The 52398-nt window shown below is 37.3% G+C and overlaps 1 protein-coding gene across 1 annotated transcript; it reads left to right on the forward strand.

The window, feature by feature from the left end:
- The first annotated feature begins 380 nt into the window (after positions 1-380).
- On the forward strand, positions 381-30441 carry RSPH3 (radial spoke head 3). Its single transcript, XM_074368918.1, is given in 10 exon segments — positions 381-479; positions 526-666; positions 668-1197; positions 6978-7065; positions 13492-13633; positions 15183-15328; positions 16322-16525; positions 18094-18256; positions 19966-20052; positions 20457-30441. Coding segments are annotated over 10 exon segments (1914 nt in total). The 3' UTR covers positions 20771-30441.
- The last annotated feature ends 21957 nt before the right edge of the window (positions 30442-52398 follow it).

A 52398-nucleotide genomic window follows, 5' to 3' on the forward strand; every position in this document is an offset into this window, starting at 1 on the left:
CATTTTGTAGAGCAACAAGATGAAGCGCAAAAACATTAACCTGCCAGAGGTGATGGGACTAGCACATTGCAGAACCTGGATTTAAATCCAAGCAGCACTTAGCTGAACTGAAGAATGCAAATGCAAATAACTGATCACTCAGGGATACAAAACACTTCACTTACACAGACCAGTATTTTTACATTACTAATACTAAAACCAATGCATTTGCGTTTCTAAGGGCAGACCCTCCCCATGCTGCTTCATTCTTCAGGTCATAGGGGGCCTAAAACAGCGCCCAAGCTTTCCCAAAATTAGATGTCTGTCGGGCGTCCCTTCACGCTCCGGGCGCCCGAGTCTCCTGAAGGACAAACAGCGGTAGCAGAGAAGGAAGCCGGGAAATGCAGACCTGCTGCGCAGGGCGGCGGCAGGAGGCCTCTGGCGCAGGACAGGTGGCGGTGCTGGGAGACACCAGGGAAGCCCTTGTCCGGCCCTGGCACGTAACAGAGCTGGGAGCCCAGATGCCACGCGTGTGCGTTCGTTAAGTGGACGGTCCGAGTAGAGGCGTGGCGGCAGCGGCGGGAGAAACAGCTGAGGACGGCCCCTAAGGAACGGGGCCTGGGAGAACAGCGCCGATACTGGCCCCACAAAGCCAGACTCCAAAGCGGGACTGCTGACCACTGCCGTCCCACCGCAAACCTGCGCCGCCATGCCCGCCGTCTTCACGCGCAGGCGCATCTACAACGGAGGGGCGGTTGGGCGGAGTCAAGGGCCGGAAGTGGCTCTTAGCACTGGTCATCCCAGAAAACCCGACAACCGGAACAGCCCGGAGGTCCCGCCCCCAGACGGAACACTGGGTTGCTGTGCAACCGCTGGGGGCGCCGGCGCCGGGCTCGCTGCTGCGTGGAGCAAGCCGAGTGTAGCTCCCACCTCCTGCCCTGGCAACCTCCCTTCCCGCCCGCCTCCCTTCTCGCCGCCTCTCCTTGCGTCGCGGAATCCCTGCCCTTGGCACTACTTGCACCTCTCCGGCTTCCACGACGCTTTAGTGCCCACCTGCTTCGAAGCCAGGCGTCACCGAAAGCGAAGCGGTCCGAACCCGGACGTGGCCTCCAGGTTGACGGACCGCACCTCTCCGGCCATGGCCACCTACACCTACACCAGCCGGCCCCGGGCCCTGCCCTGCCAGCGCCGCCGTTACCGGGACAACCTGTTGCAGCCGTGAGTGAGCAAAGCAACCCCAGTGTGTTCTCCACCCACTCCACCATCGCGGGCCGCGGGATCCTGGCCCCTTCGCCCTGGGAAAACCTGCCTATGCTGCTTCCCTTCTCTGCGAAATAAAATTTCCTCTCTAAAGAACTCTCCCGTGGTGTAGAAGAATGAAGCAAGACAGGGCATTAGTGAACTTTTAATGATAATGATAATAGCATGATTGATAACCGTCCATGGAACCTACTTATTTCACTAAGCTTGAGGCAAATAACGTTTATTGTTGACTAACCATGTGCCAAGTACCTTCTAGGGGCATTTACATATATTTTCTTATTTAGTCCACAGTGCTGTGAAGTGGGTTTTATAACTCCTCAGTGCACATGAGGAAACTGAGGTACAAAGGTGTCACACACAATAGCATGTCCAAAATGGGAGCCAAGTAAAGCAGTCTTCGGTTTCCACAGCAGTCTTCAGGCAGGAATCAGGTTATCCATCCTTCCTGGGCCCCAGATTGTACTTTTACATGCATGAGTATTTGCAAATATTCAAATATCCGTATTTAGGAAGGACCTTAAATGTTTTGGTTCTCTTAAAGTTCTTTCCATAAGCCTCAAATTTTGGAATCAGAACTTTCCGAGAATATAGGCTCCATGGAAGCAGGAAACTTTGTGGCTTTTGTTCACTTAAGATTGTGTCTGACACATAGTTAGCACTCTACACAAATTGTTGAATTTATGATTGAATGTCAGCAATGTAACTTTTTAAAATTGTATTTGTTTTTCGTTTTCATATTCTTTTTCATTATAGGTTACTACAAGATGCTGAATATATAGTTTCCTGTGCTATACAGAAGAAACTTGTTGTTTATCTGTTTTATATATACTAGTTAATATTTGTAAACCTGAGGCTTCCCAATTTATCCCTTCCCACCCCCATTCCCCCAGTAACCATAACTTTGTTTACTATGTCTGTGAGTCTGTTTCTGTTTTGTAGATAAGCTCATTAGTATCTTTTTACTTTTTTTAGATTCCACATATGAGTGATATCATATGGTATTTTTCTTTCTCTTTCTGGCTTACTTCACTTAGAATGACAATCTCCAGGTCCATCCATGTTGCTGCAAATGGCATTATTTTATTACTTTTTACAGTTGAGTAGTATTCCATTGTATAAATATACCACAGCTTCTTTATCATCTGTCAATAGACATTTAAGTTGTTTCCTTGTCTTGGCTATTGTATACAGTGCTGCTAGGAACATTGGGGTGCATGTATCTTTTCAAATTAGAATTCCCGCCAGATAAATGACCAGGAGTAGGATTGCTGGATCAAATGGTAAATCTGTTTTTAGTTTTTTGAGGAATCCCTGTAACTGTTTTCCAAAATGGCTGCACCAAACTACATTCCCACCAACAGAGTAGAAGGGTTCCCTTTTCTCTACACCCTCTCCAGCATTTATTGTTTATGGACTTTTTAATGATGGCCATTCTAACTGGTGTGAGATGATACTTTACTGTAGTTTTGATTTGGATTTCTCTGATAATTAGCAATATTGAGCATTTTTTCATGTGCCTATTGGCCATTTGTATATCTTCATTGGAAAATTGCTCATTTAGGTCTTCTGCCCATTTTTGAATTGGGTGAGTTCTTAGAAAAACTAAAAAGAAAAGTTATTAAGTTGTATGAGCTGTTACATATTCTGGAAATTAAGCCTTTGTCTGTCATATCATTTGCAAATATTTTTTCCCATTCTGTAGGTTGTTGTTTTGTTTTGCTTATGGTTTCCTTTGCTATGCAAAAGCTTATAAATTTAATTAAGTCCCTTTTGTTTATTTTTGCTTTTATTTCTGTTGCCTGGGTAGACTGCCCTAGGAGAACATTGCTAAGATTTATGTCCAAAAATGTTTCGCCTATGTTTTCTTCTAGGAAGTTTATAGTATCTTGTCTTATATTTAAGTCTTGAAGCCAGTTTGAGTTTATTTTTGCATATGGTATGAGGGAGTATTCTAACTTCATTGATTTATATGCAGCAGTCCAGTTTTCCCAACACCATTTGCTAAAGAGACTGTCTTTTCTCCACTGTGTATTCTTGCCTCCTTTGTCAAAGATTAATTGACCATAAGTCTGTGGGTTTATTTGTGAGCTCTCTCTTCGGTTCCATTGATCCATGTCTGTTTTTGTGCCAATGTCATGCTGTTTTGATTACTGTAGCTCTGTAGTATTGTCTGAAGTTTGGGAGGGCTATATCTCCAGCTTTGTTCCTTTTCTTCAATATTGCTTTGGCAATTCTGGGTCTTTTGTGATTCCATATAAATTTTAGGATTATTTGTTCTAGTTTTGTGAAAAATGTCCTGGGTAATTTGATAGGGATCACATTAAATCTGTGGATTGCTTTGGGTAGTATGGCCATTTTAGCAATAATTCTTCCAATCCAAGAGCATGAGACATCTTTACATTTCTTTAAGTCACCTTTAACTTCCTTAACCAATGTGTTGTATTTCTTCACGTGTAAGGCTTTCACCTCCTTGGTCAGCTTTATTCCTTTTTTTTTTTTTGGATGTGATTTTAAAAGGGATTATTTCTTTACCTTCTTTTTCTGATATTTCATTGTTAATATAAAGAAATGCAGCTGATTTCTGTATGTTAACCTTGTATCCTGCTATCTTCCTGAATTCTTTTATCAGCTCTAGTAGTTATTGTGTGGAGCCTTTAAGATTTTCTATATATAGTATCATATCATCTACATATCATGACAGTTTTACCTCTTCTCTTCCTGTTTGGATCCCTTTTATTTCTTTTTCTTGTCTGATTGCTGTGGCTAGGACTTCCAATACTATGTTGAATAGAAGTGGTGAGAGTGGGCTTCCTTGTCTTGTTCTATATTTTAGTGGGAAAGCTTTCAACTTTTAACTGTGGAATATTATGCTGGATGTGGGTTTAGCAATGTAATTCTTGATGTTTATTTCAAACTCTGAGTCTAAATTCATAATTACCTTATTTTGACAATATACTTTTTAAAATAAGAAATGTCTATCACTTTAAGAAAACCAAAATAGAAAATTTAAATTTAAACTATTTATATTATTAAAAGATTCAGTTTAAAAAGGGACTTCTTTTAGAAATATTTCCTGGTGCCTTTAAGTGTTTACTTACAAATCATTCCTATTAAGTCAGACCAACATGAAATAAGAATCAATGCTGATTCATTAGGAACAATTTTTGTAAGAGTTAGTTGATTGGTATATTGAAGTAATCCATCGATTCAGATCTTTGGAAGGAGTTCTTTTATATGTGTCTATTTGATTTTTCAGTCTAAATTTATCCTTATTGGTGATTTTCAATTTATAAAAGTAATATATGCTTGTTGAAGCAAATGAAAAGTATAAAATAAGGATGAATAGAGGCAAAGTTAATTATCTTTCACCTACCTCTGCTCCTACTTCCCTGTTGTAACCAAATTTAACAATCTTATGTTATTCTTCCACACCTCGTTGCTTGTACACACATATATGAGCATATGTACGTATGTTTAGGTTTATTTCCAAAATAGAATTGTACTACACGTATTAATCTGCATTTGGCTCCTCCCCTATTTTATAAGTTCTAATTCCTTTTTTCCCTAGTTTATGTATATACATATACATACATTTATTTAATAAATGGACTCATACTATTCGTGCTTGTATGTGTTCTTAGTACAGCCTTATTCCCCAACCCCTTCCCTTGCAAACTTGCTCTCCCTCTCCAGCCCCCAAACTATGTTAATGACTTTGAATGAAAACTTTTATACTTTTCTCTATACTCACATGTTTATGTACAAATGTATGAATATATACATACAGATACACATCTGCAAGGGTTTTGTCTCCTTCATAGCAATGGTAACATATTATACACAATTCTCAACATCTTCCTTTTCTCATCTGATTCTTTGTGGAAGTTCCTCCAGTTATTTTTCATAGCAGCGTGATATCCCCTGATACATACATTATTAAAATTTTCCTCTATTGGTAGATACTCAGTTTGCTTCAGGTTTTTACCACAAAGAAGGAGGTTTCGATAAACAGTCTTATGTACTGACCTTTTTATTTCTATGAGGCGGAATCCCAGGGTGGGATTGTTAAGTTGTGTATTTTTAACACAGATAGAACAAAATATCTTTCCTCCAGGAATGTTTAAACATGTCCTTTTTTTCACATCCTCTCCAGCAATAGGTGTTATAGATTTTTTTCTTTTTGTCATTTGATAGCATAAAAATGAAATTTATCCTCGGTATTACTTTTAATTAGCACTAGGATGCTTTAATCAAGTAAGCATTATGTTTGGATTTTTTTCCATTCTAAAAGATCCCTGACTACAATGTATAGAATAGGTTGAGGGAGAAATGCTATTACAGATAGTTAAGAGACTAAGAGACTTTTGTAGTAGTCCAGATAAAAGATAGTGGTGGCAGTGAGCAGTGGATGGATGCCAGAAAGATTTTGGGGATAGAGTCAATAGAATTTGCTAGTTGTAGAAAATGGGGAAGAGGGAAGAGTCTTGGATGACCCCCAGGCTTCTAGGTTAAGCCAACTGGCTGATTACTGGTAGCACTTAATGAAATGCAAATACAGAACCCCACAGAAATAACAAATTGGAGTAGGAGAATGATAATTAGCTCAAATTTGAGATTGCCTTTGAGACATCTTAGTGAGATGTCATCTGGCTTGTCAATTGGATCTACAGCCTGGAGCTCAGAGGAGAGTTCTGAACTAAAGATAAAATTGAGAGTTTTAGGTATATGGATCTAAGTGAAGCCTTAAGAATGGATGAGGTCAACTCAGGACAAGAGGAGGCTGAACCATAAGGAAATCCTCTAGTTGCAGGGAGCTAGCAAACACAGGTTGAAAGAGAGGAGTCAGAGAAAAAGCAGAAAAGCACTCAGAATAATATAGTGGGATCATGGAGGCCTGGGACAGAGAGTGCCTCAGTGCAGGTGTGGCCCACTGAGCTGAACGCTGCCCAGAGGTCAAGTAAGAGGAGTAGTGAAGCATGTCTGGGTTTTAAGTAATACAATGTCGGCTTATCCAGTAGTTGTTTCAATGTATGATAAATAAGCAATTTACCACCCCTCACAAAATTATTTCTGATAGAGTACTGTTATTGGTATAAGTCGCTATTTGGTTTTATAGCCACAAATGGAATATCGTTGAAAGAATTTTGAATGAAAATACCAACTGTGTATTTTTCACTATTCATCATTCTGATCTCAGAAATTAAAATTTTATTAACATTTAAAGCAGTATTTTTTAAAAATATCTTTAAGATTAAAGAGCAATAAGAAATTTGACTTATTTTTTAAGCCTGATTCTATTAATGTAACTTTTCAATTCTTGAATCAAAATTTTTTCAGTCCTTTAGGGCAGGCCCCTTTTCAATTGGGCTGTTTTCGCATTAGTTAAGTAGTCTAACAGATTTACAGCCTAAATCCAGCACTGCCTCTTACCAGCTAGGTAACCTTGGGCAATTCCTTTCTGAGTCTACTTCCTCTTCAGTGAGATGGCAGCCATCGCTCCCAGCTTGAAGCTTATTTTGAGCAATAAGTAAAATAATGTCTGTGAAGGGTCCAGCATTATAATATAAGCATTCCATAAATGGTAGCCATTTGTCTCCTTATTTAATGGACTGTGCTTTAAAAAAGTCTGTTTTCTTAAAATATTTTCATCTAGCCTAAATTTTATTAAAAATGGGTTAACCTCATAGATAGTAACACTCTATTACAATCGTTATTTAGAACTTGCTTTTTTACAGAGCTGAAGAACCTGTGCATCATGGAAACATAATGTATGACCGAAGGGTGATCCGAGGCAACACTTACGCTCTGCAGACAGTACCGCTGGTGAGTGTAATTTGAATAGTCTAACACAGAGCGTTCCAAACTACCTGTGCTGAAGGACCAATTTTTTCCTTTCTTTTTATTTCTAATCTGTTACAGACTAAAACATGTATAAAATAGAATAAAGATGGATTACTAGAAAAATGAAATGAAAAAACAAAAAGACATGCCGAATGCAAACCAGATGATGGTTGCCAGGGGATTGGGGAATAGGGAGTTATTATTTAACAGGGACAGAGTTTCTGTTTTGCAAGATGAAAAGAGCTCTGGAGGTGAATGATGGCTGTGGTTGCACAATGTGAATGTAGTTAATGCCTCTCAACTGTGCACTTAAAAATAGTCAAGATGATAAATTTTATGTTATGGGTATTTTACCACAATTGAAAGTATTTTAAAAATTCAAGCCCCAATTTTTATTAGGTCAACAGAACTGTGGGAAACTGTTCTGAAAGTTTCCAAACGTTTACTCTCAACTTCTGTCATTACATTGTTACAGACCAGTTCAGACTGTTCACAGACAGTGTGAGTCTGGGGACCACACTTCGAGTAGCACTGGTCTAATATATTAGGGTTTGTTTAAATTATCTCATACTCCAATACTATTATCATTATTAAGTTAGAAAGTCTTAATTATGCTTCTTTTCTTTAGTTCACTCAACAAATGTTTATTGAGTTTTAAGTCCTGTGCTGGGTTCCCGGGCTACAGAGATGAATAAGATGTAGTGCGGTATTAAGAGTGATGATTTCTTGGTGCAGAAATGAAATACAGTTCAGTTAACCTGTAAACACTATATGACATATAAATGCTTAACACCACATGGTGATGTGTGGGATGTTAGACACTGTGAATCAGTATACATCAAAATCACCTACAAACTCATTAAAAATATATATGCTTCACCTATACCATGGATTTCCTGCATTAGAACCTCCAAAGTTGCACACAGGGTATGTAGCATTTATAAACTTCTCTAGGCAATTCTGATAGCCAGTTCAGGGACAAGCATTTAGAAACAATAGCTCAAACATGTGATATAGACATGTGCTGGAGCATTTTCTTGTGGCAGTAGCAGTGAATACTGGCAGTCCTTGAACAAGAGTAGTAATGAATTGCTGCTTTTTTTTAAAGTTAATATTGTGGCAATTTGATTTTTTTTTAGTTCATTAGTTAATCAATACCTTACCTTAAAAGTCTGTACTGAGGGGGGAAGGGAGTGAGAAGGGATAAATTGGGAGCTCTAGATTTGCAGATACTAATATACATAAAATATATAAACAAGTTTATACTGTATAGCACAGGAAACTGTATTCAATATCTTGTAGTAAGCTATGGTGAAAAAGAATATGAAAACAAATATATGTATGTTCCTCTATGACTGAAGATTGTGCTGTATACTAGAAATGAACCCAACATTGTAAACTGACTATATTTCAATTAAAACAAAGTCTGTACTGAGACTTCCAGTCCAGACAAACAGGAAGGAATTCACCAGTTCGTCCCTACTCCTCCTCTTACAACTAAAAATCCCTGCACATAGTACCACAACAAATATAGGGAGACTCTGAAAGGTGAAAAGAAGAAACTGGACTGGCAAGGGAACTCAGGACATAGCAAGGGACTTCAGGACATGGCAAGGATGGGTTCCCTAGGTGTTCTTTTTGCTTCTCACAGATCCCAGATTGCTGGAGAAACCTACAAGCTGGAACCACACACACCCGGGAACCAGGCATACCCTAAGAAAAGCCTGCTCCCTCTATCCAAAGATAGAGGGTGGCTTAGTAGGACAGGACCATTTACCATGCTGCCTCACTCCTCCAGCCAGACACTAAAGGAAAAACTGCCTTGCCTTGCCCCAGGGCATCAGTGAAGCTTAGATGGAGAGCTGGACCTCAGTCTCCACGTGGCAGCAATAATACAAATCCGTCCTCTGATTCATTACTGCCAGCACACTAAAATAAAGGGAGTGACTTCCTGCTAAATAATTAAATGAGATCCAGCGTCTCACAACATAATACCCAAAATACAGAATACTATTAAAAAATCATACATCATACCAGGAACCAGGACAGTCAAAACTTGAGTGAGAAAAACCAATCAAGAGATGACAGCACTAGGATGACTCAGATGTAGGAGTACCCTGACAAGGATTTTAAAGCAGTAATCATAAAATTGTTTCAATCAAAAATGGACAGTTATGACCACTCTTGAAATAAATGGAAAAAACAGAAAATCATAGCAAAAAATAGAAGATATGAAAATAAACCAAATGGCAAATGTAGAACTGAAAAATAGAATAACCAAAATAAAAAAACACTCACAGATGGATTCATTGGAGATGACATATGAAACAATTAGTGAATACAGAAACAAATCAACGGAATCACCTAGTCTGAAGAACAGGTATCTAGAAAATAGACCCCCACCCACCCACCCAAAAAAAAAAAGCCTCAGATTGCTGAGGAACAATAACAAAATATCTAAATTCATCTTATCAAGTCCCAAGAGAGGGGAAAAAGTGTGGGATTGAAAAAAAATTCAAAGAAATAATGCCTGAAAACTCCACAAATTTGACATGAGGCATAAACCTACAAAGTTCACACTAAGACATATCAAAATCAAAGCTTTGAAAGCAAAAAAACAAAAAAAATCTTGAAACAAACGATAGCAATATGACCCGTTACCAGAAAGGAAACAATTACTTGAGTAACAGTGGATTTCTCCTCTGGAGCCACGGAGGCCAGAAAGAAGTAGCACAGAATTTCTCAAGCCCTGAAAGAAAAGGACTAGCACATTCTAATCCAATGAAAATATCCTTCAGGAAAAAGCAAGAAACTCAGTCATTCTTGGATGAAGGAGAACTAAGAGAATTTGTCACCAGCCCTTAAAAAAGTCACCTTCCCTTAAATAATGTCTACCCTTAAATAATGACGGCCTTTACATAATATCACCTACCCTTAAATAATGGCCAAATGAAGTTCTCTGAATAGAAAGGAAATAACAGAGGAAGTTGGGGGATTCAGGAAGGAAGATAGAACAAGGAAATGGGTGAAAATAGGGATAAATACAATCATCTGTCTTTCTCATGGTTTTTAAAAATTATATGTGATGGCTGAAGCACATCACATGATATAATGCTTAATGTATGTAGATGAAATATTTAAGATGATTGTATTTTGATTATATTGTAAAAATAGAATCAGGGAATCTAAATGGAAATAAACCATCTACATTTGAAGTGGTAAAATGTTGATACTAAATGTTGACTTTAAGAAGGTACATATTGTATATTGTAATACCTAGAGCAACTATTTTTTAAGAAACTATACAGAGATGAAAACACAACTATACAAAATCTATGGGATCCAGCAAAAGCAGTCCTAAGAAGGAAGTTCATAGTGATACAGGCCTTCCTCAAAAAATAAGAAAGATCTCAAATAAAGAACCTAACCTAACCACCAGAAAGAATTAGAAAAAGAAGAATAAATAAAACCTAAATGCAACAAGAAGGAAGGAAATCATAATGAAGATCAGAGAGGAAATAAATAAAATAGAGATTAAAAAATAGAAAAAATTAAAACCAAGAGCTGATTATTTTGAAGGGTAAACAAAATCAACAAACCTCTCACCAAGAAGAAAAGAGAGTGGACCCAACTGAACAAAATTAGAAATGAAAAAGGAGAAATCACAACCAATACTACAGAAATAACAAAAACCATAAGAGAATACTGTAAATAATTATATGCCAACAAATTGGACAACCTAAAAGAAAGAGACAATTTTCTAGAAACATACTATACACCAAAACTGATGAAGAAGAAATAATTTGAATATTAGATCACTAGGAGTGAAATAGAATCTGTAATTTGAAAAAGCTTCCTGCAAACAAAATTCCAGGACTGTATATCAGAAATCAAAAATCTAAAAGATTGAAAGGGAGGGAACACTTCCAAAGTCATTCTGTGAAGCCACCATTACCCTGATACCAAAACCAGACAAAGACAGTATCAAAAAAGAAAATTACAAGCCAATATCTTTGATGAATATTGATGCAAATATTTACAACAAAATATTAGCGAACTGAATCCAACAACATAAAAAAGATCATACATCACGATCAAGTTGGATTCATCCCAGGGTTACAAGGATGGTTCAACATATGCAAATCAATCAGTGTGATACACCACATCAACAAAGAAAAGACAAAAACTACATGATCATCTCAATAGATGCAGAAAAAACTTCTGATAAAATTCAACACCTATTTATGATAAAAACTCTTACCAAAGTGGGTATAAGGGGAACATATCTCAACATAATAAAAGCTATTTATGACAAACCCACAGCCAGCATAATACTCAACAGTGAAAAGCTGAAAGTTTTCCCGCTAAAATCTGGAACAAGACAAGGATGCCCATTCTCATCACTTCTACTCAACATAGTATTGGAAGTCCTAGCCACAACAATCAGACAAGAAAAAGAAATAAAAGGTATCCAAATTGGAAGGGAAGAGGTGAAATTGTCATATGCAGATGGCATGATACTACATATAGAAAACTCTAAAGACTCCACACAAAAACTACCAGAGCTGATAAACGAAATCAGGAAGGTAGCAGGATACAAGATTAATATATCGAAATCTGTTGTGTTTCTTCATGCTAATTAAAAAAATCAGAAAAGGAAAGTAAAAAAAAAATCTCTTTAAAAATCACATTAAAAAAATACTTAGGAATAAACCTGACCAAGGAGGTGAAAGACTTATACTTAACCATAAAACATTGATAAAGAAAATTGAATTGATACGAATAAATGGAAAGATATTCCATGCTCTTGCATTAGAAGATTAATGTTTAATATTGTTACTATTAATTTGAATATTAATATTTAATATTAATATTGGAGGATTTATAATTTTGTTAAAATGGCCATACCACCCAAAATAATCTACAGATTTAATGCAATCCCTATCAAATTACCCATAACATTTTCACAGAACTGGAATAAATAATCCTAAAATTTATATGGAATCATAAAAGACCCAGGATTGCCAAAGCAATCCTTTAATTTGAGCAATGAATTTCTAAAACGAACTTGTTGCATTTTTGTTACCCTAAATCTTTGAAGGCTGACATTTATAACTCTGTTCCATTTTAAAACATGGAAATAATTCAAGCATGATATTTATAATAATCTAGAAGATATACATTTACAAAGAAAAAAGTCTCCATTAAACAATCTCAAAATGATATTAGTAATTGTATTAGAAAAATGAAACTGTAGGTGATATTTCTTTTCTTTTTGGTTATGTAGTTATTTTATTATAGAAGGAAATGATAACGAGGTAGGGGAAGAGCTATTCTGTGACAGGTATTGTATTAGCCTTGGCACATTATCATCTGATTTGTTCCTTATAATCAAAAACTTAGATGTTATTCCCATTATACAGATGAGAAAACTGAATATCTGAAAATGTGTATTATTAGTCTAAGCTTTACTAATCATAGTAATTAAGAAATTAAGGAGTTGGAATTTGAGCTTCAGAGCCAATGCTCTTCTTCCCACTGTATCATGTAAACATTGCAATAGGTGATGTTAAGTTAGAAAAAAGTATAAAATGTGTAGTATCTTCACAACTTCAAAAAGCTGTATGCTTTTAAATAACAGTAGCCATTGTGTTAGAGATATGGGATTATAGGAAATTTTCTTTTTCTTTTTAAAAATACTATAATGTCATTTCAGTGAAAATGTTTTTAGAATTCTAATTTTAAATGTTAAAATTTTTCCTGCAAAATGCTTTCATATTTCTCTTTTTCTTTTCATACTTACCTTGAGGTAAGACAGGTTAGCTATAGAGAAGGGCTACAAAATAAGATATAGATACAAAATCAGAGACCTCCAAATATTGCAGAACTACTGTGAATAATTATATTTTTAATCCCTTAGTCAGCTATTGTTTTGTGGCCTTGGACAAGCTTTGTTTGGCCATGGATGTTTTCTTTGTTAGCTAATTTTTTTTAAGGAAATTCTGCCCAAATGAAACTCAGATTTAAAAAAAAAAAGTTCTAGCGCTTTTCAGTTTCTTAACTTCACACTAAAATTTATTGTGACTGAATGGTTATATCTGTTTATTAGGCACAAGAGGAATTCATGGTAAAAAATCCTTGAATGAGGGAAAACAGTTTATTAGATGGGATTCTGCACCATTTTATTCCAATTAACAGTCATACTTTGAAGTTACTTTATATGTTTTGTCAGATACCTTTGTAATTACCTGACAAAGTTCAAATAAACTTTGAATCATCAATCACTGATAATCAGGAAGCATCATATGGCAGGTGCTTTCATATTCTCGGGGAATCACTGTGGGAACAGCAGTTCTATGTATTTTGAGAAATATTTTCTAAATTTTAGAAGCCTTTTCTGTCCCTCAGCCTGGACAGCCTGATCCTGTAGAGATTCAGAGGAAACAGCAGGCTAAGAGGAGGGCTCTTGCCAAAAAACGAGCCCAAGAACAGCTCAGACCACGAACGCCTGAACCCGTGGAAGGCAGAAAGCACGTGGATGTGCAAACAGGTATGTGGGCACGCCTGCCATTGGCCGTGTGGCTCCTGGGCGTGCTCAGTTTTCTAAGTCATTTCCTTTGGGCTTTATATTATTTATGTATCTGTTATGCTATCTAATACTTTCCCAGTCACATGGTAGGAGAAGTCCATTCACTAAACAAATTCATAGACTATATTTTATTATTATATTGGGTATGGCTAGAAGTGTGAGATGGGGTCTTTAAAAAAAAGAATTTCATGCCCAAATTAATTCTCTCTCAGCCCTTTTCATGTATTCTGTTCTCAAACTGGGGTAATTTCTTACTTTTTCTAGCCCAACATAAATCACTGGACAGGACAGGAGAGCAATATAGTTTTGTTTTGTTTTTGGTATTTTGTCTTTTGAAAGGAGTAAACCTGTTTAGATCTGAGTCCCCCACCTCTCTCACCATGGCCTCTTCTGTTCTCTCCTCTTGTTCTCCATCCACATACTCCCCAGGGCCACACGGGCTCTTCTAGGCTAGCACCAGGCTTTCCCTACTTGTCTGACTGTTGTCAGCTGTGAAGGCTTACCTGGACCTACAGTGTCTAGCAGGGTTGTTGACACAATCCTGTTAGTCAGACAGTACTTGGTGTTTTCCTTGGACCAATGTAACTACTCAAGATCCACCTTGCACCCTACCAAGATGGTGAGTGGATTCATCAGAGATGTGTCTAAATAGTAAGGACCAAAGGAAGAGAAGCATTCCACGCTTTTTCCCTACCTTGAGGCCAAGTCTAGGATGTGTGTATGTCTCTGATTAGCCAACATAGTTGTATTTCTGGGAAAGCTAAATTTTAGTGTTGTTATTATCAGAATGTTAACTTATATAACAGCAGCCACTTTTGTTGAGTATTTTCCTATACCAGATCCTTTACTTATGTATCTCCTCTATTATTACAAAGACTCATGTGACCCATCATTATGCTCCCTTTTATAGATAAAGACTCTGAGGCCCAAAGAGGATATAACGTGGCTAGGTCCTATGTTCAACATCTGGCTCCAGTTCTCATGTTCTTTGCATGATACCACACTGCCCTTGCCTCATATAAATTATTCCTGAGGTGAAATTTGTTTGCATATGTCTGTTTATAATATACAGGCTAGAGGGAACATCAAGTAACACAGTGACATGGTGCATAATTTTTTTTACATATCCAGGAATTTTCAAATCTTTATGCATTGACTATCTTAGGACTCAATTAAATAGATGGCTTTATTGACTTTCCATCCCATGTTACAGTTTGCGTCTTATATACGTCTGTGATTACATGTTCTTCTTTAGTTCAGTTTTCAAATACGAAGCTCAGTGCTTTCTCAACATTTGGTAAGTGTTCTAGCCTGACTGTTTCTGTGGTCTTCCAAATATATCAAAATATGTGGTATAATATGTGAATTAAACCCCACATTTGGGCACTTTATTCTAAGACTTATTTTCTGATCCACTCAATTCTATTTTGAAGGAGCTGTAGTTTCAAGTACACATACATACTTGAAATAGACCAGAATTTCAAACTCAATGTGTATGATGTTCTCTTAGAGTTATACCTTGAAGAAATTGCTGACCGCATAATAGAAGTTGATACGGAATGCCAGACAGATGCATTTTTGGACAGACCACCAACACCACTCTTTATTCCTGCCAAAACTGGCAAAGATGTGGCCACCCAAATACTAGAAGGAGAGGTATAGTACATTACTCCGATTTCCCTCTATCTTCTTTATAAATGGTTAAAATCAGGTTTAGTTAAAAGTTTAATATGAATACAAACCACTTCACAATCAGGAAGATTCTACTTCATTTCTTTCCAACTTTATCTATAATGGTTTTATCCTGACCTCCCCGGAAATGTTTTTTTAAATACCATGATCTGATTTCCCTTCTTTGCTGCTCAGAAATAAAAATTATTAGAAATGTTTTTAGAATATTTATATATTTAATTTTTGTGTGTTTGCATACTTGCTTAATGAATGAGTATAAAGTAGGTTTGTACCAAATAAAGAAAAATAATATCTCTGGTATAAAAGATCCCACTACTAGTTGCTTATAGATGATACAACTTTTATGAAGATATTCTCTTTGTGTTAGAAAAAAAAATCCTAAAATAACTACATTTTCATGTCAGTGATTGTAGAAATAGGCCAGTTAATGAAACTGAAGAAGAGAAGCCAGTGCTTATGTGCATAATGACTTAAGTGAGATTTAAGACTCGAAGGAACTTGAAAGAGCTGACATTGAAATTGGGAAATAAAATAAGTCTTCATAAGCTATGTAGAAAGTTATATTTCCCTCTGAATCCAAAAGATGAATCACCAAAATATCCATTATTCTTGTTCCTTTGTTTTTCAAACTGTTATCAAAAACAACCATTAAAAATTGAGCAGAAAATACAGAGAATAAGACAAGGATATTTCCCTTGGGTTTCAGAGTTTGATCTTAAAATTGTTGAGTTCATTCTGATGATTTGCATAGGTCTTTTTTTTTGACTCAATCAGTTTTTGCCTGTGAACAGCCTATGTGCATTTCAGGGCTATTTTGAGGGTTAGAAACCATAAATAAAGAACCACCACAGTGTCTGATTCACAGAAGACAATATATAGTATTGTGTTATTGCTGCTCTTCTGGAAATTTTTTCACTGAACATATGGTTCATGATTACTTTGTTTTGTGTGTTCAAGCTCTTTGACTTTGATCTTGAAGTTAAACCAATGTTAGAAGTTTTGGTGGGAAAGACCATTGAGCAGTCCCTTCTGGAGGTGATGGAAGAGGAAGAGTTGGCTGACCTGCGGGCCAGCCAGTACGCACACGAGGAGTTACGCAACATCGAGCTTGCAGAAGTTCAGCGACTCGAAGAGCAAGAGAGACGGCACCGAGAGGAGAAAGTACAGAGTTTTAGTTTCCTCTCTTAGGCAGATTTTGGCTATTTAATAGATTATGTTCAAAGTCGCGTGCAGTATGAATAGATCTTCAGAAACACGTTGGAAAAGACCTGTAGTATTTGCTGCTCAGGTCTCTCTTCTTATGTAGATCATAGATCTTCCAGGGACTGAATTAACATTTTTAAAATTCCAGCTGACATAAATGCATCTAAATAGAGTTCCCAAGGGCTTCTAAATGTAATCATTTATATGACATACGTCCCAATGAAAGGCATTCTTAAATATCAAGAGTCCTAGAGAAAGAAGTAACACATCCGTTTGCTATAAGTCAGTGGCAGAAAAGGTAGAAGGAAAAAGTGGAATATGTTGGGGGCAGGTAGGGGATGAGAAGCGGAGGATCTGGAGAGAATTCTGGATCTTTTTCTCAGTGGCCAGCCCTTCTCTACACCCTTAGGGATACACCAGAACTACTTGCTGTATCAAATATTTCCATAGGTTATAGGTTTTTAGAACCTTTCGTAAGAAGTGTTTTAGAATCTAGTTTTTAAAATATACCAAGAACCTCTAGTTAGGAAGCAACAGGCTCAGTAATCTTTAAGGGTCTTTCTGAAGGGCCTGGCAGTAGCTGTCACCTTGTGTTAAACACTGGCTGGATAAATGATCAAGGAGTTCCTGAACACCTGACAGGGCTACAGAGTCTAGCTTCCTACACTGAATAGCTTAGATGCTGGGACATTCTACTCAATAGAATAGAATCCAGTCAAGTGGACTTTCAGTCATCCTCCAAAGTGAGTAGTTAACTGTGTGAAGAGCATAGGGCGTATGGTAAAGACTGCAAATGCATGACTATTTGTTCACAATTATAAAATGAACACTGACAAAATTAGCTTTGCTGAAATAATTGGTGAAGTCTTTATCAAAGAATAGTTAAATTTGTTTATTTACTATTAGGAAATATGAAAAAATGAAGAATACAAATCATCTAGATTTATATTTGCTTAAACCTTGAAAATAGACTTAATTAGAAAATCTATTAGTGCTCCCACTTCTGCATGGGAGGAGAGACGATATTTCCTAGCTTTATAAATTTTGTGTGATCTACAAGAAGCAGCAACAACAAAAAGACGTTTTGTAGTTTTCAGAACTTTATGAATTCAAAGAATTAGTACAAATCAGACAATTTATTGGCTCAAGTTTTTAAATTGAAGATGTCTAACTGTAATTTTTATATCAGCAATACTTTATGATAATACTAATTAAAATACATATAACTATTATTCTTTGATATCAACTGCACAGTCCAACATATATATCTTGAAATTATTTTATTTGAAAATGGATCAGGAAATGAATTTTACCTTAAGCTTCATCTCTTCTAAACTCAGTACCTACTAGTTGTTGAAATTCATCAAACTCTTGATGAAAAATATGAAGTGTTAATAGACAAAGACACCTTGCTGTCCATTTTTTGATACAAATATAAGTCCAAATTCCCCTACTCACTAGAGTCAGCACTTGGGGAGAATATAACAGCTGCGTAACTGTCGGTGATGGTGTTTTTCTCTGAGCAGGAACGTCGTAAGCAACAGCAGTGGCAAACCATACACAAGCATAAGGAGACCTCACAGAAGATCGCCGCCCGAGCCTTCGCGCAGCGCTACCTGGCCGACCTTCTCCCTTCCGTGTTTGACAGTCTCAGGGATGGCGGCTACTTTTATGATCCCATTGAAAGAGGTCTGTGGAGGTTTTTGTTAGATGAACCTTGTTACGAAAAGCATCCTCTTAATGGTTCGACTTTATCCTGTGCCCATTTTTATTTTGAATTGGAATCTTTCTGTCTCTGAAACAGATTTAAAAATCAATTATAGTTGTTTTAAGTAAGCACTGTTACTAATAAGAGGTGTATTATAAAGATCTTGATTTTAGGATGTTTGCTTTTATTGAAAAACAACACTGAACAGTAGAAAGAAATATGGATTTGATGTCAAAAAATTTTAGTTTGAATCCCAGTTCTATCATTAACTAGCTTTATGTCCTTCAGTTTCCTCATATGTGAAATGAGGATTACTTAGGAGCTAAATGTCATAATGTAAATAAAACGTATACACAGATTTTTTTCAATAAATTCATACTGCAGTACTATAGGACCCATTGTTGAACCTGCAGAGGCAGAGCTGCAGATACAGAGGTCTGCCTGTAAAATTATACGGGGATTTCTGACTGCACAGGCGATCAGCACCCTAACACTCGTGTCGTTCAAGGGTCAATTGTGTATTTAATGTATGTGTGTAAGTAGTTTGTTGCTAAATTTTTCTCAGTGGACTTCCTGTTCCAATCAAAAACCCTCTGGGGGAAGCTAGTGAGGTTGTTTAATTAGGTATTTATACTATCCCAGGCACTGTATTGAGTGTTGGAGATTAAAAAAAAAAAAATAAAGTCTTGATCTCTGCCTTTATAGAACCAGTACCTGTTAGCTGTCTCATGGCACCCCCACCGCTCCTTGGCTAGTCTGGCCAAGCGAAGGGTAAGAGTTGCCATTTTCTCACTGCCACCCTCCTTCCTTATGAATTGTGGAAAGAGTCAGTTATAGATCATTTAAAATCTTGCAAAAGAGATTCATGCCTCAGATTAAAGTTACTTATGATAGCAAATGTGTTATTCTATCACACTATTCTGTTGTCACCCATTGGAAAGTAACAATTAGATGCTGGCCCCTCCAAAAGCCTTTTTTTTTTAATTTTATTGAGGGGGATTTTATCTATTTTAAATGGAGGTACTGGTAATTGAACCCAGGACCTCATGCATGTTAGGGATGCGCTCTACCACTGAGCTATACCCTACCCCCCCCATATAAAGCCACTTTAAAACATTAAAATGTATATTGTAATGGACCATATTTTTAAAAGACTTTCAGTGTAGAGTAGATTTCCATTTCGGTTTAAACAAATTTATCACTAGTGGAAACACCTGGTTTCTGACCCATTTCTACATGGCCTTCTTCTCAGGTGCTCTCTGACCCTTATCCTCTGAATCTCCATCAGCCACTATCATGTCAGGCCCTGGGCCTCAGGTAGGGGGCGCTAGTATTGCTCAATCCCAGATTTGCATTGCACTGGAACTGGAGTTCTGCTCCCAGTGCCACACCCCCTGCCCCTGCCTCCTTGGTTCATCTCACATTGCACCTGTAAAGTCAGCTCTAAAGTCTTAGACTCCAAGAAAGGCCTCATAGTTTTGAAAATACTGTTTCTACTCTCCTAGAAAGGAAATGGACCAGAACAAATACGGAAAATATGGCAAAAGTGATGCTGTGTCTATTTGACATTTTATAGTAAGAAAACAATGTTGATGTATCTGTAACATTAGGGGGAAAGCACAGACTTCCAATCTATAAAAATCATTTGATGAAAAAAATTCACTTAATGAAATTAACCTTTTTATTGCAGATATTGAGATGGGATTCTTCCCATGGCTAATGAATGAAGTTGACAAAGCCATGGAATACAGCATGGTGGGAAGAACAGTGCTTGACAGTAAGTTCTTTTATTTTATTTCAAAGTCATCTCTGAAACTTTTCAGAAGAGAGAATAAATAGAAGAAAGATGTTAATTTTACAGTTTTGGTTCTTAGATTTTCAGTGTATCAGTTACATTAACAAAGGTACACATACTTTACCTCGAGATTATTTTGGGTTCTTTCATAATTTGATCAGAATTGACATCTTCTGTCATTACTTTGTATATGATATTCTGTTAAAACAGACATTGGATATAATTCATATTCAGTGCATTAAGTGGCACAGGTGGTAAGTATTATGTAAAAAATCATGATACAGGGAAGAGCAGGCTGGCAGGTATTTCATCCTCATCTGTAAGTCAGCATCATAACTACTAAAATACGAAAAATTACAGTGATTTCTGTACATGTAATTTTTCAGTGTTGATTCATGAGGTGGTTGAGAAAAGACTGAGTCTGTATGAGCGTAAGGAGGACAAGCCCTCATCTCTGAAACCTGAGGACAGGCTTGGTGGTCCTGGAGGAATGAGAGATCCGCTGGTGGGTAATGGATTCCAGGGTCCTGGTGCATCACAGTCACAGAGGCCACTCCCAGACAGAGACTTCCCACAAAGAACACCCTACGATGGAAGGTACATGGAGAAAGTGTTATCTAAAGAAAGGAGGCTTATGGAGGAAGAGGATGAACAACCAGAAATAAGGAACGCCTTCGGGAGGGAAGAACTGTCCCAGTAGAGGGGAGCTTCAGAGCCATGGAGCCAAACAACAGCCAGTCAGCATTGCAAGCAATCAGGTAATGATGCGTGAGTCCCCTCAGGTTATGGAAATTATGTTGTGTTTAGTCAGCATGCCTTCTTGTCTGATGGACTGGGCAAATCAATATGTTGAAATAATAAAACTAATTTTTAAGATGAAACTTCATTTATTTATAGTAGAATATTTAGAAGGTATATTGTAACTCTAATGAGAATTATGTCAAATTACAAACTTCCCATTACCACTATATACAACTAACTAATATATTTTTCCTTAGTCCTTCCATTACCACAGTAGATAGCTAATATATTTTTCCTTAACTGTGGTTTCATTCTTTCTTTAGTAAGTATGGTACTGAATGTCAGTGCTGTCAGCCATGGAGCTTTTCCTCTCTGTAGGAAAACTGTTAAACGTAGTCTAGGCAGGAACCCCTAAATGTCATATTACTGAAAGCTATAGTACTCCCTCCTTGCAAAGACCAAGAAATATACCCTTATTTGTATAAAATTAAACAGATAGTTACCCCTTCCATCTTCAATAGTCAAGTAAACCTCAGAGGATTCTATGAATTAGGAATATGCTCTCGTCTGTTTTTTCATATTCCTGCTATTAAAAAATTTCAAGCGATGCCAAGAAAGCTGAAAGTCCCTCCTTGCCCTTTTGCAGCTCCCCTCCCCTCCTCAGAGACAACCCCTGCAATCCATCAGGTGTGTACCTCCCAGGCCTTTTTCGAAGTATTTGTATTTTGAAAATACAGGTTTGAACACCTGGAGATAAAGGTGTTGTATTATGTGCATTTTTCATCTTACAGCATATCTTAGACCTTCCAATGTTAATACATATAAATCTCTTTTTAAACTATGGTAATATATTACCTAGTTGGACTGTTATAAGGAATTATCATTTGACTTTTTAATCTGAACTTGTTTGGTGAATTTACCTGCACTATTGAAAAATCACAGATATTATGGCGATCTTATGGTAGTTATGTTGATCTTAATTACTGAAGTCTTCTGAGGCCTTAGGTAGATATAGCCTTCCTTATAATCTACTGTACTTTCTTCTGAACAATCTTGAACCTTTATGAGGTACAGAGAATAACTTCAAATAAGTTATTGCATTAACAGCATTTTAAAAATTGGTATCACTCCCACTGTCCATTGCTGGCTTAGTTCCATCTTGTTAAACAGTCTTGATGATCATCCTAACATTACAAGATACTGATTTTGGTAATAAGACCAAGAAATTGTTTTTTACTTGGGGTTGTTGTTGAGGATCACTATTATTATTGATTTTTAAATACCTACAATTTTAAGAATGCTTTCAAAATGGACTTGAGGTTGATTATCTTCTCCAGTCTTAATCCTCATTTACAGTAATCCTAATCCAGTCCATTAACACTTCACAGATGCTTTGCTAAACATCCAGTTCTGTGCTCTATAATTCTATAAATTAATTCAATTTATTAAATATGTCTAAATCTGTAGTCGGTTACTAAAGTCTGTTAAGCTTAACTGCCATCCTATTCCATCCTAGAGAGAAACAAAAATAATTGAGAGATTAGGGCACTGTCCTGGGAGAAAATTTAGAGAAGTAGGTTATAAATTATCTGTAGAAAAAAAAATGCTGAACGGAAACTTCAAATTGGCTCTGCCCACATTTGCTACTACTCTTCTCATGAGTTCTAGTGCTTTCTATTTTCAACTAACACTGAGCTAACAGGCTACATAGCTAAATAGTAATAAAATAGATAATATATAAAAAATGTATAGAGATTGTCATCCCTGACATAAATTCCCATATCACTAAAATAGATCAGAGCAGTAGGAGTCATTTTCTCTAATGTAGGCATCATGGTGTTTAAGCCATTCTGACTTCTGTTGAGCTGCGGAATATTGGTGTAGCCTGGAAGTCACTCAGAGCAGCACAGAGTGGTGACTAAAAGTAGACACCAGAGCCAGACTGCCTGGTCTTAAGTTCTTCACCACATAAAAGGGGGTTTGCCTCTTTAGTTAGGAAAAAGAACTACTTTTTCAGACTTGTGGCTTATTTTAATACACGTGGGAGAGTGGAGGTCTTGCAGAAGGAGAAAATATTTGAAGATGATGATTCCTTTAAAAGTCGTAACGGGTATGGGAGAAGTGCCATTTTATCATATCAAAATTTTATGGTACCATAACCATCAAAATGTTAATGGTACCCATTTCTTCTATTCTAGAAAACTTTAATTTTCTTATTATGTTGTTAAAGCATATCAACCACACCAGCTAAATTTTTTATCTATAATTTTAATTTTCATGCATTTTACTTACTATGCAAATTTTTGATACATTCTGCTTTTCTCTTTTGTTTATATGTGAATCACAGAAGGTTTTATTATATATTACTGTAGCTCAATAGCCATAGCCATTTATCTCAATATATTTATGTAAAGACATTCTGAAGGGGTTTAATTTCCCCACAGACCGATCAGTACCTGCTATCTTTTCAGCCATAGCTCCTAGGTCTAACCAGAACCAACCTTCTCCAAGCTTGTTCACAGTCAGAGACCCAATCAAAAATGCTACAAATCAGGTACCACTGTCATGAAAAACAACGGTCAGTGGTATTGAATTGATGTCTTATAGTTCTCCCTTTGAATTAGCATATTTACCTTTGTGATTTCATGATTTCAACTTACAAATTAAAATTTAATAAATTGATTGTTTAGGTGATGTTTTTCTGTTTTCCATAAGCCATGAAAATAGCATAAATGAAATATATGAGTTAAAAGATACAGTAATGGCACTGTAGTTTTGCTTATAAATAAAATGAATCAAGATATTAGAGTTAAAACTTCAATATAAAAATACAACATTTAAAGAATTTTAAATTCTTTTTGAAAATAGAGTTCAGAACAGGAATTCATGTTTAGCACTATATGCATTTGTAATTTTGTAAATTATACATTTTATTTTTAAACATTTTTATTTTTAATGATTGTATGTATGGTCTTCTAACATTTTAGATTATGTTGATATCTACACGTACCACTAGGTGTCAGTATATCCGTAAGGTAAAGTTAACTTGCCTCCAACTTCATAGATAATTTAAATGACCATGAAGAGACCTTGGTGTAGACCCAATTTGGCTGTTTGATTATTAACCCCACAGCATATTAGCAGTGGCATATTGACAAGGAGAGGGGGACTGCTATGGGAAGATCGTGGGCTGACACTTACAAGAAAAAAGGCAGCAGAAAAGCAGGAAAAAAATAGATAATTTAAAAGGCACAGCAGTCTGGGGCCAAATTGAATATTGCTCAGCAGGTCTTGAATACGTGATGTTATTACAGCACAGTACAGAAACTAATGTTTATGGAAGAAGCACTTCTAGAATGGTGGAGTAAGAACTCTGAAAATCAGCTCTTCCATAAAAGCAATGAGAATAGGCAAAAATTGTCAAAAATTAACATTTTCAGAACTCCAGAAATTAACCAAAGGCTTGCAACAATGAAGAGTATTTATTCAAGAGAAATGGCTGAATCTCGGAAGAGTAAGCTTTGTGGCATTTTAACTTGCCCTACTCCCATCTCGTTCTTCCCAGCTCCACAATAGCCTTGAAAACCAACAGACTCAGAGCCATAGTAACTGAAAAAACCAGCAGCTTATGGGCCACTGGAGGGAACAAAACATGCCTAGAGCTCCCCAGAAAAGCCACATCCCCGGAAGACTGCCAGTATTTGCCCTGGCTGGCAGCTCCGTGGATAAGTCCTTTTACAAGACTTATCTTTGACCTGACTCAGAGCTTGCTCAGTGAGGGAAGTCCCAACACCAGGGCATTTGTTTAAAGAAAAAAAAAAAAAAAAAATCAGCAGCCATAGGAAAGTAAAAAGACAAACCACAAAATGAGAGCAAATATTTTCAAACCATACTTTTTTTTATCCAGAATATACAAAGAACTCTTATAACTCAACAATAAAATGACAAACCAATTTAAAAATGGGCAAAGAATTCAAAGAGACATTTTTCCAAAGAATTTAAACAAATGGCCAATAAGCACATGAAAGTGTTCACCATCATTAGTCATCAAGGAAATATAAATCAAAATCACACTGTATTACTTCATACCCACTAAGATGGCTAAATCAAAAAGCCAGACAATAGCAAGAGGTGGTAAGGATAAGGAGAAACTGGAAAGCTCATCACCAGTGGTACAGCCACTTTGTAAGCCAATTTGGCAGTTTCTTAAAATGCTAAACATCTAGTTGTATATGACCCTGTAACTCCATTCCTAGGTACTCCGTTTTTCCAACCAGGAGAAATAAAAACATGTCCACATAGAAATATGGACATGAATGCCCATAGCAGCATTATTCATAAAAGCCAAAAATGGAAATAATCTAAATATCCACCAACTAATGAATAAATAAACAAAAAGTAGTATATCCCAACAATGCAATATGACTTGACAATAAAAAGAATGAAGTACTATATGCTGTAACACGGATGAACCTTGAAAATAATTATACTATGGGAAAGAAGCCAATCATAAAGATCCCATTATATGATTCTGTTTATGTGAAATACCAGCAAGTCCTAGAGATAGAAAATGAATTAGTGGCTGCCAAAGGCTGGAGAGGGGATAATGGGGAATGTCTGCTAATAGGTACAGAATTCATTTTTTGAGTAATGAAAATATTCTAAAATTAAATAGTGGTAATATTTGCACAATTCTGTGAATATGCTTTAAAAAACCACTGAATTGTACACTTTAAAATGGTGAGGTTTTTTTGGGAAGCATTTGATTTACAATGTGTTAGTTTCTGGTGTATAGCATAGTGATTCAGTTATACATATATATGCATAATTTTTCATATTCTTTTTCATTATAGGTTATTACAAGCTATTGAATAGTCATACAGAGGACTTTGTTGTTTATCTGTTCTGTATATAGCAATTTGTATCTGCTAATCCCAAACTCCTAATTTATCCTTCCCCCTTTTCCCCTTTATTTTCCATCTCTGTGAGTCTGTTTCTGTTTTGTAAATAAGTTCATTTTTCTCATTTTTTAGATTCCACACATGAGTGATATCATACGATATTTGTCTTTGTCTGATTTGCCTCACTTATTATAATAATCTGGTTCCATCCATGTTGCTACAAATGGCATTATTTCATTCTTTTTTATCTCTAAGTAATACTCCATTGTATGTATATATGTACACATTGTGTGTGTGTATATGTATATCACATCTTCTTTATCCATTCATCTGTTTATGGACATTTGGGTTGCTTCCATGTCTTGGCTATTGTAAATAGTGCTGCTATGAACATTGGGGTGCATGTATCTTTTTGAATTATAGTTCTCTCTGGATATATGCCCAGGAGTGGGATTGCTGTATCATATGGTAAGTCTATTTTTAGTTTTTTGAGGAATATCCATACTATTTTCTATAATGGCTACACCAAATTACATTCCCACCAGCAGTGTAGGAGGGTTCCCTTTTCTCCACAGCCTCTCTAGCATTTATTGTTTGTGTACTTTTGAATGATGGCCATTCTGACTGGTGTGATGTGATACCTCATTGTAGTTTTGATTTACATTTCTCTAATAATTAGTGATATTGAGCATCCTTTCATGTACCTATTGGCCATCTGTATGTCTTCACTGAAGAAATGTCTATTTAAGTATTCTACTAAAAGGGTGAGTTTTATTATGTGTAAGTTATGTCTCCATATAGCTGTCATAAAAAAGTTAATGTTTTTAAAGATAACCTTGAAGCATCAAAATTAGTGAAATTATGTTCAGTAAATTCCATAAAAGATTCTTAGTGTGTAATGCTTTATAGAAAAAAATTGAAGGTCAGACAACTGCACAGTTTTGCTACTACCCACAATAATTTATTCTTCAGTCTTCCTGGATAGATGAAATGTTACTGTTTTTCTACCCAAATTAATGTTAGTCCAGTGTTCAGTAATTGAAACTTCCTATAGATAAACTAAATTTTGCTGTCCCACAAAGAAGGAGCATCATATCCTCAGACTTTTTGGAGTTACTGATCCTTAAAACACATCTAACCCAGGCTAAAGGATGCCATGAAATGATTTCAAAAGGGGAGATTCCCAACACCTGATAAGTAGCCAATAGCTGAAAGGCTCTGCCCTTTAAAACAACAAAGTATATAAGGGAAAAATACAGCAAACATACTGCTTTCTATTTTCTTCAAGTAGAATTACTTGTTTGCAAATATTCTTTCCTGCCTCAGAATGTATGACTATATCGTAGTCATTTAGGAAATATTTAAATCCATTAGAAAATTCCAACTGTCAGAATAGTATTATTAAAATTCCAAAAGAATAAAGAAAAACTTAAAGTTTGACATATTTGAGGTGATTGAGATACAATACTAATTTCTTTACAAATCAACCCTTCCTGCCACATGACGATCTCTAACCTGTTCTACTGTGAGTTCACTGTGAGTCCACCAGGAAAATTCCTACATTTCAAGTTGAAAGAATTTTGATGGCCACCAAAATTTAGCAAGCAAGTAAAGTTAATGAATGATTTATGACAGGGCATTGATCGTGTATGGATTTCAGGCCCTAAAAATGAGTTGAAGACCATATAATCATAGTACAGATTTGAGAAGCTGTCTAATCCTGTGAATCTCAAAATTCAATTCAGTCCACAAAATCATGGCAAACATCAAAACATAAGAACAATGCTGTGAGCTTTCCCCATTTAAAGGCCTTTCTTTAATTCTGAGATTATATTTGGGAAGGGAGTGAAGTGAGAACTTGAAATACAGGTAACAGAGTGGTTGGTTGCCTGGGACTTTTCCCTCTACTTGTGCATTCTTAAACTTGTTTTTGAAAAGTTATGAATCTGTGGAATCCAAAAATGTAGAAATATTTGTCCACTCCTCCCACATCTCTTGAGTAAGGTACATGCATTAATAACTCCTAATAATTCCTGTCCTACAAATGAAGCTAGCAAAAATTCTTCTTACTGGGAGTGCAGGGAGGGGTGGAAAATCTTTCTAGTACCACTTTCAAGACCTGTAGACTTTTTCAATGAAGTATAGTTGATTTACAGTATTATATTAGTTTCAGGTACACAGCATAATGATTCAGTATTTGTATAGATTATACTCCATTTAAAGTCATTATAAAACATTGGCTATATTCCCTGTGCTGTACAATATATCCTTGTATCTTATTTATTTTATACATAGTAGTTTGCACCTCTTAATCCCCTACCCCATCTTTCCACTCATCCTTCTCCCCACTGATAACCACTAGTTTCTTCTCTATATCTGTGAGTGTGCTTCAGTTTTATTTTCATTCATTTGTTTTATTTTTTTTAGATTCCACATAGAAGTGATAGCACACTGTATTGTCCTTCTCTGACTTAACACCCTCCAAATCCATCAATGTTGTTGCAAATGGCAAAATTTCATTCTTTTTGTGGCAGAATAATATTCCATAATATATATATCACATCTTCTTTATCCAGTCATCTGTTGATGGACACTTAATTTGCTTTCATATCTTAGCTATTGTAAATAATGCTGCTATGAACATTGGTGTGCATGTATCTTTTTGAATTAGTGCTTTCATTTTCTTCAGATATATACCGAGGGGTGGAATTGCTGGATCTTATGGTTGTTCTATTTTTAGTTTCTTGAGGAACCTCTTTACTGTTTTCTGTAATGACTGCATCAGTTTGCATTCCTATCAACAGTGTTCTAGGGTTCCCTCTTCTCCACATCCTTGCCAACTTTTGTATTCTGTAGTCTTTGACAAAAGTCATTCTAACAGGTGTGAGCTGATAGCTCATTGTGGTTTTGATTTGCTTTTCCCTGATAATTAGTAATACTGAGGATCTTTTCATGGGCCTGTTGGCCATCTGTATGTCTTCTTTGGAAAAAAATGTCTATTAAGGTCTTCTGCCCACTTTCTAATTGGGTTGTTTGTTTTTTTGATATTGATTTGTATGAGTTGTTTATATATTTTGGATATTAACTCCTTATCAGTCATATCATTTGCAAATATTTTCGTATTGTTTCCCATTCCATAGGTTGTCTTTTCATTTTGTCAGTGGTTTCCTTTGTTGTGCAAAAACTTTTAAGTTTAATTAGGTCCCATTTATTTATTTTTGTTTTTGTTTCCTTTGCCTGAGGAGATCGATCCAGAAAAACATTGCTATGATTTACGTTAGAGTGTTATGCCTGTATTTTGTTCTAGGAGTTTTATGGCTTTAGGTCTTACAGATAGGTTTTTAACCCACTTTGAGCTTATTTTTGTATATGGTGTAAGATAATTGTTGTAATTTCATTCTTTCACATGTAGCTGTCCAGTTTTCCCAGCATCACTTATTAAAGAGACTGTCTTTTCTCCACTGCATATTCTTGCCTCTTTTGTCATAGATTAATTGACCATAAGAGTGTGGGTTTATTTCTGGGCTCTCTATTTTGTTCCATTGATCTGTGTGTCTGTTTTGTGCCAGTACCATACTGTTTTGATTACTGTAGCTTTGTGGAATAAAGTCAGGGAGTGTGATACCTCCAGCTTTGTTCTTTTTCCTCCAGATTGCTTTGTCTATTTGGGATCTTTTCTGGTTCCATATAAATTTTAGGATTACTTGTTCTAGTTCTGTGAAATAGAGTATTTTGATAGGGATTGCATTAAATTTGTAGATTGCTTTGGATAGGTAGTAGGGACATTTTAACAATATTAATTCTTACAATGTATGAACATGGGATATCTTTTAACTTCTTTGTATCATCGTCAATCTCCTTCATCAGTGTTTTATAGTTTTCAGAGTATAGGCCTTTCATCCCCTTGGTTAAGTTTACCCTTAAGTATTTTATTCTTTTTGATATTATTTTAAACAGGATTGTTTTAGTGCTTTCTCTTTCTGATAGTTCATTATTAGTGGACAGAAATGCAACAGATTTCTGTATATTAATTTTGGGTCCTGTAACTTTACTGAATTCATTTATTAGTTCTAATAGTTTTTTTGTGGAGACTTGGAGACTTTAGGGTTTTCTATATAAAATATGTCATCTGCAAATAATGATAATTTTACTTCTTCCCTTCCAATTTGGATGATTTATTTCTTTTTCTTGTCTGATTGCTGTGGCTAAGACTTCCAATACTTTGTCAAATAGAAGTGGCAAAAGTAGGCATCCTTGTCTTGTTTCTTATTTTAGAGGAAAAGTTTTCAGCTTTTCACTGTTGAGTATTATGTTCACCATGGGTTTGTCATAAATGGCCTTTATTATGTTGATATATGTTCCCTCTATACCAACTTTGATAAGAATTTTTATCATGAATGAGTGTTAAATTTTGTCAAATGCTTTTTCTGCATCTATTGAGATGATCATGTGGTATTTATCCTTTGGTTTGTGTTCATGTGCTATATCACATTGATTGATTTGTGGACATTGAACCATCCTTGTATCCTGGAATTAAATCCCACTTAATCTTGGTATATGATCCTTTTTATATATTGCTGAATTCAATTTGCCAATATTTTGTTGAGAATTTTTATGTCTATATTCATCACGGATATTTGCCTGTAATTTTCTTTTTTTGTAATATCTTTGTGATTTTCATATCAGAGTATTGGTGACCTCATTGAATAAATTTGAGAGTGTTCCCTTCTCTTCAGTTTTTTGACATAATTTGAGAAGGATCAGTTTTAGCTCTTGTTTATATGTTTGGTGGGATTCCCCTGTGAATCCATCCAGTCCTGGACTTTTGTTTGCTGGGCATTTTGTTTTTTATTACTAATTCAGTTTCACTACTAGTGACCAGTCTGTTCAGGTTATCTATTTCTTCCTGACTCAGTCTTGGAAGATTGTATGTTTCTAGAAATTTATGCATTTCTTCTAGGTTGTCCAATGATCTATAGACTTTAAAAAATAATTTTATTGTTGTTTATTCCATTATTCTATTTCATTGAGACTATTTAGAAGTTATTTAAAATTATTAAAAAGAAAAAAGATCATCTATAATCTCACCACCAAAAGCTAATAAGGGTTATTACCTATAATATTTCCTTCCAGTTTTCCTCTTTAATGTGAATGTGTTTGTTTATAATTACACCAAATTGGGATCGTGTTGAATATAGTTTTATTTTCTGCTTTTATCATTTAATCTCTTTTGCATTTCACACATTATTCAGTATTCTTTACAAACAGTACCTATAGTGCAATTATTGGTTTAATGATGTCCTGCTGTTAGTCATTGAAGAATTTTAGACTCTCAATTTATATTGATGTTAACTACTTTCCAGAAAGATTGCACTAGGTTTTTACCTTCCCATCAAGGTCAGTGGAATTGGATGTTGTATTTTTGCCTTCTTGAAATGAATCATCTTTTATGCTAAAAGACAAGTAGGAATTTCCACCTCCAGTAATGACAGAGTAAGACCTGACTGGAGGACTGCCCGTGGAAAACAGCTATAAATCCTGGACATAGTACAAAAAGCAACTGCCTCAATGATGGAGAGTGAACAGAGCAGACAGAATTTGGTGGAAAGGAGAAGCTCAGAAGAGGAGAGACAGGGAGCTGTGCAAAGTAAGTTCCCTGTTTTCATGGCTTCTATTCTGGGGCTAAATGTAGTCCATGAGGAGTGCATGGTTTTGGAGGAGGTGCCAGCTGAAAACAGCAGTCTCTTTGGCCAGAGAAATGTGCAACGAGGGAATCGTGGCCACTAAAGAGAGTGAGGAATCTTGGAAGGGAAGGAGCAAGAGATAGTTTCACCAAATATGTCTGTTCACATTTCTGAGTGAGCCCTGAACCATGTGTGTGTGAACCAAACTCAGCAGCTAATCTGAGGGCAGAATATCTGAACTGGGACTGGAGCTGTCTCCCCAAAAATAGATTTTGCAATTCAAGCACAGACAAGATAACTGCCTGCTTATACAAAATTAACAATCATGAGAGAAAAATAACAGAATCTAGAATTTCCCGTTTACTACTCATCATTACTGTGATACAACAAAACCTACTTGTCATATAAAAAAGCAAGAGAATGGAACACATTCTCAAGGTAAAAGAAAATCAACTGAGTCCAACACCAGGATGTTGCAGATACTGGGACTGGCAGACAGCGATTTTTAAGTAGCTGTCCTCTTCAGTGAAGTAAAATAAAATATGCTTTCAATAAGTAAAAACTAAGAAATATCAGGAGAACGATAGAAATGATTACAGAAAGAACCAAGTAAAATTCCAGAACTGAAAAATATAATTTCTGAAATTTTTAAATTACTGGCTAGACTTACGAGACAAATGGAGACAACAAAGTAAATAGCATACTTCAAGAGAAGTCAATAAAAATTATTCAGCGAGAAGAACAGAGAAAAAAGTGAAAAATATAAGATGGTCAATGAACATCAAGCAAAATAAATAGGGAAATTTTCACACCAGGGCGTGTCATAGTTAAGCTGTTGAAAGCCAAAAATAAATCACAAATCTTGAAAGCTGTAAGAGGAAAATGACACATTATATACTGGGAGGGAATGGTTTAATTAACAAGTGAGTTCAGATCAGAAACTATTAATTAAGGCCAGAAGAGAATGGACCAACATCTTTAAAGTGTGAAAGAAACAATCAACCTGAAATTCAGGAATGAAGGTGATGGGGAGGGTGTAGTTCAGTGGCAGAGTGCCTGCTTAGCATGCACGAGGTCCTGGGTTCAATCCCCAGTGCCACCATTAAATAAATTAATTAATTAATAAACTTAATTACCCCCCTCCCCCAAAAAAATTTTTTAAATGAATGAAGATGAAATAAAGACATTTCCAGATCAAAGAAGACAAAGAGAACGCATCACCAAGAAACCTACATTTCAAGAAATGCTAAAGGAAGCTTTTCAGGGTGAAGGGAAATGATACCAGAGAGAAAGCTGGATCCTCCAAAAATAATAAAGAGGATGAGAAAGAATAAATATCTGGAGACATGCAAAAGGTGATTTTCTTCTTTCTGCTTTTTCCACTTTTAAATTCTTTATACAGTATAAGTCTTATAGCTGTCTAAAGCAAGAATCATAAAAATCATCCTCAATAATTAAAAAATTACATGTTTACCCAGCAGATTTATGAGTACCTATGGGGACAAAATTGCATACTTAATATATGCTAGGCACTGTATCAAAGCTTTTTGCATGCACCAGTTGAATTATCACAATAATCCTGTAAGATAAGAATTCTCTTTTTTTTAATAATTTTTTTTAAACTTCAGTTTTTTTGGTTTTTTTGTTTATTGTTGTTGTTGTTTGGGGGGGAGGTAATTAAGTTTATTTATTTATTTATTTATTTATTTATTTATTTATTTATTTATTTATTTATTTTTAATGGAGGTACTGGAGATTGAACCCAGCACCTCATGCATGCTAAGTAGGCACTCTATCAATTGAGCTATACCCTCCCCCTGAGAATCCCATTTTACACTAGAGGAAATTGAGACCTTAAGAACTTAGGTGACTAGCCTATGGCTGCCCTGCTTATGCACGGCAGAGCCAGTACCTGATTCCAGTTCTGCCTGGTCCCAAGCCCAGGCTCTCCACTGCCTTATGGTGCTGCCTCTGGAAGAACCATCCCTTTGGACTGCAGGGTATGAGACACATCTGGAAATACCTCACGAAGTGCCAGAAGTCAGATATGGACAACGAGAGCCAGCCGTGTTAGCGGGAGGAGAGATCAATGTGGACTGCAGAGTAAGAGGGAAACCCTTAATGAAGAAGGAGAGGTTTTAATAGGGCCCTGAACAATGGTTGGGGTCTGTATTGGCGTTAAGGTAGGAATAAGCAAAATACTTGGGAAGAGAGTATGGGGTTAGTAAACCTATTAGACTTACCCTGACATTTCATGGTGGGAACTGTATGAAATTTGTTTAGAGAAGTAAACTGGAGCCAGACCAGAAAAGCTTGGGTACAAGGATAAGATCTAGACGTGTGTGTGTGTGTAGTCATATAAGAAGCACTTTTCAAAGCCCTAGACACCTCACTAATATAACGCTCCCTCCTTTCCGCCACACCACTTCTTGAAACATGAACTGCCCTTTTCCTCCCATTCTTACCTGCTGTTTTCAAATCCATGGCAACCTAGATGTTGTCTTCATCACTCCCTTGGAATTGGTCATCCTATTGTCTCTAGTGATTTCTCAAGTTTCAGATCCAGACTAGCTTATCTCTTTGACTTTCACAGTAATTAACATTCCTAACCCTCCTATTTGAAGTGAAGGTATTTCTCAGGTGTCTCTGTCTTGGTCTTCCCTGTGGTCTTCTCCCTTTCTTTCTCCCTCATAGTAGTCAATGTTCTTCAAGGTTCTCTTCTTTCTTTCTCATCTCTCACTTAGCACTGCTACTCCCCCGGTCCTAGGTAATCTCATCAGCACCCATGACTTCACCGCACCTATATTCTGATAAGACCTCAGTCCTAAGCTCCAAATCTATACCCTAACCACCTCTCAACAGCTCTGTCCAGAACAGTGAGTAATCGGAGATTTTATCTACTTCAAGTCATCAAAGTTAGCCTGCCAGAGTTTCATGGATGCCGGTAAGAGACACCAGACTCCTGAGTCAGAGACACAGGGTGATGTGTTTTGCTCACAGCAATAGCAGTGCCGAGAATAGCAGCATTTTTGTGCTGGTTCTTAGAGAACTCAAATTTTTTCCAGTGGGCAGAAGGCAGCCCTGCTCTTTGCTCCAGAGGGAGACACTATCCTTTTCTTCAAGAGTTATTCAAGTTTTCTTCAAAAGTCATTTGCTATACAAACACCCCAGAAAAGATAGTCTGAAACAAAGGGCAGTCTGTGCCTTGCTCTCAAGATGCACAGAAACTCAGGAGACTCATGGAGAACTGTTTCTTTACAAGTTCCATTTTGCTATCACCTGGCTCTTAAATTCAAGATATAGTTAAACATTATATAAATATACCACAACTTCTTTACCCAGTCATCTGTCAATGGACATTTAGGTGGTTTCCATGCCTTGGCTATTGTAAATAGTGCTGCTATGAACATTGGGGTGCATGTATCTTTTTGAGTTAAGATTGTCTCTGGATATATACCCAGGAGTGGGATTGCTGGATCACATAGTAAGTCTACTTTTAGTTTTTTGAGGAATCTCCATACTGTTTTCTGTAATGGCTGCACCAACCTTCATTCCCACCAGCAGTGTAGGAGGGTTCCCTTTTCTCCACACCCTCTCCAGCATTTATTGTTTGTGGACTTTTGAATGATGGCCATTCTGACTGGTGTGAGGTGATACCTCATTGTAGTTTTCATTTGCATTTCTCTGATAATTAGCGATATTGAACATTTTTTCATGTGCCTATTGGCCATTTGTATGTCTTCATTGGAGAACTTCTTATTTAGGTCTTCTGCCCATTTTTGGATTGGGTTTGGTTTTTTTTTCACTACTATTAAGTTGTATGAGCTGTGTATATATTTTGGAAATTAAGCCCTGTGTTAGTCTCATCTTTTGCAAATATTTTCTCCCATTCCATAGGTTCTCTTTTTGTTTTGCTTATGATTTCCTTTACTGTGAAAAAGCTTATAAGTTTAATTAAAATAATGCCATTTGCAGTAACATGGATGGACCTGGAGATTGTCATTCTAAGTGAAGTAAGCCAGAAAGAGAAAGAAAAATGCCATGTCACTTATATGTGGAATCTAAAAAAAAAGACAAACAAACTTATTTACACAACAGAAACAGACTCAGACACAGAAAACAAACTCATGGTTACCAGGAGTGGGAAGTGGGTGGAAAGGGATAAATTGGGAGTTCGAGATTTGCAGATACTAATATATATAAAATAGATAAACAACAAGTTTATACTGTACAGCACAGGGAACTATATTCAATATCTGGTAGTAACTTATGGTGGAAAAGAATATGAAGACGAATATATATATATTCATGTATGGCCGAAGCATTATGCTGTACACCAGAAATTGACACATTATAAACTGACTATACTTCAGTAAATACATATGTATATATACACGCATATATATACACACACATCCAAAAAAAGGATACAGTTAAACAAATTCACCATCACCTTCTGAATTGGCTCTTTTCTGTCTTCACTATATTGAATTAATGGTACTACCCACCATTGATTTTTCTAATTTCTGTACATCAGTGTAGACTAAAAGCTGGAAAAATACCTAGAAAGTAAATCCAAAAATCTCAGTGGCTTAAACACAATAAAATTTTATATTATTCGTATGTAAAACCCAACGCAGATGTTCCTGGGGTGGTGACTCTCCTGAGAAGTTACTAACAGTTTCCTAACACACAGAAACGCGCGCGCGCGCGCGCACACACACACACACACACACACACACACCCCCATTTGCCCGCTTAGCAAACTTCTTATCCTTAAATGCTCAGCTGAAGTGTCTGACTTGATGAAGCCTCCCTTAGGACTTCCAGTGTTCTGGCAGCACACGTACCAGGCCCGAACAGTACTTATGGGAGGAGAACACAGAGACAGGAGTAGTAATAGCGCAGCGTTTCCCGTTCCTCATCATAATCTGGGGTGACTCACAGGGCTTGAGCAGAGCTGTAAGTAAACTCCAGGAGAGAAACCTCAGCCCTGCATGATTACTTGCGTCTGATCAGCTGCATAATAGGGTAAGTACCAGGCCCTCCCCTGGCATGATCAGGGTCTGGGAACCAGGCCTTGTAGTTGCAGCTCTATAATGTGGTGGAGCTGTGATTTCCAGCCCTGATCTGACACTCAGTATTCTATCAGGACTGCACTGCCTTAAGCACTCAGCTATAGCCAGTTTCCTTGGAGCAGATTGCAGATCCCAGTGGTCCTCTTCCACAGGAAGCCAACTCCATCTCTGGAAGGCCAATTCTGCAGAGTAGGAGCCCTGGACAAGTTGACCCTCACCCCTCACCTTCCTAAATCCAAAGGCTGCCACATTCCTTGTTCTATCAGCATCTCATACCATTGCAGCCATGAGGACTAAGAGGCCAGTCCTTGACATACTCTAAAGAGGCATTGCAGAGCAGACGAGAGGCCAAAAGATTCAGATCTAGCCAAGAAAAGAGGTCACAAGATCAGAGCATCATGGCTGTGGCACCTGTGTCCCACTGCTTTTAGGGGCTCTGAGCTTGATTTAATGCTTTGTGGTCACTATCTTGAAATTTTTAATACTTTGTGAACAGGGACCCCACCTGTTTACTTTGCACTGAGCCCACAAATTAATGAAGCCAAGCCTGTCTAGTGTGTTCACTGGAACGTCATAAACAACCGTTCTTCTCAGTCCTGTATGTGGGAGACTGATTGTTCAGACTCACCACTGGTGTTGACCCATATTCAACACGATGTGTTGGCCATCAGGCCAGCAGACACACCCTTGGCCAGCCAACAGGGTTAGGACTGACCCTCTCATCTAGAACCTCCCATCTAGAACCTCCCTGGCCAAGGAGGCAGGCAGATCTGCTGGAGCTCTGTAGCGTGGGAAGTCTCATGGGCCCTTGGACCATGCATAGCTAACAGATGCTAACAGATTAGTATCGTTGTTAGCTCAGTTGCCCCCAACTAAGAAGGAAGCCACTTGAGAAACTCACCCTGGGGCCAGAGGATGGCTGCCTGGACAGTGCCCTGTGTGTCACAGGGATCAGTTGGTCAGTGGGCCTTCTCCCCAGCAGTGGTCACAGTGATGCCATGGGAAGAGGCTCGCCAGTCGGCAGCATTGCTCTCTGGCATCCTCCAGTGACATCCCTGTCATCCTGGCAGACTGACCATGGCCTGCTCTGCCCCAGGGCCTGTGTTCCATTGCTGGCAGTTACCTTACCTCAGATTTAGGCCCCATCACATGGCGTTAGCACTGTTCGTCGGCCAGTTTCTACCACTAGACTGTGAGCTTACGAGGACCAAGATGTGCTTTGCATTGGAATTTTCCATATCCACGCTGTGAACATCAACAAATGTCCACCGCATGAACAGAACCAAGGAAGGATTAGCGAACATTCACTCAGCTTAAACTTTAACAAAGCTATTACATCAAGCTCACTTCATGTCATTGTTTTCTGTATTTTTCTGACTGCTTGGTTTGCAGGTACTCATTCTTATAAATCACCTCAACTCATACGTCACATTTCAGTGTATGAACAGTGGTTGCCCAGATGACCAACGCCTTGTTTACTTTTTCAGATAGCTAGTAATATTTTTGTGTCAATTTAGTTTTCATGCCTGAGCCATGATTTTGTTTTTTTCTGAATTTCTGGTATTCAATCACTTTCTTTATAAGGTAAATCAATAATATAGACTATTTCAGATGCTAACATCACCTGAAAAAATTCCTTTGAAAAGTAATTTTGGCAGTTAAGTTAATCAGTGCTGCATTTCTGTTATTTACCTTGTTGGATAAAACTAAGGTATTCGGTGCTTTAAAGGTAAACTTATTAACTGCTACTTGGTTGAGTTTCTTTGTTCTCTGTAATACAGTCATGAAGCAGGATGGTAAACAGGACTCCGCTCTCGGGATTAGGCTGAGGCCACTGAGAAGCAGGCAGGAGGCGTCCAGAGCAGCCACAGAGGAGCTGCAGAGAGTCAGGCACTCCAGAGAGGGGCGCCTTCAGGGGTGACAGGTGCGCTGTGCAGGGTCTGGGCTTCCAGGGGACCACTCAGGAGTGTGACCTACGATCCCTGGAGCTGGAGTCAATTGCCACTGAAGGGTTTATACCAAGCTTTAAGATAAGTATCACCAAGCAATAAAGAACGGGTTTACACACCATGTCATAAGTGACAAGCTGCTGGAACAGGAGCATTCAGACTCCCCTCAGGACATCTTAGGGCAAGATCTCCGGTTGCCCGTGTTCCCATCCACCCCCACTGACCCACAGCCCAGGGACCTGAGCCTCTCGTGGGCCAAAGTGCCGGCTGCAGCCCAGCACCCAGCCTCGCTCTACCTGCACCTCCAACCCGGGCCACTCAGGTCGGAGCTCACATCTCCAATCTGTGGTGGGCTTCAGAGGAACCACTACCACCTCCCTCACGGGGTCTTTGAGGGCTCCCCAAAGCTCTCTTGAGAGGAAAAGCCAAGATCTTAACCCCACTGTCCAGAGGGCCCCAATGGCAGAGCACCACTGCCCGCCTTGGCGAAGCCTCCCTCCCCTGGCCTGGCCTCTGAGAAAAAGGAGATCCCAGCAAGTTGGGGAGACTGGGGAAAAATGAGGGAGAGCCCCTCACACCGCCCCAGCCCTCTGCCACCCCACTGCCGACCACCCAGCCTGAAGTGGCCGAGCGCAGAGAGGAGGAGCTTCCAGGGGGACTGGAGTCGATTTTGATGACTGCACTGTGTTAGACTCACTCAATTATTAGACTAGAGGCTTAAGTACCTTAAGAGTGACCAGAAAAGCTCTAGAATCTGCCTAAGATTTCATCCAAGAAGCAAGGAGAAACAGGTCCTCAGAGTGGAATTAACAAGCCAGTGAGGGAAGAATAAAGTTGTGTCCCGCCTGCCCCCTCTCCAGTCGGCTTGCTCCACAATCCAGTTACACTGCGCAGGAGTGAAATGTATTTATTAGATGCCCTGGAGGTCAACGTCTCAGACACTGCCACCCTGCATAGATTCTTTTGTTCTATCTCACAATCATTTATCTTTCTCTAAACATAACACAAAGGGAATGCAAACACACACATTTACAGAGCATTGAGTTTCTAAGCAGACATATGACCAGGTTTCCATCTTGCCTCCATAAATTTTATACTTAGGCAGCCAACAGGGTTTCCATAGATACCTGAACTGCAAGTGAAGCCACTGGAATCAGTAGAAAATACCACATAGTGACTTCTCATCTTCTATTCTGATTCGTTTTAGGAAGAGTCCTTAGAAGTTTATAAGTTTCCTAAAATGACAGGATTCAATAGCATTTTGCACAATGCTGAACTGAATCAATTTAGCTGAGTTCTCAATATTTATCTTCAAAGAACTATATCCAGTTATCCGGTTTTTTTAAAATCTATCAGAAGATGAGAGTGGAGTTTTTAAATATAAAGTAGACCTAAATAAAAGGCTCTGCCATAAAGCTTGCGTTCCTTGACAGCTGAACCCGATGAACTCAGGACAGGCCACCAAGCTGGCTTCAGCAGTAACATCACGAGACCTTGGCATCGCTTTGCTGTAGTTGCGTCAAGCAAGGCTGTGACTGCTTATTGTTAGCCTGCTGCTCTAGAACCTAACCTCAGACTCTGTAATAAAAGTAATAAAACATTAGAGTTTGATTTCCACAAGGTCTAGGAATTAGACAATATTGCTTAGTAGACTGGCTCAACCCAATGGCTCATCCAAGACCATCCTAGCACATCGTGTGTGTGTATGTGATGAGTTAATTTTTAATATAAGAATACTATTGAATAAGAACTGTTGCCTTTAGCCAGACACACCAGGACGAAACTGACTGTCTCTTACGGATAGATGTATTTGCTGTTGCTACATTAATACTGCTATACACATATAAGGGAATGCTATTTGAAGTGTGCCTCTTTTAAAGAATTACGCGGCAAAATATCAATGGTACTTTCAAGAGATTGAAACCATACTACCTAATTCATGAAGGCTAATTGTAAGTTGTGTATACCAAATTATTTCTTCTTTACTCTTCTATCTGGATTGTAGAAACTTTCATTCTAGCTTCTGTATTATTCTTTCTCGTCAAGGATAAAATCTTCTGGGGGATTAGGAGAGGGCAATAGTAGTTTTTAAGAAAGGAATAACATCAGATTTGTATTTTGAAGATAATTCTAGCAGAACTTTAAGTTTTCAGGGAGATTGGAAACAGGAAGATACAATTCCATTTGTCCGGACAAGAGATGATAATGTATTGAGAGGGTGGAAACTGAAAGCTAGAGACAGTCGTAAGAGACAAAAACTGAGAAACTACAGATGAAGCAAAGTCTGTAGATTAAGAATTGAAGAGGATGTGAAATCAAATTCAAATGAAGAAACTGGACTAAGTAATTGCTCACTGAGTCTCAGTTTTCATATTTCTAAAATGGAGATTTAACAGTATACTCCCTCAGCCGCATCACAAGATTTCTGTAAAAAATAAAATAGGTAAATGTCAAATGGTTTTGTAGTTTCAAAAACAATCCACAAATATTTGCTATTATCTCCTGAAATAGATTTTTTAAAAGTCTGTGTGCCAAATCAAAAATATGTCACCAACAGATGGAGCTGACAGCCATTTGAGCAATATATACACACTGCCTGCTTCCTACGCACAGAGCACTCCTGTTCTAGACGCTGAGGTTACAGCAGTGATCAAAACGGACCAGAGCCCTGCCCTCATGAAGCTCCCACTCTATTATCAAGAGACATAGGAGCAGCCTTTGGAAACCTACACTGCTTCTGAGTAGAGACAATGGAAGACTAGAAGCCAGTGGAGGTGCTTGTGATAGAAACAGGATGCAAAGGAGCTGCTGGTTTACAGGGAAGGAGCAGGGTGTCTGTGATTTGGAACCTTTTCAGTTTGAGTTGTGGGGAAGCATCCTCCTGGAGATACACAAATAAGCGACTGAAGTGACAAAGAAGAGTTTGGGCCAGGAAAACTGGATTGGTTTGGGGGCACCATCTCATAAAGGTGATTACTGAAAGTGGAAAAATGAATGAGACCTTGGAGATTGAAAGAGGAGGGAAATTCACAGGTGGATAGTTGTAGATTGCAGTCAATGGACAGGAGGAAGGAAGAGGAGGCACTGAAGCGAACAGATGATATGATCAGAAAACTTGGAGGAAAACTGAAGAAATATCACAATACTATTGAAGGTTGGATTTATCTTTTAAAAAAATCATTGTACAGTTCCTTTAGGCAGGCTTGCATCTTAAATTTAAAATTAATTGACCCTATAAAAATCACATTTTGTACAGACTCTGGATTATCTAATTTCATCTAAGAAAATCATACCTGAATTTTTCACATTTTTGGACCAAAGAATAATATTCAATCATAATAGAATGTTCTTAAAAATACTTGATTCTCTAAAATGAATATCAAAATGTGACTAATTAGTTCTGGAAAAAAGTTCTCAGCAGGTCTTTCTATGATTTATTTAACATAGTACTGCGTTTCATCATTCAGGGAATAGTTGTCTGTTAGAATTTTACTGCCACACCTCCCCCTAAAAACCAAGTGCTGGTAGCCTGAATAATGGTTCCCCAAAGATGTCCACATTCTAATCCCTAGAAACTGTGAAGATGTTACCTTTCCTGGCAGCAGGGACTTTGTAGATGTGATTAAGTGAAGGATCTTGAGATGGGGTGATTATCCAGGTGAGTCCAGTGGAATCACAAGGATCCTTATAAGAGGGAAGCAGGAGGATCAGAGTCAGAGACGGTAAGGTAACAATGGAAACAGAGGTTGTTAGTGATGTGCAGCCACAAGCCAAGGAATGTGGGCAGCCTCTAAAAGCTAGAAAAACCAAGTGGAGCCTCCAGAGGGAACCAGCCCTGCTGACACCTCAGTTTTACCCGACTGAAACTAATTTCGGGTTTCTGACCTCCAGAACTGTAAGTTAATTAACGTGTTATTCCAAAGTCGCTAAGTGGTTATTTGTTACAGCAGTGGTAGGAAACTAAACATTCAATAAACGTTCTTTGTGGAAGAGAGATCTTTAAAGCCAGAGGAGTAAATTGTCACAATTCCTAAAACTCCAGTGATTACTTGCAAAACAAGCAAAAACAGACAACAGAAAACAAACCTACGCTCAGGAGTGCGCTGATAATTGACATGCCTCCTGTCATCTTGTTTTTGATGGCATAATGATTGCCACCATCAGGTCCACCCCAGGAGAATTTTGTGCACTTGTGACCTTAGAAACCCTTGTGATTTTTTTTTTCATATTTGTTCAGATTCATATGACTCCTTTTCTTTTTCCAAGTTCAAGTACTGTGCAAGAACTTGACCCATTGTAATGTAGAAAGGACTGGACATAAGCACCAAGTCAGTGGCTGTGCCCGTGCTGTCCCCGAGTTGTCAGCTCAGCCCTGCACACAGTAGGTGCTTAGCAGATATCTGTTGAATAGATGAGCAGTGTGAGGCCCAGCCAGGAGCGCTGGGCTGTTGACCTCGGCCCTGCCCAGTGGCTGTGGAAGGGGAAAGCCCCTCAGTTCTCTCATTTCACTTTCTTCATTTGTCCTTTGAGGGCCTCGACTAGACAATCTGTTCAAAGTCTCTTCCAAAGTCCTGGTTACTGTGAATGACAACATCATGGTCACTCTTGTTTCCTTCTCCAGCCAGTGATGGATCCCCCACCATTTTTATCTGTGACCTTCCCTCCAGTGCCCACTTTTAAAGTCAGCATAAATGTCATCTCCCTCAAGCCTCCTGAACACCCTCCAAGGAACCGTTTTTGCAGGACATGGACAAGCAGTGCAATGGGACTCCAGCCACAGCATCAAATGTAAAAGACCCCAGACTGCTGCAGTCAGAGACATTTGTAACAGAACTTTTAGAGGTGCCAAGCGTCCAGGGAAAAAAAAAGCCAAAAGCACGTGAGGCTTTGTCAGTGTGGAGAGTAACAGCTAAGGAGGTAAGACTTGAGCTATGCTAAGCTCCCTGCATTCAGTATAGTGCTGCAGCCCCCCAGATGCCCCAGATGTAGTGAGCACGGCCATTATCCCCCTTGATAGGGGAACTAAGACCATTGAAGCTGAATAATTTGTCCTAAGGTCGCATAACTATTCAGAGGTAGGGCCAGGATTCGCACTCAGCAGGCTGGCTCCAGAGGCCCCTCCCTCACTTGCCTCCCATTCAGCTAGGCGCTGACAGCCCCACAATTACCATCAAAGTGAATCGGCAAATAGGAAGCTTGTCGCCAGAAATTCTGTTTACTCGCTAACTTTTGAGAGACCTGATTCTGCTTTAAAAAAAAAAAAATGTATCTGGGTTTTCTGATTAACCCTGGTGCTACCTTTCTGGTCATACTTAGACCATACAGAACCTCAGAAAGTTTGCATCACTTTAAAATAAAAAGTGACTGCATTCACATTTGCACACAGGATTACATTAATCATAGAGCTAGTTCCACATAAATGAAGTAACAGTTTACATGACTCTGAAATGTTGTAGTCTTCCCAGAAGTCAAGACAGACTAGTTTGGATTGTATGTCTGCATTATGTGCTGCTTCCTTTTTTTTTTTTAGTTTCTATGCATCCATTTTTTTCCTAGAGGTATTTGTAAACAAGCCATATGACCCCAAGTCTAATGAAAAGTTATCATCTAAAGTTTTCTTAAGGCTCAGGTTCCCATTTTTCAATTAGTACAGGCAACAGAATATCCCTGAAGGGACTTCTGATTATTAAAAAAAAATCTCACTTCTTCTATTTAGGAAAAATTTTTTAAATTTAACATAAAATAAAAGCTATCTATAGCACTTTAAGAATGAACTATACAAAGGACTCATAAATACACAAATTTGTTAGTTCTAATACTTTTCATTCTTGTGCAGTACCTACTAAAATAATTCCTCGCAAAGTCACAAGTGAACTATGTTTAGATGGCATACGTATATAAATTATTCAATAATTTTAGATCTAGAGATTACAGTGTTATAATTGCTTCAATTTTATTCATGTATAAGGTATTAATCATTCCTTTAATAATGATCTGTAAGTTCTTAAAGAGGTCATCATGCATCTCTTTCCACTGAGGGTATGTAGGCTAACATCTCCACCAGCCTCCCTCAGCCGGGTCGTTCTTCCTGTTCCTGAAACATGAGTCCCATAGAAAATCATATTGTTTGGTCAGGGCTCTGGATTTTTTCAATGAGAGAACTCATTGAGTTAAATGTGATTTTTATATATTTTTATATATTGTGTATATGTAATTTCACAGATCTTTATCCAAGATCATTCTTCACCCTTTGCATCAAGAATATTTTGACCATAACATTTTGAATCATCTGTTTTCGTTTTTTGGATAGAAGATGAAGGGATAAACAAAAATGTGAAGATTTCCATTTTGTGGTTGATTTATCTGTTCAATATAGATGATCATAAAACCCTTTCCTTTTAAACACTGTGTTTTCATTTGTGAGTCAGAAAAACACTATCTACTCCTTCCTCTCACCAAAAAAAAAAAAAAAAAAAAACCCATAAAAAGATAGCATTCAGTGGTAAAGGCAAATATCACCTGTCAAACAGACGACAGTTTGTTAGCAGAATGATTGGGGAGGCGTCAGCTGCACATTTGAAGGAAGAACCCAGAGTACACGGCTGTACCTCGGGTAGAAAACAGAGTTAGTCTTTATACTGTGTCATTTATTTATTCAACAAATATCTATTCAGTACCTACTGTGTTTCAGGCTCTTTTTTTGTGACTAGGAACACATAGTGAACAATCAGATAAAGTTGCTGCCGTGACTTTCGCTTTTCCTGGAAACGAACAAATAAAATTCTGCCCCTCCTTGATTAGCAAACCCCATCAGCCCCTTTATAATCATTATGAGATACACCTAAAGTCCTTTTAATATTTTTTAAATTGAAGTATAGTCGATTTACAACGTTTTGTTAGTTTCTGGTGTATAGGATAGTGATTTAACTATACATATATATATATTCCTTTTCATATTCTTTTTTATTATACATTAAGATATTGAATATAGTTCCCTATACATACATTTTTAAACAACACTTTTTTCAGTGAACATAAATTGTGATTCAGCCTGTCTGGGCTGGAGCCTGGGTGTTGTTTTAAAACTCCCCAAATTAGTGGAACGTGCACCATATACACAGTGGAAAAGTTGAAAACCTCCAAGCATTGTTTCTTCTCTGGGTTCTTTTATAAATGGTGGTTTCTTTATTCTCATTTGACCCAGAATATACTTCCCAATGTTACAGAAAAAGTAGACTTGGAGCCAGTGAATTAGGAGCTGCCACCAGACCCTAACCATCCATCGCTGTCAGTCTCTCAACCCCCAAAGAACAGAGGCTGGCAGAAGTATGGGCCATAAACATGATACCCAGGGGAATCTGGTGATCACTAACCCCATCTGCAACATAAAGTGTTCAGTTAGAAGCATGGATAAGAGTCCATGCCCACTGGGGAAAAACTCCAAAAATCTGTCTGTCTTATAATTAAAAAGACTACAGCCAAATTGTATCTTACTTACTTTGATGAATGGCAAAAACAATAAATTATATAAAAACAGCAATCTATTGTTCCTTTTTATTCAAAAATTTAGGAGATATCTAGATTTTAAGAATTCAGTCATGAAATTATTCTCAGGTACCATTGGCCAAAGCAACTATTGCAATGTTAAAATAGTATTACATATATGTAATAAAAATCAAAAATATGAAGATGAATATATGTATGTATATGCATGACTGGAACATTGTGCCGTACACCAGAAATGGACATATTTTAACTGAATGTACTTCAATAAAAAGAAATCAATGAAGTATTAAAGTTTCAAGTTTAAATAAGATTTATCTATTTTGACACAAGTGTACTTATTTACAAAACAGAAAGAGGCTCACAAACACAGAAAACAAACTTACGGTTACCAGGGGAGAAGAGGGAGGGAGGGAAAAATTGGGAGTGTGGGATTATCAGATACAAACTACTGTGTACAGAACAGATAAACAACAAGGTCCTATTGTATAGCACAGGGAACTATATTTAGTAGCTTGCAGTAACCTGTAATGAAAAATAATATGAAAAAATATATACCACAATAAAGGTGTTAAAAAATAAAATAAAATAAAATAAAATGAAGTACTCCATGCTAAAAATAGAAAAAATATATATATGTATAACTGAATCACTGTGTTGTACACCAGAAACTAATACAGTGTAAATAAATCAACTATACTTCAAGAAAAAAAGAGAAAAAGGTATCTATTTTAATTGATCAGTATTTTAGTGTGAGAATTGTAATATACATATAATTCTTGTAATGCTTTTATGTCCCAAAACTTGCTTTAGTTGAAAATGTAATTTTAACAAAAGGTGGTTTATGAGTTTCTAAGGTGATAATGTACATAAACTGTGATGAACCTAACAGGGTGGGAAGCGTGTGCAGTGGTCTGACAATTCCGACATTTAGCTTATTGACTGAAAACCTCGTATCATGTTCTCTTAAAACTATTTCATAAGTACCAAGACATACTCAGTACAGAGTATGGTCCTTTTAAAAGCAGAATCTCTATCAGAAGAACTTCCAAATTAAGGAAAACTGAGTATATATTTTAAATTGCTGCCTGGGCAAACAAAGGGGAGAACATAGTCTTAATTTTTAAAAACGATTTATGTTTCTATAATGTGTTTGAAATTTGCCAGAGACCACTAATAAATTCCTTTTCTTCACTCATTCATTCTTTGATTCCTTCAGCAAGCATTTATTAGGCTCCTAGGTTTTCGAGATACAAGAATGAACAAGACAGACGGGGTCCCTGCCTTTCCAGTGCCAAGACCACTCCCATTTGTTTTCCTGCGGGACAGAGCTTGCCAGGGGGCACACGAACACCAGACTCAGGAGCCCAGGTGGGGAGTTAGCCAATGTCCAGCACTGAGAACTGAAGTCATAATGGAGAGAATTTTAACTTGGTGGCAGTCTTCAAGTATGTCCATCCAGAGGGAAACAAATGGAAAGACTTCTTGTAAAATTCAAATTACACTGTTTAAGTAGCTAAAACTAGCATTTACAAATAACTGCGCTTAGGAAGGGGGATTAGTTCTCTGAGGCATTGTACTGTTAGGTAGATAAGCAGGTGTAGGAACTGGTTCATTACGGTGTTTAGAAGTATCGTGGATGTTGATGGCGTTACCCACAACCTGATCCTCCCCAGAGCCCAGTGTGAGGAGGCATCGTTTTTCACCCGTGTTCTTTCAATCAGCTTTGGTGAGTTCACTGACTGAAGAACCAATGTTAAAAGACACTGTAAACCACCTGCTGAAATATTCTGATACTTACTTAAGACTGCACCAAACATTCCCTGGAACCCTGGGAACAGGGCACTAAAGTCAGCACATTAACTCTTTCAGACCAGAGAGGCTTCATCAGGTCAACGCAGCAGTGCCTGGAGGCAGGGCAGTTAGGCTGACACTAACTCAACCCTGAACCCCTTTTCAGAGCCTCTGAGATTCTGGGAAAGAGGACTCAGATGGTTTATTCAGTTGAATTCAATTTCATCTACAGAGAAATGTTAACAAAAGAACCCGTGTAAGTTACCTGCTCCATCACAGAGAACATAGGCAGAGCACCAGGGATGCTAGCCAAAGGGTCCTAGGGCACGAAGTACACTGAACACAGATAACTGAGCCCCTGCTGCTACCATTTAAATCTTTGGGACCAAAAATTCTGAAGTTACATAGTCAAGCACTGATAAATACTTGAGTTTCTACAGATTTAAAAATAATAAAATCAGTTTTACTGATCTACCAACAAGACAGTGTAATCCATAACTTCGTTTTATAGCAATTTTGTAAACATAGCATTAAAAAAAAAGTTTGAGTTCTTGCTATTTCTGGTACTGAATAAAAATAGTCAGTAGATTCTTGGTGAAGAAAGTTGCTGGTCTTGTATTCTTAACTGAAACCAAAAGTAAATTGCAAAAATATAAGTGAGGTTTTCAGCCCATGCTTTAGAGTTGAACACTCCCCACTGCCTGTCCTCCTCCTGCCATTAGTGGCCACGTACATTCCCGAGGAATGATGTAAGCGGAGCGCTGGAGGACTCTTGAGTACCTAATGGAAAATCACATTTTGTTGTTCTAAATTGTTTGAGGGGTGGGGGTACAGTAATTAGATTTTTTTTTTAAATGGGGGTCCTGGGGATTGAAACTGGGACCTCACGCATGTTAAACACGCGCTCTATCACTGAGCGATACCCTCCCCCCATTCTGAATTGTTAATGTGAAATGTTATTGACTATAATCAGCTATAATAATAGATGACAGAAGAATATGAAAAAGAATATATGTATATATATGCATGACTGGGACATAGTGCTATACCCCAGAAATGGACACATTGTAACTGACTGTACTTTAACTTAAAAAAACACTAAAAAATAAATTAAAAATAACAGATGATGGAAAACTAAAAAAAAAAAGATTATGTACTTTCCATGACCACATTCTCCATTGGGTTATCACACAATAGGACACAGTATTTTAAAAGGGGAGTTTCCTGGAAAATCCAACAGTTTTACTCAACATTTGAATTAAACTTTTATGAATTTTATACTGTAGAGGCACTGTACTCCTAAAAGAACACAAAAAAACTAAGAGTATTTTTTTTCCTCTCCTGATGTACATTTAAATTAATGCCATTAAAGTTTAGAAGAAGAAAATAGTCCTAACTGATAACAAAGTAATTGCAGATTTTCTGCTTTATGAAAAAAGTAAAAGAACAGTCCACATTTGTGAAGTGCAATTCCAGTATACAGACAAAATCATTGATTCATATACATTTATTAATTAGACAATAGTAGTCAAATAAAATGAGCTTGCTATCTCTGAGAAGTTCACTTAAATTTTAAGTTTCAGAAGCTCAGTTTCCATATGTAGACCAGTTTTTCATCATTTTGTACTCTCTATTACTTTTCTAATTGCATTTGTTACATAAGATAAACTTCCCTTGGATTTCCCACGCAGCCTATGTAATTTAGGTTAGATCAATAATCATTTTTAAATGATAGTAAAAGCTCCACTTCTGGCAAAACTGGATTATTTTTGGACCAGCAGTCCTACCAAGAACAATTAGAAAACCTGGACAGAATATAGCATCAGAGATCTCCCAAGGCAATGAGCACCTTCAGAGCTAAGATAAGAAAGAGGTGGGAAGCCAAGAGAAGTAAGCCCAACATCTGGGACCACTTCTCTCCTTGGGGCGATTGACCCTTCAGAAAATAAAAGCAAGCTGACAGGTTAAGAAGCTGAACAGAGTTTTTGATCACTTGAAGGGCTGGGGGATTAAACTTGAACTTGTGAGTCTACCCAGCAGGAAAGGCCCCTACAAACACTCTAGGTTTTTAGTCAGGAACCCTAAGAAGGATAAGCCAAAAGTAGACCAGCTCTAGAAAGACTGGAGCTCAGCTCTGGATCATATCAATCTCTGACAAAAATCAGGTGATCTATCCCCAGCCCAGCCGAGTGCCAAAAGCAAAAGCAAATATTCTCTGGGGGAAAATAACATCATTCAGTCTCTAAAATTTTTATACATAACATCTAGCACTTATTCAGAAATAACCAGAGCATAGGAGAAATCTGGCAAATTCTGTTTTAACCATGTGATCAAGATAAACATCATTAAAAGTGGGGCTCTCTGATATTTTGTGCCTCCATGGTGATGCACTAAGGAGAACACAACATTGGTTAGTTATGCAGTACTTCTGACAAATAAGCATAACCTTATTCTAATCAAACAATCTAACCCAAATTGAGAAAACTATGAAAACTGACTCATGCTTGTCAAAATTGTCAATGTTATGAAAATAAAGAAAGGCTAAGGAAATGTTTCAGATTAATGAAAACTAGACAAATATGACAACTATAAATGCAAGATGTGACCCTAGATGGATCTGAGATAAGGAAAAAATATAAAAGATTTCAACAAAGGGCATCAATAAGAAAATTTGAATACGGATTGTCTTTTAGACAAAAAAGTATCATATCAGTATGAAGTTTCTTTTTATTGATGTATAATTGACAGACATTATATTAATTTCAGGTTCACAACTTAATGACTCAATATATGTATATATTGAGAAATGATCAAGACAATAATTCTAGTTAATGTCCAACCACACGTACTTACAGAATTGTTTTTCTTGTGATGACAACTTTTTAGATCTACTCTCTACTAACAACCTTCAAATATGCAATACAGTATTATTAACCATGGTTACCATGTTGTTCATTACATCCTCATGAATGTATTTATTTATTTTATAACTGTATACGTTTGTAGCTTTTGATGCCCTTCACTCATTTTGCCCAACACCCTTCTCCACCTGCACCTGGCAACCACTAATCTGTTCTCTGTATCTATGAACTTGGTTTTTGGTTTTGTTTTTTTTTAGACTCCACATATAAGAGAGATCATATGGTATTTGTCTTTCTCTGATTTATTTTACTTAGCGTAATGCCCTCAAGCTCTATCCATGTTGTTGCACATGGCAACATTTTGTTCTTTTTTACAGCTAAATAATATTCCACTTTGTGTGTGTGTCTGTGTGTGTGTGTGTACCACATTTTCTTTATCCATTCATCCATGATGGACACTTAGATTGTTCCATACCTTGGCTATTGTAAATAATGCTGCAATAAACATGTATCTTTTCAAGTTAGTGTTTTTGTTTTCTTAAGATAAATACCCAGAAGTGGAATTGTTGGATCACGTGGTAGTTCTTTTTTTTTTTTTTTTAATGTTTTGAAGAAACTCGTTATTGTTTTCCATAGTGGCTGCACCAATTTATATTCTCACTGACAGTACACAAGGATTCCCTTTTCTCCACAGTCTCACCAATGTTATTTCCTGTCTTTTTTAAATACTAGTCAACGTAAGAGGTATGAGGTGATATCTCATTATGGTTTTGATTTGCATTTCCCTGATAATTAGTGACGTTGAGTACCTCTTCATATACCTATTGGCCATATGTATGTCTTCTTTCAAAAAAAATGTCTATTCAGATCCTCTGCCCATTTTTTAATTGGATTGTTTGTTGTTTTACTATTGAGTTGTATGAGTTCTTTCTATATTTGGGATATAAACCCCTTATCAGCTATATGATTTGCAAATTTTTTCTCCCATTCAGTAGGTTGCCTTTTTATTTCGTTGTTGGTTTCCTTTGCTGTGCAGAAACTTTTTAGTTTCATGTAGTCTCACTTGTTGATTTTTGCTTTTGTTGCCTTTGCTTTTGGTGTCAAATCCAAAAAATTATCACCAAGACATATGTCAAGAAGCTTACTGCCTATATAAATGCCTCCCTCTTTTAGTTTTACAGTATTAGGTCTTATATTCAATTCTTTAATCCACTTTGAGTAAATTTTTGTGCATGGTGTAAGATTGTGATCCCATTTCATTCTTTTACATGTGGCCGTCCAGCTTTCCCCCCATCATTTATTGAAGAGACTGTCCTTTTCCCATTGTATGTTCTTAGCTCCTTTGTCATAAAATAATTAACCAAATATGCAGGGGTTTATTCCTGGGCTCTCTATTCTGTTTCATTGATCTCTGTGTTTTTATGCCAGCACCATACTGTTTTGATTGCTATAGTTTTGAAATTACATAGTTTGAAATCAGGAGCATGATGTTTATTCTTCTTTGTCAAGATTGCTTTGGCTGTTTGGGATCTTTTGTGGTTCCATACAGATTAGGATGGTTTGTTCTATTTCTGTGAAAAATGCCATTGGAATTTTGATAGGGTTTGCACTGAATTTACAGATTGCTTTGGATAGGTAGTATGGATGTTTTAACAATATTAATTCTTTCAACTCATGAACATGACTTATCTGTCCATTTATTTGTGTCTTCTTCAGTTTTTTTCATCAATCTCTTGTGATTTTCATTGTACACATCTTTCACCTTCTTGGCTAAATTTATTCTTCAGTGTTTTATTCCTTTTGATACAATTATAAGT

The sequence above is a fragment of the Camelus bactrianus genome, chromosome 8, assembly GCF_048773025.1.
Source record: "Camelus bactrianus isolate YW-2024 breed Bactrian camel chromosome 8, ASM4877302v1, whole genome shotgun sequence".
Classification (NCBI taxonomy): Eukaryota; Metazoa; Chordata; class Mammalia; order Artiodactyla; family Camelidae; genus Camelus; species Camelus bactrianus.